Source organism: Rhinopithecus roxellana, chromosome 17, assembly GCF_007565055.1.
Source record: "Rhinopithecus roxellana isolate Shanxi Qingling chromosome 17, ASM756505v1, whole genome shotgun sequence".
NCBI lineage: Eukaryota > Metazoa > Chordata > Mammalia > Primates > Cercopithecidae > Rhinopithecus > Rhinopithecus roxellana.
In genome coordinates this window covers 28,167,385-28,220,734 of record NC_044565.1, presented here as the reverse complement: position 1 = coordinate 28,220,734, position 53,350 = coordinate 28,167,385, and the positions used below count along the sequence as shown (strand labels likewise).

The 53,350-nt window shown below is 41.4% G+C and overlaps 1 protein-coding gene across 4 annotated transcripts; it reads right to left on the bottom strand.

The window, feature by feature from the left end:
• Positions 1-627: 627 nt before the first annotated feature.
• On the bottom strand, positions 628-49,271 carry IL1RL2 (interleukin 1 receptor like 2). 4 transcript variants are annotated; one of them, XM_030921419.1, is made up of 11 exons: positions 49,159-49,271; positions 48,328-48,397; positions 46,960-47,194; positions 44,267-44,462; positions 34,762-34,921; positions 24,190-24,264; positions 16,925-17,054; positions 15,993-16,129; positions 11,317-11,460; positions 4,245-4,406; positions 628-2,438 (listed from the first exon to the last, which is right to left on the bottom strand). In XM_030921419.1, exons 2-11 carry the CDS (start codon positions 48,383-48,385, stop codon positions 2,002-2,004), a joined length of 1,734 nt encoding a protein of 577 aa, XP_030777279.1. In that variant the 5' UTR covers positions 48,386-48,397; positions 49,159-49,271; the 3' UTR covers positions 628-2,001. The 4 variants fall into 4 exon arrangements, with proteins under 4 accessions (XP_030777279.1, XP_030777280.1, XP_030777282.1 ...); XM_030921420.1 differs by lacking the exon at positions 49,159-49,271 and adding an exon at positions 48,903-49,139; XM_030921422.1 differs by lacking the exon at positions 49,159-49,271 and adding an exon at positions 48,903-49,139 and having other exon boundaries at positions 24,190-24,261.
• Between the last annotated feature and the right edge of the window lie 4,079 nt (positions 49,272-53,350).

Here is a 53,350-nt window from a genome sequence, read left to right as displayed (position 1 = left end):
AATCCCCTGAGGGTAGTGGGCACCACCTCTGGCCGCTTGACTAGCCCTGGTGCAGTAAGATCTGGACCGCAATGGGTGAGGGGTCACTGGCTTGTGGTTTGGTGAGGATTTGGGGAATACCCCCACCCCATTCCGATTTGAGGACATCTCAGCACCCTTCCTCCTCCCTTCCCAGCCACTTCCCTCCGCAGGATGGAGGGAGCCAGAGGCAGCCACAGTGCGGGGAGATGGGAGAGATGCTGAGATGTGTCCTCTCTGAAGGGTGTGCCTGTGAATTTTAGAAAATGGATTCTCTAGCAATTAATTATTTATAAGTGAATGATCACACTCACAGGACATCAGTAGAGGCTGTCAGCAAAACAGAAAGCCGACCCGTCGGAAGGCAAGGTATTTTCTGGAAACCTCTGACTTACAGGAGACCAGCACTGTTGGTGAATTCTTTAACTGGAGTTTTATAAGTGAAAAAGCTTCCCCCTTTCCAATATGTGTCTCTACTTTCTTTTTATTGAAAAGTATCAAAAATGTAATAGCAGTAATGAATTATAGTAGCCATTTTTAAATGCTGTTATTCTTAAAATGTATTTTATGTCCTACCTCAGAGCAGTGGGGAGGCAATGGGAAGGCAATGGGGAGGCACAGCTTCATGGTATAGAATTTCAGCTTGAGAGGATGAAACAATTCTGGAATGGATGGTGGCGATGGCCAAACAACAGTGCGAATGTACTTAATGCCACAGAACTATACACTTAAAAATTGTTAAAATGGTAAATTTTATGTTCATATAGTTTACCGAAATAAAAAATTTAAAAAGCAAACGTTAAATAAAAAGTGGACCAATGTCAAGTCGAGGCCTCCGTAGGATGCTAAACAAATGTGTAATGTGAGGTTACCTTGGAACAAAATTCTTCAAAGACAGGAGTGGGCTCCTTAGCACCTGAAAGTCCATCCCACACTAGGCACAACCCACCGCCTGTGAATGAAGGCACAGCGCCTCCCAATCCACCCCGCTCTCCACTCCATCTGGCTCCTGCTCCCGCCCCCGACCCCACCAGCTGGTTCTGAAGGCTGATTCCCCTCCGGCCCCCACTGGCTGCTTACTAAGTCTCAATGTCAACAACCTCAGCTTCAGAGGGTTGAGCTATGTCTAATTCCCTCAGGCCAGGGTCTTGGAAAAAAGCGATGAGGGTTGAGAGCTAATTTTTTATATTAAAAAACTTTGTGAATCATTAAATTACAATTTGGCCTGTGACAAGGGCACATTGGCTCATTGGAAACTGACTGTCTTGCTGGACTAGAATTGTATCATCTGTGGGCTAACTGCATCTCTCACAGGCTGCTCAGAATTCTGGTTGACGTGTCTAAAAGGGAAAGGAAAGGAATTCTTGCTTGCTTTAGTTTGACAGATAAAGCCTCTCAAAGCATGGAAGGGTGACCAAGAGGCAGTCATGGCCACACCCGTGGGTCCCCACTGGTCTAGGTGACTTTTAACTCGCTTCTGGAAGCACAGTGCTCAGGCTGTGGTCACAGCTCTTTGCACTGGCAGAGTGAGAGAGACGCGGACACAGCAAATGACGCCTGAGCACGGGGCCCTGCGGACACTGAACAGACGTGGACAAATACTGCTATCCTTGCCAACCCTCTCCTGGCGCTAGACTGCCCTCCTGTCGTCCCCCGACAGCACAGGCTCCCATCTCTGACTCTGTGGGTGCCACATCACGGGCAAACTTCCGGGCGTGTCCACTGCCATCTCTAAAACCCTCCATGTCCTGTTCCCAGGGGGCCCTAGTGCTGTATCCACCCAGGCCTCAGTGAGTGTGCATGCGTGTCAATAAGCCCATAGGCTAAAGAGAGCCTTCTGCAGAAGCTGTGTCTTTCCCTGAAGAAGCAGCTCTGATCGAAGCAAATGACAATACAACAGACCCTCTCACTAGTACGCAACTGCCAGCTTCAGAGCGGACGGCCCCAATGAAATGTGTCCTCCTCCAGCTGTGAGTCACCGCGTCATGACAGACCCTCCATCAGAGCGTGACGAACCTTGTGTCCTCCCACCCGCTCACCTGTCGTGCGGTAGCAAGGTGTGTGCTGCAGCAGCTGGACCGGAGGAGACGGCCGACACCTTCTGGGTGGCATGTGATATCTCACTGTCTTCCAAAACTTGGTCTTCACACACTGTGACTGCTCCGTGAAGTCCCCATGCCACCGGATGACCCCGTGCTTCTGCTTGATGTACTGAATTGACTCCGGCATGGCTGTGTAGTCCTCCATTTTCTCCAGCTCAATGAGAATAACCTTCATCCCGTCCTGGATGAGGGCATTGTAGACAGCGATTTGTTCTTCTGACAGGTTCTTCAACAGGCCAAAGCCCAGCGATTCAGGGACCACAATGACAATCAGTCTCCTGCACAGCTTAACATTTTCATCGATGACATTGGCCACAGCTGGAAATAAAGAAAGAAGGCTCAGAAGAGCTCACGATTAAAACAGCCCAGGTCTTCATGCTAGTGAGAATATTTGAAACAGGCTCTGAGAGGAGAAAACTGACTTTTTTTATTTTTTTAAACGAAGTCTCGCTCTGTTGCCCAGGTTGGAGTGCAGGGGTGCAATCTCAGCTCACTGCAACCTCCACCTCCCAGGTTCAAGCGATTCTCCTGCCTCAGCCTCCTGAGTAGCTGGGATTATAGACACGTACCACCACGCCCAGCTGATTTTTGCATTTTTAGTAGAACCAGGGTTTTGCTACAAGTTGGTGTCGAACTCCTGACCTCAAGTGACTTGCCCACCTTGGCCTCGCAAGGTGCTGGGGTTACAGGTGTGAGCCACCGTGCCTGGCCAAAAATGGACTTCAAAATAAACATGACTTAGTCAGGAATAGATTAATACAAGTTTTGGGGTTTTTTTCTTTTTTTTTTTTTTTTAACATTTGTCACCTCTTTTGTGAAGCCTCCGTGGCTTTCCCTGAAGCCAGTCATGAATCATGTTTTACATGTGCTTTCTTTGTATGTCACTTTCCCTGGCCAACAAGTATCTGATGGTGCCTAACTCTGTATCCCCAGACTACCTGAAGGTCTGGTGTAGATTAGCAGATGAACACATTTTTAAAAATAGATTTTAAAAGGATAGGAAACATGTAGTTAGCTGAAATGTTGCGTTAATCTTGAATTTGTGTTTTCCTTTTGTCATTATAGTTATTTAAAGGACCAGGATTTATGTGACTAATTTAGAAACCAAATAACATGCCCTGATGATTGCTTGGGAAATACTCAGGCTCTTTAAATACCCAGCTCTGCAGATGCTATTCAGTCTACAGTTGCCTCTCATAGGAAATAAGAATAGACTGGATCCTCCCTGAGGACAGGCCCTTTTGCTTGGCTGATTTTCGTATTTCTAGTGCCTAGAATACTGTTCATCACATAGAGGGGTTTTCAGTAAATATTTGTTGAATAAGTGAGTGAATTGGCATTTACTGGTGACTAGAAAAGAACATTTATTCCAGATTTCAGTCATTTTTCTGTATAGCCTTCCAAGAAGGAGAACAAAGGGACAGGAAGGCACCATTGTGTGAGTGTCTAAAGTGTGCTGAGCTCCATGCCGGGGGCCCCTTCTCAGGTTTTCTCATTCAGTTCTCTCATCTGAGTCAGGGAAGCACCCCTTCCCCATTTTACAGATGAGACAACTGAGGTTCAGAGATGTTAACTGAACTGTCCAAAGCCACCTTCCTACCAAATGGGAAAAGTGCACTAAAACTTCCATTGTATTTAGGGAGGGGAGAGGCAAGTAGGGTTGAGGTTTATAAAATCAGCTTTAAGCACGACCTGATTTACATTGTTCAAACCCATGGAAAATACCCAGCAGTTCGTCTCAGGGACATGAGGGCAAATGACCACTCGCCACCTTTCAGTCCTTTAGCCACAACATAGCTGTGTAGTTGTAACAATGTAGTTACATCACTGGCCACCTGTTTCTGTGAATGGCTTAACCATATCCTCACTCAAAGTGAGATGCACGCTGCTGCAAGCAGGAATCCCAGACACTGCAGGGCAGGGAGGAGCCTAGAGCAGGCAGCCAGCTTGCGCCTAACCTCCTTGGCTGGGGACTAGGGGCTGGCGGGCGGGGGGCGCTGGTCATAGACTTCCTGTGGTTCCATGGGGAAGGCAGGCAGAGTCATCGCCGTTAGCAAAGTGGAGGAACAGAAGGGTCGCTTTCCTTCTTTTATTTGTTATTTTTATACCTCACTTAAAACACACCTTGTCCAGGGAATTCATCTCTGCCGAATATAAACAACTTATATCCACATTGTCTCTCCAGCACCTCGGGCAGGATCTTGAACACCAGGGCATCCACGGCATGCCTCTGGCTTTCCCTGTGGGGCTTGGGGTATAAGACGTAGGCGTCATACAGCTTCCCGTCTGAAAAGGAAACGGACACGCTCGTGGAATTGTTGCTACCGAATTCTCTCATGTTAACAAACCGGAAGCCTGAGTGGCTACCATGGTGTCCTTTGGCCTGGGTTCCATGACTTGCAAGTGCCCAGCTGGCTGACGGTGCCAGGGGATGCCAAGCGACATCATCTCCTCTCATAAATGGACCCCTGAGGGGACGTGGTCTTATCCCCAACGCACAGGAGTGAAGCTGAGACTGGGTAGGCTGCATCACATCTGCAATCCCTAACCCTAACCCATGCCTTTCGATTCTAAGTCCACCACTCCCTGTGATGCGGCCAGAAATGAGAATTAAAGGCAGGAGACTCGTCCAGCGCAGTAGCGTATGGCTGTAACAAACGGGCTGAAGCAGGACAGCTTGAGGCCAGGAATTCAAGACTACCCTCGGCAATATAACAAGACTCTCCAAAGAAAATAATTTTTAAAAAGTTAGCCAGGCATGACGGCTCATGCCTGAAATCCCAGCTACTCAGGACGCTGAAATGGGAGCTTAGGAGTTCAAGGATGTGGCCAGGCATGGTGGCTCATGCCTGTAATTCCAACACTTTGGGATGCCAAAGCGGGTGAATCACCTCAGGACAGGAGTTCAAGACCGGCCTGGCCAATATGGTGAAACCCTGTCTCTACTAAAAATACAAAAAGTTAGCCAGACACGGTGGTGGACACCTGTAATCCCAGCTACTCAGGAGTCTGAGGCAGGAGAATTGCTTGAACCTGGGAGGCGGAGGTTGCAGTGAGCCAAGATCACACCACTGCACTCCAGCCTAGGGGACAAGAGCAAAACTCTGTCTCAAAAAAAAAAAAAAAAGGAGTTCAAGGATGCAATGAGCTATGATCATGCCACTGCACTGCAGCCTGGTGGACAGAATAAGACCATATCTCTAAAACAAACAAAAAAAGGATCTCTAAAATAAACAAACAAAGAAGCAGGAAACTACCCATTTACCCATGTTGCCCTCAGCGTGTTCCGTGTGACGGAGCACTGTCCTAACTGCACCAGGCAAAACTGGATGACTCCCTCCTGATGCAGACCCACCAGTGAATTCCATCACTACAAGCCCACAGACTCACATCTGTGAAACAAGAGAACAAGCAATTAAGCAGACTCTAGTAATCTGCAGTGCCGTTGAGAGAAGTCAAACCCAATGGCGCATGTCATCGTCATCAGTATTTATTGAGAGACCTCAAAAGCAGCCTCTGCATTGGCCAGTGCAGAGATGAGCAAGACACAGACCTCACTGGGCAGACCATTCACATGCACAGAAATGAAACAACACAAGACACAACACGGCGACGAGAGCCAAATGAACAGAAAAGACAGTAAGAAACAAAAATCCCCATGGTCTGGAGTCCTTGAAAAAAAAAAAATTCACAATGAACATGGGACAGCTCCTGGATTTTTAAATTTTTTTATTATTATTATTTTTAGATGGAGTCTCACTCATATCTACAGGCCGGAGTGCAGTGGCGCTATCTCGGCTCACTGCAACCTCCGCCTCCCAGGTTCAAGCGATTCTCCTGCCTCAGCCTCCTGAGTAGCTGGGATTATAGGCACCCGCCACCATGCCCGGCTAATTTTTGTACTTTTAGTAGAGACGGGGTTTCACCATGTTGGCCACGCTGGAGCTCCTGGATTTTAAAGGGTGGGAGAGTTTAGAGGAAAAAAAGTGAGGCTCTAAGAGTGGATGGTAAACAGGCTTGCAAGGGAGCAGCTTCAGAAGGGCATGGAAGGAGGAATAATTTCCTACTCAGGAATCATGTAAATCAATAAGGAGCTTCAGCAGGGCCAGAGGGCTTGAGTGGAAGAAGAGGTGAGGGTGGGCATCTCATGGGAAAATGTGATTTCGAGCTTTGGGCTGTTTAGAAACCCAGACAACCTAGAAGGTACTAGAGAGGAGTGGTGTCCTTTTCTATTCCCTTTTCATGAGAGTTTACTGGATGAGTAGACTTGCAGAAACAGGTGATTTTAAGATTAATAAGGGAAAGGAAAACCTTGTAGTCTTCTAGTTTTCGTCCAAATAATAGTAATGAAAACGTGCACAGATCTTGACAGTTTACATATCACCATTTCTCATTCCATCAGTTCTCACACCAACCACTGCTGACCTTCGGGTCCCTGCTCACCATTCTTGACCATCTCTTATGGAGAATGGTAATACACACACACGCATGCATGCACACCCGTGTGTGCACATATAGTCACACACATGCATGCACACACACGTACACACTCCTTCTCTGCCTTCCACCCCATCATGAAAGGAAGCTGTGTGAGAGTGGAGACTTTGTTGGCTCCCTGCCCTACCCTCAGCCCATGGAGCAGGACCAGGTGCAGAGGAGGCCTTCATCAGTGCTCACTGAATGTCCGAATGAAGCTTGATTTTACAGAGCTTCAAAGAGCTTATATCTATGTTGGGGACAAAGCTGAGGTCAGATTCAGCTTTTTAAGGTGGGATCACAGGGTAAGTACAAAAGGGATAACTAATTTGTGTCTTGAATTGGCAAAAACCCAACAAAGCTGAAACTCCTTGTGCAATCTTGAAGGTCACTGATCGAGACCACCGCTCACGTAAGTGGATACTTTTCTGTGTAAAATTTCATAGCACACATTTGACTTTCCAAAGCCAGAGGATTTTTTTTTTTTTCTGTAGATAGAAAATGGAAAAAGAAACATTTCATAAGGTTCTTATGTTTCTGAACTTCTGGAGAAGGAATTAAATTTTCCCATTTAAAAATGTGATCATATTTATCCTTTGGTTTCTGATGAAGGCTGGCTGAGTTGATGCTCGGTTCACCACAGAATACAGTATTTCCTAGTCTGTTCTAAACTACAGCAGACATGCAGGCTTCTTGCCACTTGTCCCAGACCCTGCCACTAGTATCCTGCTTCTCTCAATCTGTTTCTCTTTTCTTCCTACTGTTTCTGATTAAAAAACAAAAACAAACAAACAAACAAAAAACCATGTGTGCTAAGTGTGTTCTGTCTTTTGCCAATGTTCCCTGTTTCCTGTTTCTAAACGAGGTGTCTGAGGATATAGGTACTTGATGTTCTCCAACTTCAGGATCAGAAGACATCTCAGTAGCAAGAAAGTCTCACACCTTTTAAAAATTCAAAATGTGCGAACGTGCCCAATTTTTTGGTCATCTTATTTTTCTTTCTGTCTGACTAAGCTTTTGAGTAGAAATAGAACTTGCTGATGTTCTCAAAATGTAGTGAGTTTTCATCACTTTCAAATGACTAATTCATAATTTACTGGCCAATATATTAAGAGCAAAAGATCAAGTTGTAGTCTTTCGCTTTTTGCATCAGGCCACTGGTTTTGAAGAGCCTTGCCAGGCAACAGCACCTCAACATTTCCTGGCTGCGCTTCTCATGACCAACTGTGTAGGACATGGTTCTTGTCTCAAATTATGTGTAAGGAAGCTGAGACCAGCAAGACGGCGCGATCTCTCCAAAGTCTCCCAGCTGGTGAGTGCATAGCCTTGATGTAAACCCAGGTCCACCATTCCTTTTGCTGTGACTATAATGAGAAATGGGAGCAGGAAATTTCACAACACTTATCCCTGATTAGTCCTGTGCAACTGTGTCAGTCTGAATTTTCCAAAAGTAGCCCCAGCAATATTTCCAGTCCCACGTGTTCTTCCAGAACTTTGCCACACCTTCACAAAGACGCAGAGTCTCTTTCTACTTCCTTAAAATTGTTACGTCCTTCTTGGCTCTTGGCAAAAAAATACATAAAAGCTCATTCACATAAATTAGTATTTATGAAATATTGTCTAAAGATTATTCAATTCCCTACTTTCTCTTAATATGATATTGCTAAATTTTAGGCCGGCTCAAACCAGAACAGTGGAAAACTCAGATTCAATCTGGCCCCCATGCACATGCTTTTACTGAACCGCAGGACGTTTGGTGGGTGTAGCCCCAATACGTATAGAAAACACTAGAAGAAAAGTCACACAAAACATACTATGACATGGGAAAGTTGTTGCAGTCAAGCTTCCCTACACCACGCCCTTTTGAAATGAGGATTCCCTGTCGGAAAAGAAAAAAAATCTGCCTTTGGAAATTAGTCTCAGAAAAAGCCATGTTTTCTCATGAAAATTGGAAAGGTTGTTGTGAACAGCACACAATGGATCTTGTCGCTGCCTTTGCTTTAGCTTGAAAAGCAAATTCACCTTTAATAATTGTCAAAGGTGTTATTAACTCTACTGCGACTTGTTTTCCTTGTCTCCTTGGTTTCCCTTTGATCACTCCAACTGTTTGGCTTGTCTTCGTTTTAACCACTCTATCCTACATGCACATTCTCCAAAGACCTATCTGGAGTAAGGCGAGGCATTTTCAAATCTCTCTAAGAGATCTGTGCACAGACCCTTCCGTCCTTGTACACACACGCACCCCTGCCAAGAGAATTTTTAAAGCTCCAGTGGCTTGCTAGGGAAGACACAGAACTTGCTGACTTCAGCCAGGGCTGTCAATGGCTTCTCCTAAAACGGTGAGTCATGCACACCTAATTATTAATTGAGTGATACAGCTTAGCTAACCCAGTCAGGGTAAATGACTTATCCTACGAAGGACATTATTTCTCTCTTCCTCATTTTCATCCATTAATTGGCATTTCCTGATTTAACTCAGAAAATATCCTCAAGGGGAACAAGGACATAAACAGGATCTGGGACTCATCTCAGAATCTCATCGGTAGCTTAAAGCCAACACACAGAGATACTACAGGCAGTTCTCGTAGATGGAACTGTAGAGAATTTCATGACAAAATGCACACATAGTTTTCTGAATTAAGCAAAATAAAAATAAAGAAAAAAAAGGACCCCTGGCTGCCTGTGTGCCTCCATCGCCAAATCCTCTGCCCACTGGTGGAAAATCTGGACTGCGTCCCAGTCTCGGCAGAGGGTAGGGCTGCCTAACTCTGCCATCTGCCCAGCCCCCGCTACTCGGTGTGAGTCACTATTCCTGTTTTCTCTTCCTGCTAAACTCGACCTCACTAGCAGCTTCCCCACACACTCTGCACAACACTCATAAGTCACAGCTGTAATCACGCTCCTGGGAGTCGCAATGACTCAGTGAGAGAGTCACTGAGTCAGTGAGAGAGAGAGAGAGAGACAGCGAGAGAGATACACCACAGGGCCTGAGCTGCCAGGAAGAATATGTAAAGTGACGCAGGCTTCTGTGAGTCAAAAAGTAGAAAGCGGCTGAACCACTCACACCTGTGTCAGAAAACAATTAAGTGGTGGGGGACTGAACTGTCTTCTTCTCAAAGATGCAAGCAGGAGAGCAGTCATGGGTGTGCTTAGGCAGGGCAGCCTCTGCAGATGCCAGAGCCAAAACCAGATGCCAGAGCCAAACCCCACCATGCCCAGTCGGACTATCCACAGTGCTAGGAGTACTTCAGGTTGCACTGGACACTTAAGGTTCAGATGACTTTTGTCATTAAAAGGAATTTATTGCTTTCTCCATTGCTTGGGGTTGCTAATTTTGAATGCTGAAATTTAATTTGGAAAAAATCCAAGTTAGGACATCTATGTTTTATCAGACACGTGGACAACAACTGTGCTGTGTATTTTATGTGCAAAGCAGGTGCTTGATGGTAGTGACCTCTTTTATGTTTTAGCTGCCCATACAACATTCTCAGACACCCAGTTTCCCTCCCTTTCCCGCTCCTGTCACTCAGGCCTCTGGACTTCAAAGGTATAAATTCGTGCATCTCCACACAGGTCAGCTGCACTGGGCTTCTTTGGGCTTATATTAATTTTTTCATCTAATTAGGGGACACTAGAGCAGATTTATTACTTTTTCAAGGACTTAATAGATTGTATCTGTTCTGAGACAAAACAAAAAAAAAGTAGCGTAAAGAGTCACAAGCACCATGGTGGGGAATGCCAGGCTCTCAGAGAGTCAGGATCACACGGAGGCATTTCTGTGCCAAACAGCACTGGCAGGACATAGGCCCACAGACCAAAACCCACAGCCGTGGTGTTGGGGATTTGTCTTGACCTCCAGACAGGCAACAGAGGCCGCCCTGTGCCCCAGGCCCCAGCTGAATGCTTCTGTGCGCTTCAGCTCAGTTATCCCCACTGTCAAAAAGCAGGATTTAATCACTTTCCCTTTCTTTTTTCCTCCCTCCTTCTGATTTCCCTTCCTCCCTTCTCCTCCCTCTCTCTCCCCTGCTTTCTTTCGTTTCTTTTCTACAAACCTCCATTCTTCCTTCCGTTTTCCCTCCCTCCCTCTCTCCTTCCTTTCCTTCCTCCTTCTCTCTCTTTCTTTCCTCCCTCCCTGTCTCCTTCCTTCCTTCCTCTATTCCTTTCTATAGCTGAGAAATAGAAGAAAGTTGAAAATCCAAGTTTACATAGGGAGTAAGTGGAGAAGTTGCATTCAAACTTGGTTCGCGCTCTCTCCATATCTGAGAGTTGAAGACTTAAATCCCTGCAGGCACCAAGTACAGGGCCTAGAGAGAGCTCCAACCGCAGGCAGCTCATCCCTCTCCATGACACATATTCTGCAAAAGCACCCACTGTGCTGAGCACACATCATGGATTGAGAGCACTTTGCACTCGGAGAAACTTTCCTGCAGCGGGCAGAGGATGGACGTGGAAACCTTTGTAGCATGGTTGCAGCGGGACTCAGAAGATGGTCTCCTCCCGCAGCTCCTCAATCACTACGAGTCTGCAAACCTTATCTGACCAAATGATGCTGGTGATTAGGGACAAATCATTTCTCTAAAGCACAGGCAGTTCCAAGGAGATTCCTTTCCCGAAATTTGCCAGCTACATAGTAAAATATGACAAAGTATATTTGAAATCGTTGTATACGTATAAGAGGATGCCAATTTTGAGGCATTTTTCAGTGATTACACACACTTACCTTCTATGGTCTCTGTAGAACGGAAGGCACTTCGATACCAAAGAACAATGTCGATCTTAAAAATGTTGTATATGTACACAACAGACACAGCCACAACCAAAAAGGCGATAAGCCCTCCTATCAAGTAAGCTCGAAAATCTGGTGCTACAAATGACAGCAAAAAAATAAAATAATTATAATTATAATAATGATACAAAGAGTCCATTATATACTTCACTAATACAGATCACACTATGAATGCCAAATGGAAAGGTTTTGGACGTCAGTGAGGGCACTGTTTAAACGTTTCTTTAAAGTCAAAAGAGTGGTGTGGGAGCAGAATAATCTGATCTGGACCACGATTGTTAGGAAACAACTCAGCTCCTGGGAACCTATGAGAGTAAAAGTCTGCAGAGCCCTAGTTTCCGGTGGCAGACGCAGGATGGACCCAACTGCACGAAGACTGCTTTCAAAACACCCATGTCCAGGTTCTGCTGAGTCAACACGAGACTGTCCAGAGGTGGTGCCTAAGTATGTTCATGGGGCACCTTCTCCAGCTGGTTCTGCTGCCCGTTCTTGATTACAATCCTATTGTAACTGCTTTCCCAGCCATTCAAAGTTGAACAGCTGGACACCCATCATCCTTAAAGAGCCAACAGTGGTCCCCTCTGGAACCAGCGTGGCTGGCTCCACAAGACAGGCTAAGAGCCAAACCTCTACCTCATCCCCTCTGTGCCATCGATTTCCAGACTGGGTGCCTGTGCGAGAGACACAGTCTCAGAAAGAATGTTTACACCCTACCCTGCTTCATGCGTACACTGCAGAGCAATTATGAGCCTAAGTGGTGGGCAGGAGATGGCCAAGGAGCAGAACCAGCTCCTCTGGAACCTCAAGTCCCTGAAAACATGCTCCTACACATTCAAGAAAAGGAACAGCATGACTTCTGTCTCACCACAGCCCAAACCCATACCACCAAAGAAGACCCTCTGGGAAGGAAAGAACTAGAAAAGGGGAAGAGGGAGACAGGAAGAAAAGTCCTCCCCATTCTTAAAACCCACCTCACACACCACTTCCTTCTTCAGCCCCTTCCTCATCCTCCAGTCCTCACTGGATGGTGGGGTGGGCAGAGGAGGGGAGGAAGAGGGGGGTTCTTTTTTTCTGAGCCCCTAGAGCACTTTAGTTTTTAAAAAAGTTTACAGGTACATAATAGTTGCACATATTTATAGGGTATGTGTAATATTTTGACACAAGCACACAATGTGCAATGACCAAATCAGGGTAAGTGGGATAACCATCTCCTCAAACATTCATCTTTTCTTTGTGCTGGGAATATTCCAAATCCATTCCTCTAGTTATACTGAATTATACAGTAAATTATTGTTATCTATAGTCATTTTGTTGTGCTACCAAACACTATATCTCATTCCTACTATCAAAATGTATTTTTTTTACCCATTAACCAACCTCTCTTTATCCCCCTTCGCCACTCCTCTTCCCAGCCTCTGGCAACCGCCATTCTTCTCTCTACCTTCACGAGATTAATTTTTTTAGATCTCACATATGAGTAAAAATATGCAATATGTGTCTTTCTGTGCCTGGTTTATTTCACTTAACATAATGGCCTCCAGTTCCATCCGCTTTGCTGCAAATAACAGAATTTCATTCTCTTTTATGGCTGAATAATATTCCATTGTGCATCTGTGACACAATTTCTTTATCCATTCATCCACTGATGGGCACTTAGGCTGATTCTACATCTTGGCTATTGTAAACAGTGCTGCAATAAACACGGGAGTGCACATATCTCTTTAACATGCTACTGTCCTTTCTTTGGGGTATATAACCAGCAGTGGGATTGCTGGATCATATGGTAGTTGTATTGTTTGTTTTTTGAGGAACCACTATGTTTTCCACAGTGGCTATAAAATAAACATTAAAGAGCTTATTGTCACCTGCCTTAGACCACACCATGTCATAAACATCTTGAGGCCCAAGATTTCCCATTTACTATTGCACGTCTTTAAATACATGGCACAATAACTAAGAACAAATTTGTGCCAAAAAAAAGTTAATTCATTGAGTAAGTCCCAGTGCAGCCAGAATAGATGCACGGCACTACACACCGGTGCCTGAGCCAATCCTGGGCACTTGTGAGAACCTCTCACTTCAATCATGAGACAGATCCTTCCTGCTTCCCCATCCTCTACCCCTCTTTGCCCTTTCCCAGCTCTCATTAGAATTCCTTCTAGGGGCAATTGCCACCTCTCTCTTTGGGATGACTTGTGTCTGGGAATATTTAGTGTCTGTTTCAGAGATCTTGGTGTTGTTAACCGTCCTAATAAGAAGACCACACCCACTATACTAATGAGGCTCAGAAAGCCTCTGGCACATAGACAGGAGTGATGCTCTAAAATTCTCGGGCTTTTCACTCACGGCCTTCAGGAGTGTTGATGCCCTCTGCTCTGTAAACGAGCTAAAAGAGAATGAAATTGGAAACAGGTCATTAATGAATACATTCAGAAGGACTCAGGGCTTTGAAACGCTCTATCAGTGATACACTGATTAGCCCCCCACACCGAAGAAAATAAAGCATACTATATAACTCTCTTAATATAAAACTCAAAAATAGGCAAAAATAAATTGTGTTATTAGGACTGCCAGCATAGATAGAAAATCAAAGAAATGACTTTTCCTAAAAGTTGGGAGGATGATTATCAAGAGGGAAGGATCAAGAAGAACATCCAGGGGTTTTTCAGGCAATGCATTTTTCTCAATCCAGGTGGTAGTTTCATGAGTATTTGCTATACAATGACTTGTTATGTGATGCAGATATTCTGTGTTCCTTTACCATATATGTGCATGTGTTAGAGCATGTATAATATATACGTTATATTCCACAATAAAAAAGTATGAAAGAAAATCCCAGCTGATTCTTACAACAGCCGTGGAAGGAAGTCGCTATCCTCCTCATTTCCCAGATGAGGAGACGCGGGCACAGAAAGGTTGAGTGACAACGCCGTCCTCACAGAGCTCCTAAGTGAACAAGATAGGATCTGAGCCTGAAAATCTGACCTTTAAGTCTAGGGCAGGAGTCACCTACCATCCAGCTTGTTAGTGGGAATGGGCAGGAGGGTAAGAACCCACAGAACTTGGCAAGTCATTGGGTGCTGGCACGAGGGAGGGTAAGGGAAAACATCAAAATGACCCCAGATTTTGAGCCTGAACAACGTGGAAGATACAGGGGTTCCATTCACAAACATAAGAAAAACAGAACCAGGAGGTTGGAGAGTTTAAACACACTTTCTGACATCAGCCAGTTTAAACATGCTTTCTGACATCAGCAGTCCCTTATGCAGTTGGAAATGCAGAGCTGTCACAGGGGAAAACAGTATACAGCTGGATACATGGAACATGTTTGCACCTGCCCAAGAATGACAGTTGACGCCATAAAGGGGAAAAAGATTTCAGGGACGAGGACACAGAAAGAAAAGCAGCACAGATAATGAACCTCATAGAGGTACCAGAGAGAGAGAGAGATGGCAAATGTAAGACTGACTGGGGGAAAGTGATGGAAAAGGATGCTTTACAAGGAAAAGTCAGTAAGAAGAGAAAAAACGGGCAGTGGTGACAGATGAGCCCAAGGGTCCTTCCACATGACACAACCCAAGAAGGATTCCCCATGCCATGAGGATGAGGAGAGGGTGCTGTGTTCATTCAGTTAAGGCAGCTGAGGCCAGAACGACACTGGCCTTCAGGACACAGAAGTGAGGCAGAGAACGTGCACACCCAGAGCTGCTGCTGTGCACAGATCTCTATTCATCACAATCCTAAGAGAGGTCACGGGCACTTAGGAGGCCAGGATCTTGGCAGGGGCAAAGGCATAATTGCTAACTCCATACAGCAAACACTGTGTTTTCTGTTAGGTGTTTTCTGTGAGGTGGGGCTTCAGCGTGATGTGTGCAAGCATAGGTTTAACTGATCATTGAAGGACAGCAGCAAATTCAAGTCCTCTCTCTTGCATGTAGCTAGCCACACACACACACACACACACACACACACACACACACACATACACTAATGATATTAACAGAATCAAGAAGAACCACTGTCTTGGTAAACCACATAGAATTTTGCAAGGTATTTCATACACTTCTGATATGTTATGAATTTAAAGTTGTTCTCAAGATTCTGGCTTCACCCTCCACTATCTGTACACTGGCTTTAAAACTTCCAGTGGATAATCAATTAGTTCTGTACGGTGCTCAGAGTGCAGTTTGTATACATACATTGAGTTGGAAGCCCTCCTGCTTAAATACCAGAATTCAGCCTCTACAGATAATTTTACAAAGTGACGTAGTAAAAATATACATAGGCATTTTGGCTTTATATCAAATTATAAACATTTGGCAATCACACTTAATAAAGAAAAGCTTTTGTTTTCTTTCTGTTTTGATGTATAAATCTCGATGTATTGAAAATATGGCACTTTCAAAATATACTGCAATAAAATCACAGCCTCACTCCAACAACATTATGAGCCGTTGCATGAGCTTTTCCCTAGATTTCATACTGAGTTTGTCCCTTTAATATCATCCTCATGCCTCACTCTGAGCATTTAGAGTCACTCCTCCTTCAGATGTGTTTCCTGGCCATCGTTTTGAACACTCTGAACAGTGTGTAACCCACTGGAGTATTACCTGGGAGCTGTAACATAATGTATGCTGCGGACACTCCGGCATGGCACATGAAAGGAAGGCCATAATCTTCCATTTTCACTTCCAAGAAGGTGATGTTTACTGTGTACAAATTATGTTCCCGAAAAGAGGCATGGGTTCTATAAAGAAAAGAGCCAGTCATTAATACATGAGTCGTATTTACCTAACATATTTTATAGTCTGTTTTCTGGAGATTAAGGGTTTTCTTGGAGAACACTTTGGACCACCATGTTATCCTAAGAATACTTTGCTGACTGGCCCAGTGAGGTATGTAGATTGGGTATTTCCAAATTTGCATTTTCTTCTGCATTGACAAGGAAGTATGGTTCTATAAGCTACAGACACCATTCTCAGCCCCAAAGGCCCTTCCCCTATTCCTTTCCACGTATCCTAACTCATCCACACTGCAAGGCCAACACAAGCTCTCCTGCCCTCTGACTTCATTAGTTTTATTTACACCACTCCATTTATACCACCATAACTTGAGTTTATACCCATTCGATTAGCTAATGATTATGCACTGTCTTCCCTCAGAGCCCTTGTTGGTGCTTGTTTAGTATAGTAAAGAACTATACTACTATTTCTTTCTTCTACTGTTGCAGTATACACATTTGTGTCACTTCCAGTGTTTCCCTAGTATGCCCAGGGCGTTAAGCTTTGAAGGCCTATGGATCATGATATAACTGAATGGAGATGGTACTAATTTTAAGTAGTAGCTGAGAGAAATGGATCTTACTGCTCTCAGGGATGCTTGGTATTTTACCATATCTCCCTAACTATGTGGTAGGGTGGGATTGATAACATGAATCACTGAGAGGCAAAAACAAGAGGAGAAGGCAATAGTGACACCAGATTCACTTAGATGGAGAAATCCTTGCTAGCTTTTACAGAAGTCAAAAAAGCAAAATACCTACTCCACCCCTTCTCTGATTCGTTTGGATTCACTATAGTAATCATCCACCAAAGTGTTATTGACTCTCCAGCATCGTAGATTTGTGTTATCCTTCGTGTCTGTTATATTACAGTCCACTATCAGGGTGGTACCTAAAAAATCAATATTATCAATATTCAATGAAAATTCTACAAACTTTCAAATTTGTTAACACCTGGATAATGAGTGCATCTTACTCTCAAGCCTCAAATACCTTTTGGTTACCAGAAATACCCCCATAGGCTAATGTTAATCTATTTTTTTCTTTCCCTGGAGAGAGACCATGAGGGGCAAGTGGCCTTCCAGGACATCCATTGTAAAGGAATACATATACATTACCAAACATCATCAGGTACACAAATGTTATTTCTACTCCTAGTAACACTAGCAAAGAACTTGACAGTTCACAAAGTATTTTATGCATTTTCTCCTTCATTCTTTGTATCTTCAAAACAATCTTACAAGGCAGGAAAAGGGGAGGTGCAATTATCCTCATGTTAAGGATGCAAAAACTGAAGTTCAGACCAATGGAGTGACTTGCCCAAATTAATTAGAGGAAGAAATGAGAGATGAACTCTAGATTTCTAACATCAAATCCAGTGATATTTCTACTTCAACAAATGTAACCCCCACCCTTTCCCTCTCTTTCCCTTATCTTGCCTCTACACACATTCACAAATTTCATCAATTTATAGTCTCAGTGGATTTTGTCCCGTGAGCCTAGTAAATTCTAACATTCAAGGAGTGTTCTTTATTCTAAATGATATTTTTTAAAAAATATGTGTGTGAAATATAACACACATATACCAAAGAGTATAGAACAGAAATGCAAAGATAATGAACTATCACAAAGCAAATAACACTTTCACCGCATGAAGAAAACAGGATATTGTCCAAATCTCAGAAGCAATGTCTTTTGTCCATTTTTTAATCAAATTATTTGTTGTTCTGTTTTTTGGGGTTTTTTTGTTTGTTTGTTGTTCAGCTGAGTTCCTTATATATTCTGGATATTAGCCCCTTGTCAGATGCATAGTTTACAAATATTTTCTCCCATTCTGTAGATTGTGTTTTCACTCTGTTGATTGTTTATTTTATTGTGCATTAGCTTTTTGATTTGATGTAATCCCATTTGTCTATTTTTACTCTCGTTGTCTGTGCTTTTGAGGTCTTATCCAAAACATCCCTGTCCAGTCCAATGTCATGAGCACTTCCTTTATGTTTTCTTCTGGTAGTTTCATAGTTTCAGGTCTTATATTTAAGTCTTTAATCCATTTCAAGTTGAGTTTTGAATATGTTAAAAGATAGGGGTCTAGTTTCATTCTTCTGCATGTGGATATCCAATTTTCCTATCACCATTTATTGAAGAGACTCTTACTTGTTCAATGTGTGTTCCTGGCGCTTTTGTCAAATATCAGTTGTCTGTTGATTTGTGGATTTATTTCTGGACTCTCTCTTCTGTTCCACCGATCTATGTGTCTGTTTTCACACTAACATCATGCTGTTTCGATTACTATAGCTTTTTAGTATATTTTGAAGTCAGATAGTGTGATACCTCCAGCTTTGTCTTTGGTTTGGGGCCTTTTGGTCTTTTCCTCAAGATTGCTTTGGCCATTCAGGGTGCTTTGTGGTCCTATATGAATTTTAGGACTGTTCCTTCTCTTTCTGTCAAAATAACATCATTGGTATTTTAATAGGGATTGCACTGAATCTGTAAGTTGCATTCAGCAGGATGGACATTTGAACTATATTAATTCTTCCAATTCATGAGCAAAGAATGATATATTCAGTGCCAAATGAAAATAAAAAACTGCTGTCCAAGAATACTATACCCAGTAAAGCTATCCTTCAGAAATGTAAGAAAAATAGAGTCCCTTCCAGACAAGCAAAAACTAAGGGAATTCATTGCTACTAGACCAGCCTTACAAGAAATCCCTAAGGAAATGCTGCAACTGAAAGTGAAAGGGTGATAATTACCATCATAAAAACATGTGAAAACTAACTAGTAGAGGTAAATTCAAAATTGAATTCGGAATATCTCAATTCTGTAATGGTGCTATGTAAATCTTTCAACCCTCTAGTAATAAGTTTAAAGGTCAAAATGGTCAAAAATAACTACAGACACAATTGGTTATTAAAGAACACACAACGTATAATGATGTGAATTAAGGCAACAAAAGTATAAACTGTTAGGAGGAGGATAAAAGTCTAGAGTATTTTTATGTGACCAAAGTTAAATTGTAATCAGCTTAAAATAGTCTATTATAACTATAAAAGTCTTTATATTAGCCTCATGGTAGCCACAATGATAGAAATTGCAGCAGATACACAAATAAAAAGAGAAACGAATCAAAACTTAGGACTACAGAAAACCACCAAACCACAAAAGTAAACAAGAGAGGAAGACAGAAACAAAGGATCTGGAAAACAACCAGAATACAATTAACAAAATGTCAGGAGTCCTGTTCTTACCGATCAATAACCTTGAATGTAAATGGATTAAATTCTCTAATTCAAAGACATATAGTGGCAAACTGGATTAAAAGAAAAAAACAAGAACCTACTATGTGCTGCCCAAAAGAGACTCACTTTACTCACAGACTCACAGTAGGTCCAGTAAGGATACATATACACAGAAAGCGAAGACATGAGAAAAAGATATTCCATGCAAATGGAAAACAAAAGCAAGCAGGAATAGCTGCACTTACATCAGAAAAAAATAGACTTTAAGTTAAAAATTATAAGAAGAGACAAGGTCATTATATAATGATCACTAGATTGTTGAATTCCATTGTTGAATTCTCAATTGCATTTATTTCATTCATTGAATTCTTTTTTTTTGAGGCGGAGTCTCGCTCTGTCACCCGGACTGGAGTGCAGTGGCTGGACCTCAGCTCACTGCAAGCTCCGCCTCCCGGGTTTACGCCATTCTCCTGCCTCAGCCTCCCGAGTAGCTGGGCCTACAGGCGCCCGCCACCTCACCCGGCTAGTTTTTTTTTTTGTATTTTTAGTAGAGACGGGGTTTCACCATGTTAGCCAGGATGGTCTTGATCTCCTGACCTCGTGATCCACCCATCTCAGCCTCCCAAAGTGCTGGGATTACAGGCTTGAGCCACCGCGCCCGGCCAACATTGAATTCTTAAACTCAGACTTCTCTTGGGTTCTTTTTTATAATGTATATCTCTGTTGAATTTCTTATTCAGAAAGGTAAGAAAAATAAAGTCCCTTCCAGACAAGCAAAAACTAAGGGAATTCATTGCTACTAGACAAGCCTTACAAGAAATCCCTAAGGAATTTTTTTTCATAAATTGTTTTTCTGATTTCATTAAATTATTTGCTTGTATTCTCTTGTATCTAGCTGGGTTTCCTTAAGATCATTATTTTGGATTCCTTTTCAGGCATTTAGTAAATCTTATTTTCTTTGAGGTTTGTTACTGGAGAATTATTGTGCTCCTTTGAGGTGTCATGTTTCCTGTTTTTTAATGTTTCTTGTGTCCCTATGTTGATAGCTGCACATCTGATGCAACAGTCACCTCTTCTAATTTTATGAAGTAGCTTTCTTAGAGAAAGACTTTTTCTGTAGATGCATCCCAGCATGTCAGTTGGATAGGGTATGTTGGCTTTGGTTCTAGACAGAGACAGAAGTTCAGTCTTCATGCAGTGTCTTCAGCTACAATCCACATCTGCAATATCTTTGAGTGTTTCAGTGGCCTAGGCTGCAGGAGTTTGTACTGGCAGTGGCATGGCTTTGCAGGATGCTGGGCTACCAGGTTGCTTCTCAGGCCAAGGGTGTGTGTGCACACACAGTAGGTCCCGTCGAAAAGGGGTGTGGTCTTGCCAGGGGCAGGGCTACTGAGCTGGTTCTCAGGCTGAGGGTGAGTACATACACCCTCATGGGTATGAGGGTGAGCACAGTAGATCTGCTGGTTAGGGGAAGTTTCCCCGGTTGTGCAGGACTGCCTGTCCATACAGGAAGTAGGGCACTATGTGCCTTTGGGCACAGTAATTTCACAGGGCCCATACTCTAAGTAACCAGGATTGTGAAGTTGTAGCCACCTGTATGAACATGGTGGAATAATGGGAAAGCCTTGGGGATGGAGAGATGCAGGGGCTACTGGCCCCCAGAACAGGATTCACTCTAGCAGTAGCTATAATTTCAAGATAGCGCCATGACATAGCTCATGGGTCATAGGGGATAAGGGTGTGCACAAGGTAGTTCCCTGCACTGGAGCAATGTAGCCATGAGAACTCCAGGCTGCTCCCCAAACCGGGCTCAGGGCCTGTGAGGACTGCAGGTTTCTTCTGTAGCAAGAACTGCAGGTGTCTGTGGCAATAATGAAGGTTGCAGGGGCCTTCTGCTTACCTTTTCCCTGCAAGGAGAAGTTTCTCTTGGCTCCAAATCAATCTTGGTGGGGGAAACAGAGTGACAGAGAAAGAGTGATTTCCTCCCCTCTCTATGCTGCCATCCTGGGTTTCCGTGCTCCGCATTGATTCCATCATTTCTATGCTGTACTCTAGCGCCCTCCTTCAGACACACTAGTCAAAATGTAGCTATTTATTTTATATTTTGGCCCTTTTGTAGGGGAATTAGTGCTAGGAACCCCTAGTCAGCAATTTTGTTGACATACTAATAATCTCTATCTTTATAATATATTTTAATACTTACAAGGAAATGACTCTCTTTTTTCTTCTATTCAATTTTTTTCTTGGCTCTTTCCAGCATTTTTGACAGAAATTTTAGAAAAGTTTTGACAAGTTTTAGGATACTCAGTAATTTAATTGGTATTATATTAAACTTGTATATTAATTGAGGAGAAATAACATTTTTAATACTGAGTGTTTCTATTTAGGAACATCTTTAGAAATTTCACTAAAGCACATATTATTTTATGTTCCACCTATAAAATGATAAAATGTTGCATTTCTAATCATGTAGGCAACTCTTTCTAATTTCTTGTTCAGTTGTTCCTTAGTATTCTGTTTCTTGTATTGTAATTGTGAATGCTGTTTTCCCTGGTTACATAACATATGATATTCCAGGCATGTAAAAATGCTATTAGCTTTGAATGTTTACCTTGTATTAAAATAACATTAATAAGCAAATGCTAGTCATTTTTTTTACTTAATTTTCTTAAAATTTCTAAGTAGAAGCCAATAGATCATGTTTTAAAAATTATGTTTGTCTTCCTCCCTCCAAGACTTCCAAAACTCCTTCTCTTGCCTTTTAATTGTCTAAATACATTGGCTAGAATTTCCAAAGACAAGAGTAGGGGAAAAAAGTCAACTAAGAGAGATAAAACAGCCAAATGTGTCTTTTAAGACTATTCACATGATGAGTAATGTGAAGACAATTATCCTTTTTATGGGTATTATTATTTCCTTGAAAGTTTAAAAGAATTCTCCTAAAAACATATGGGTCTAGAGGCATTTAAACAGATTTTTTCTCTTACCATTTTTTGTTTTATGTAAACTTTCCCACGTTTCTAATTATTTTATATTTGGGTGTCTCTGCATTTAGGGGATTAGATTTCCTGGAAGTTTATCTTTCTCCCCAACTGCCACCTCAACTCTTCTGCCCTTAACCAACTTTGGGACAGATTCAATTAGTTTATTTTCCTTTAATAAATTCATTATTTTCTACTTTTATTCTAGTTGTTTAATTGGTCTTCTTATGGAGTCAAATGGCTAGTTGTATATTTTAATTATTTCCACACTTATTAATAATAACGTTATTTAAAGATATAAACTCATTTAGAGTACAGCTTTGGTCATATGCCACGAAATTTGATATGAAGTATTCTCACTATCATTATTTTCTAAATATTCTTAAACTATGGCTTTGGTTCTCTAACCAAAAACACAAATAATTAAGAGATGGATTTTTTGTTGTTTACATTTTTAAATTTTTTTTTTTAGTTTTAATTGACAAATAATAATTGCATATATTTATGGATGTTCTGATATATGTTTATATTGTAGAATAATTAAATCAAGCTAATTAACAAATTCATCACTTCACAGACTTAATGAGTGTGATTATTTTATTGTTTTGGTTTAGATACAAATTTTTACACTTACTGCATCATGATTATACCCCATGATCTGTACAATTTCCTCTTTTGGACTCTGGGTTTTCTATAGATGTTTCTGAGAGTGATCTATATATTAGACACATTACTTTTGCTAGATTACTCGAACCATGTAGACTCTTACTTTCCTAGCAAATTTCTCAAAGCAAGAGTATGTTAAAACCTCCCCCTAAAACTGAAATAATTGTGTTGTTTTATTGTATTGTGTTTCTGAGACTTTTAGCATTATATATTTTGATACACTACTATTTGACACACAAAAGTTTCTATTTTTGGAGGTGTTGAGATTTTTGTCTAATTTGCTTTTTCTTCAGATGTAATACAGCATATTTATTTTACTAGTGGTTTTTTTTTTTTTTTTTTTTTTTGAGACAGAGTCTCACTCTGTCGCCCAGGCTGGAGTGCAGTGGTGTGATCTCGGCTCACTGCAAGCTCTGCCTCCCGGGTTCACGCCATTCTCCTGCCTCAGCCTCCCGAGAAGCTGGGACTACAGGTGCCCGCCACCACGCCTGGCCAATTTTTTGTATTTTTTTAGTAGAGACGGAGTTTCACCGTGTTAGGCAGGATGATCTCAATCTCCTGACCTTGTGATCTGCCTGCCTCAGCCTCCCAAAGTGTTGGGATTATAGGCTTGAGCCACCGCGCCCGGCCACTAGTGGTTATTTTTTAATTTAAAAAAATAATTTGACCCCTTTTTATCTACTTAGATCGCAAACTGAGGCAATGCTTATTGATGCTTTTCCATGCAGATTAAGGAATGTAACATAATATTTTTTTCACTCCTTTCATATACCTTGCATTGTGAGGTAATACAATCCAGAACTCCTGGTCAACATTATTTAATAGTAGTTTTATATTATACTACATATTGTCTGAAGAATTATTTGCATCTTCATTGCCTTTGCATAAACAGATTTATAATAATCATTTTGGGCCCAGAGTCCTCACTGACAGGCTTCTCTGCCACCACAACTTTTCCAAGCTTCAGCTCTCTGTTGTTTTGTTTTGATTCCTCTCCCCATGAGCTCAGGTATATCAAAAGTTGGAAACTGGGTGTGTATGGGATTTATCTTCATCCTTAACATTCAAATATTCACCAGAATACGCAAACAGAATGAGCTCTTCCCCTGGTGATTTCAATGGCTTCAATGATTTTACTCACCAAGCTGTACTTCAATTGAATTATTTTTTGGATAAATGATTTTAGGGACACTTCCTCCATATCCGGCTCTTTCTGCTAAGAAATCATACCCACAGGAAATTCATTAGAATCACATATGATACATTCCCAAGCACGTTGATGCAATAGCATGAAGCCCAACACAGCAGACCATCAATAAACACTGGTCAAAATCTCACTCCATAAATACACATTTTCAACCAGAAGTAACTGAATTGCCAAAAAAGAAAAAACAATAAGCTAGAAGCTGAGCTATAAAGAGAGTCTACTTTGGCCATTATATTTGGGTATAAGCCATAAACTATATTGTTTACAGTGTAAACTAATAAGCTTGTATAATAAAATCTCATTACTTAATAATCCAAAAACACTTTTCAGGCAGTGGCTATAATAAGCAAAGGCCTGGCTTAGGTGCTGGCTTGATAGAAATAGTAACCCTCTTACTTCACCTTCAGAAAATTCCCTCACGCAATTCCTGTTCCATGGCAACCATTACTCTGTTTTCTATTTCTACAGTTTTGTCCTTTTAAGAATGTTATAGAGATGGAAAAACACATAATATCATGTTTTTGAATTACTTTAAAATAACCTTGGGAACTGGTGGGAGTGAGTAGAGGTAAAGATGAAAAAAATCTAACCAGAAGTTGATAATTGTCAAAGCTGGGTGAGGGATCTGTGAGGGTTCATCACATCTTCAGTTTTGCTCTTCCTCTTCCAACTCTGCATTTCCATATTCTTTTACATCCCATCCTCTTCTATTATTCTTCCAACTTTTCATCCTACCACCAAACTTTAGCATTGTCTCCCTGTATTGACTCCCTGGACTCCCTGCCCCTGAGTCTTTCTGTACTTCTTCCCTCTCCCATTTGTCTACCAAAATTTAGTGGTCACCTACTTAGTTCCATTATTCCTCCTATATATTTGGAATGGGATATGGAAAAGTTGCAAGACAGGAGCTAAGAAAAATGCAAAAACACATACATTTTATGATGGCAATAATAATTGTGCATTCCACACACTATTTAAATGCAGCATGTCCCAAACAAAAGTTATCCCCAGCTAGTTAATGTACCATCACCCACTAGATCACATACATGTAAAATCCAGAAGCCATTCTGGGCAACAGCTTTTCTTTCACCTTCTTCAATCTATCCATCACCAAATTCAACTACTTTCACCTCCTCATTTCTCAGTCTGGCTTTTTCTTTACTCCTAAGCCTTCTATTTTCCATTCTTTTCCTAAGCAATCTCATTCACACCCACTTCTTCAAATATCATTTCAAGGCCAATGACTTTGAAAGTCATGTCTCCAGTCCTTCCTCTAAGCTCCAGACCCATACAGGCCATGACATAGTCTGCACCTCCACAATCCAAAGGCACCTCATCCTCAGCGTAGCAATGACCAAACTCATGGTCTCACTCCTAAATCTGGTTTTCCTCCAGAGTCATTTTATTTCACTGAATAGCATCACCATCCAGTCAATAGTGCATGTCAAAAAGCCTGGTTAACATTTTTGACCTTGCCATATTTCTCCCCATATTCAGTCCAACACTAAACCCTGTAGGTTTTACCCCTTAAAATGCCTTGAACCCATCCACATCTCTCCATCTTCAATGACACCATGTTACCTGTGCCTTCATGCCTTACCTGAACTTCTACACCTGCACTTCTGATCCACCCTAGAATAGATCTTTCTATGCACAGCAGCCAGTCTGCTGTTTCAGAAGTGAAAATCAACCCATGCTACTCTCCTGCTTTCAATCTGTCTGGCTGCTTGTCATTGTTCTTAGAATAAAATTCATACTACTTACTCTGAATTGCTGGTTCCTACATGATCTTGGCTCCTGACTACTTACCCAGCTTCATCACCTACCATAATTTCTCTCATTCAGGATCACTCTAGTCCTGCTTTCCACTCCTCAGATACTCCGAGTTCCCTGTTGGGCTAGGGTCTTCACATTTGCTACTTCCTCAGTCTAGAAAAAATCTCCCCAACTCCATCATCCACATAATGCTTCCTGACCATCAGCATCACTATTATCAGAAAGCTTTCCCTGAGCCACTCACTGCCTTCTCACCAGGCCCTGGTCTGTTTGATCTCAGGTTTTTCCTTTCCTTCATTGCTTTCATCTTCCCTATAATTACACATCTTATTAGTGAATTATCTGATTAATCTCTGCCTTCCTTCCTCTCAGCCTTCAAGCTTCATCAGTGCAGTGGTGGTGGCTGTTTTCTTCACCACGATGTTCTCTCTGCCTGGCACAGAACATAGCTTTGTTCAGTACTCAGCAAAGAGTCCTTAAATGATTGCTTGAAGAAGAGCTCTCCCATGGCCTCTTCCCAAGTTGAGACTATCAGCACTCTTTTGGATATTTTATCAGCCTCTTAAGTGGTCTCCAAGCTGCAAGGCCCTCGTCAACTCTGGCTTCAAACCATCTCAAAACTGACATCTCCCATCACAAATGCAGCCCAATGATTCTGCATTTGCACTGTCCCAGGGCCCTTCAATGGCTGTGTGGTAAAGCCTATGCACATGCAGCCACCTGGACCTTGCCCCTGTTTAACGCCGTGGCCTCAGCTCCCACCCTCCCCACCCCATATTCACATAGGCTCTAATGAAAGTCATTTTAGATCTAACATAAACATAATGCTTAATACTTCCATGCTTTGTCCTATACTGTTCCCTCTGTTCTCTCTGCCTAGAGACCCCCTCCTCACCCTCCTTTACTTTTGTGAATCCTATTCATTCTTCAAAATTCAGCTGAGAACTCCTTTCCCCTTGGAAGCCTTCCCAGACCATTTGCTTGCCACCCATGGACCCTTCTTATTCTTTTCCTGCTCCGCGAACACTGTCCGTGACTCTAGCCTTAGCACATGATGTTAAAATGATCCATTTAACCCCTAGATTCACCACCACCAGGCTGATAGTTTCATAGTAGAAGAAACAATGCTTTTCATTTTGAATTATCAGGACCTACCATAATACTAGCATATAACAGATCATAAATAAATGCTTATTGAACATGAAGTAGTGACTACTGAACCCAGTTACTTCTTAAGGGATTCTTCATTTTACCTGAGCAATTTCACCTTTCAAAATTTCCCCTCAGTTACCAATGTAAAGTTAATGCACTATAGAAGTCAATCATTCGCTTAATAAATAGATCTGTGCTTAATCTAGGCCAGGCACTGGGCTCAGTGCCAGGGATTCCACTTTGAACAAGATGAGGAAGTTGCTTTCTTTCAGAGAGATAATGGTCAATAGAAAACCCAAGAGCATTAAAAAAAAAAAAAAACCTTGTACAATTAATTTTCTTAATTTCTGTGCCTTTAGCAAGAACAATTAAAATTGAAAAACACCCAAAAATATTTAAAACAAAGGAGCAGTTGCAGCAAAGAACATGGAAGGACTAGAACGGGCTCTCTAGAACAGCTAGAATGCAGGGAGTCACTGGACTGTACAGAATAAAGAGCCCTGTCCTGCAAAGGCAGCACCCAACCATGCTGGCTCCCATCCGTGCTGAACCTATCCCCCTAGGGATCCACAGCATCCGGAAATAGCTCCATCTCCCCCAGTACTCTGAAGTGTGATGGAAACTAGTGACAAATAGGAAGGTCTACATCAAAGAAGTGTCCAGCCTTTGGTTCTTCTCATCTAGATGAGTAAATATAGAAAACAACTTTCTACTAAAGAAAGAGCAAAAGCCACTACAGCAGGAACTCCTTGTCCAATGTGTTTGGAAAAACCAGTGCTGGCCTGGGCACTGAATGCCAGTGCTCTGGCTCTGTTTCTGACAATAACCAGCTTTGTGACCTTCAGTAAGTTGCTTCTCTCCTGCAACTCTGTAAAATGTATAGCTTGGGGAGAGAATGTGGAGCAAGATGGCAGAATAGAAGAATCTGCCAATTGTCTCCCCTACAAGGACACCAAGTTAACAACTATCTACACAGAAGAAACACCTTCATAAGAACCAAAAATCACTCATAGTATCTGGTTTTAACTCTGTATCACAGAAAAGGACACTAATGAGAGAAAAAACAGTCCTCAATCACCAATGCCACCCTCACCAAACCCCAACAAGTGGCGGCATGGTACTGAGAGTGTCTCTGGTTGCTGGGGAAGAAAGAACATAGCAATTGTGAGGCATGAACTCAGTGCTGTCATGTTAGAACAGAACAGAAAACCGGACCAAACTCAGCTGCCACCAGCCCATGGAGGGAGCATTTAAACTAGCCCTAGACAGAAGAGAATTGCTGATCCCAGTGATCAGAACTTGACTTCCCATAAGTCTTACCACCAAAGGCTAAAGTGCTCTGGGTCTCTAAGTAAACTTGAGAGGCAGTCTGGACTGCAACTCTTAGGTGAGTCCTAGTGCTGCCCAGAGACCGTGTACTGGAGTGGGGCATGCAATATACCTCAGTATTCCCATCTAGGACAGCCAAGGGAGTGTGGGCATCACCCCTCTTTATCACCCCAGACTGCACAGCTTATAGCTGTAAAAGAGATGCTTTCCTTCTGCTTAAGGACAGGAGAGGGAAGAGTAGAGAGGACTTCATCTTGCATCTTGGATACCAGCTCAGCCACAGCAAGAGAGGACAATGATTAGAGTCATGAGGCCCCTGTTCCAGGCCTCCCAGACAACATATACAGACATACCATGGGCCAGAAGGGGACCCGCTCCCTTGAAGGAAAGGATTCAGTCCTTGCAGCACTCATCACCTGCTCACTGAAGAGCCCTTGTGCCATGAGTAATCAGTAGCAATTATCCAGGTACTATGGTGAATGCCTTGGGTGAGCGTCTGAAACTTGCTGGCTTCAGGTGAGACTCAGCACATGACCAGCTGCAGTGATTATAGGGCAAAACTCCTTTTGCTTGAGAAAAGCAGAGGGAAAAGTTTGTCTTGCACTTTAGGTACTAGCATAGCCACAGGGGAGGGTAGATCATGAAACAGGCTCTTGAGGTCCCCGATTCTAGGACTTGAATCTTGGCTGGCACTTCTGCACATGCTCTGGGCCAAAAGGGAGCCCAATGCCCTGAAGAGTGAGTCCCAGGAAGGCAGCACTGGCCACAAGCTGACTTAAGAGCTGTTGGACCTTAAGAGAACATCTGCGGTAGTCTGGCAGGACTCCTTGTGGCCGGCTGTGGCAGTGGCTATGGATGGTGAGGCTCCTCTGACTTTGGAAAGGGGAGGGAAGAGTGGGAAGAACTACGTCTTGTGGTTTGACTGCCAGCTCAGCTGCAGCACAAAAAAACACCTGATAGACTTCTAAGGTCTACTCTAACCCCTGACTCCTAGACGGCACCTCTGGATCCTCCCAGGGCCTGAGAGACCTCACCAATGGCAATCAGCCCTGATGGAAGGGACACAGGCTCGGCTGGCTTTGCCACCAGCTGATTGTAGAGCACCAGGGCCTAAAGCAAACATAAGCAGTAGCCAGGGAGTGGGTAAAGCAGGCTTTGGGCAAGACCCAGTGCTGTGCTGGCTTCAGGTCTGACCCAGCAGTCATAGTGGTCATGGCCACAGGGGTACCTATGTCACTCCACCCTCAGCTTTAGGTGGCTCAGAACAGACAGACAGACACTGTTTGGGAGAAAATAAGGGAAGAGAACAAGTCTCTGCCTGATATCCAGAGAATTATCCTAGATGTTGTCCAAGATCATCAAGGTGGTACCTCTACAAGTCTGTAAGAACCACAGCATTACTGGGCTTAGGGTGCCCCCTAAAGTAGATACAGCTTAGATCATAACACTCAAATCCTTTTGAAGGCCTTCCCAAGAAGGACAAGTACAAATAAGCCCAGACAGTGAAGACTACAGTAAATACCTAACTTTTCAATGCCCAGACACTGAAGAACATCTACTAGCATCAACACCATCCAGGAAAACATGACCTCCTCAAATGAATTAAATAAGGCACCAGGGGCCAATCCTGGAGAAACAGAGACATGTGATCTTTTAGTCAGAGAATTCAAAATAGCTGTGCTGAGGAAATGCAAAGAAATTCAAGATAACACAGAAAAGGAATTCAGAATTCTATCAGATGAATTTAGCAAGGAGATTGAAATAATGTTTTTTTTAATCAAGCAAAAATTCTGGAAATGAAAAAAATGCAACTGGCATATTGAAGAATGCATCAGAGTCCTTTAATAGCAGAATGTATCAGGCAGAAGAAAGAATTCGCAGGCTGGAAGACAGGCTATCTGAAAATGAACAGTCAAAGGAGACAAAATAAAAAAGAATAAAAAACAATGAAGCATGCATACAGAATCTAGAAAAGGGCCTCAAAAGGGCAAATCTAAGAGTTATTGGCCTTAAAGAGGAGGTAGGGAAACAGAAAAGAGTAGAAAATTTATTCTGAGGGGTAACAGAGAACTTCCCAAACCTAGGGAAATATATCAGTCCCCAAATACATGAAGGTTATAGAACACCCAGCAGATTTAATCCAAAGGAGACTACCTCGAGGCATTTAATCATCATACCCCCAAAGGTCAAGGACAAAGAAAGGGTTCTAAAAGCAGCAAGAGAAAAGGAACAAATAATATACAATAGAGCTCTAACACATCTAGCAGCAGACTTTTCAGTGGCAACCTTATACACCAGGAGGGAGTGGCACGACACATTATAAAAATGTTTACCCTAGAATAGTATATCCACAAAAATAACCTTCAAACATGAAGAAGAAATAGACTTTCCCAGACAAACAAAAGCTGAAGGATTTCATTCGCTGACCTGTCCTACAAGAAATGTTAAAGGGAGTACTCCAATCAGAAAGAAAAGGACATTAATGAGCAATAAGTAATCATCCAAAGGTACAAAACTAACTGGTTATAATAAGTACACAGAAAAACACAGAATATTTTAACACTGTAACTGTGGTGTGAAACTGTTCTTAGCCTAGAAAGACTGAATAATGAACCAATCAAAAATAATAACTACAACAACTTTTCAAGGTGTAGTCAGTACAATAAGATATAAATAGAAGCAACAAGAAGTTAAAAAGCAGGGGAATAAAGTTCAGGTGTAGAACTTTTATTAGTTTTCTTTTTGCTTTTTTGTTTATGCAAACAATATTAAGTTGTTATCAGGTTAAAATAATGGGTTACAAAATAGTATTTTCAAGCCTCGTGGAAACCTCAAACCAGAAAACATACAATAGAGACATAAAAAAATAAAAAGCAAGAAACCAAATCATATCATCAGACAAAATCACCTTCACTAAAAGAAGACAGGAAGGAAAGAAAGGAGGAAGAGAAGATCACAAAACAAGCAGAAAACAAATAGCAAAATGACAGGAGTAAGTTCTTACCTATCAATCATAACATTAAGTATAAATGGACTAAACTCTCCAATAAAGAGACATAGAATGGCTGAATGAATGAAAAAACAAGACCCACTGATTGTTTCCACACTTCACCAATAAAGACACACATAGATCGAAAATAAAGGGATGGAAAAAGATATTCCATGCCAATCGAAAACAAAAAAAGAGCAGGAGTAGTTATACTTAGAGAAAATAGATTTCAAGACAAAAACTATTAAAAAAGACAAAGAAGGTCACTATGTAATGATAAAAAGGTCAACACCCAACACTGAATCACCCAGATATAAAAACAAATATTATTGGAGCTAAAGAAAGAGATAGGCTCCAATACAATAACAGCTGGAGACTTCAATATCCCACTTTCAGCATTGGACAGATCTTCTAGACAGAAAATCAACAAAGAAACATCGCACTTAATCTGCACTATAGACCAAATGGATCTAATAGATCCATTTACAGAACATTTCACCCAATGGCTGTAGAATACATATTCTTTTCCTTAGCACATGGATCATTCTCAAGGACAGACTATATGTTAGGTCACAAAACAAGTCTTAAGACACTGAAAAAATTGGAAAAATATCAAGCATCTTCTCTGACCACAATGGAATAAAACCAGAAATTAATAACAAGAGGAATTTTGGAAACTATACAAACACATGGAATTTAAATAGTATGCTTCTGAATGACCAGTGGGTTAATGAAGAAATTAAGAAGGAAATTGAATAATTTCTTGAAACAAATAATGGAAACACGACATACTAAAACATATGGGATACAGCAAAAGCAGTACTCAGAGAAAAGTTTATAGCTATAAGCGCCTACATCAAAAAAAGAGGACATACTTCAAATAAACAATCTAAGGGTGTATCTTAAAGAACTGGAAAAGCAAGAGCAAACCAGGTCCAAAATCAGTAGAAGAAATAAATTAAATCAAAATGAAAAAAACACAGAAGATCAATGAAAAAAAAGTTGGTTCTCTGAAAAGGGAAACAAAATTGACAAACCTTTAGCCAGACTAAGAGAACAAGAGAAGAGATACAAATATAAAATCAGGAATGAATAAGGAGACGTGACAAGTGTTATTGCAGAAATCCAAAAGATTATTAATGGCTACTATGAGCAACTATATGCCAATGAATTGGAAAATCTAGAAGAAATGGACAAATCCCTAGACAAATACAACGTATCAAGATTGAATCGGGAAGAAATCCAAAACCTAAACAGACCAATAACAAGTAACAATATAAAAATGTTAATAAAGTCTCTTTATTACAGAGAAAGAAGTCTCTTCATTAAAGAGAAAGAAGTCTCTTTATTACAGAGAAAGAAGTCTCTTTATTAAAGGAAAGCCTGGGACTCGAGGGCTTCACCACCAAATTCTACCAAACATTTAAAGAAGAACTAATACCAATCCTACTCAAACTGTTCAAAACAATAGAGGAGGAGAAGATATTTCCAAATTCATTCTATGAGGCCAGTTATTACCCTGACACCAAAACCAGACAAAGACACATCAAAAAAAAAAAAAAAAAAAAGAGAGAGAGAGAGAGAGAAAACTATAGGCAAGTATCTCTGATGAATATTGATGCAAATCTCCTCAACAAAGTACCAGCAAACAGAATTCAACAATACATTGGAAAGATCATTCATCATGAGCTAATGAGATTTATCCCTGGGATGCAAGGATGGTTTGACATTTGCAAATCAATCAATGTAATACATCACATCAACAAAATAAAGGATAAAAACCATATGATCATTGCAATTGATGCTGAAAAAGCATTTGATAAAATTTAACAGGCCTTCATGATAAAAACCCTCAAAAAACTGGAATTAGAAAGAACATGCCTTAATGTAATAAAAGCCATATGTGACAGACTCACAGCTAGTATCATACTGAATGGGGAAAAACTGAAAGCCTTTCCTCTAAGTTCCGGAACACAACGAGGATGCCCACTGTCACCACTGTTATTCAACATAGTACTGGAAGTCCTAGCTAGAGAAATCAGAGAAGAGAAAGATATAAACAGCATCCAAATTAGGAAAGAAGAATTCAAATTATCATCGTTGGCAAATTATATGATCTTATATTGGGGAAAACCTGAAGACTACACAAGAAAACTATTAGAACTAATAAATTCAGTGAAGTTGCTGGGTACAAAATCAGCATACAAAAATCAGTAGCATTTCTATATGCCAACAGTGAACAATGTGAAAAGAAATTTTACAAGTAATCCCATTTACAATAGCCACACATAAAACCATATGATCACTTCAAAAATATTAAAATGCATAGGAATTAACCAAAATTAAATACCTGGGAATTAACCAAAGAAGTGAAAGATCTCTATAATGAAAACTATAAAACACTGATGAAAGAAATTGAAGAGGACACCAAAAAAATGAAAAAATATTCTATGCTCAAGGATTATAAATATAAATATACACATATGTAATATATATACCTATTGTGTATAATATGTAATACATCATTATTATATATAATACACCTTTTATTATGTAATATAGACACATTATATATAAATATATACACCTATTATGTGTATATATTATAAACACATAAATATATACACCTATTATGTGTATATATTATAAACACCTAAATATATACACCTATTATGTACCCACAAAAATTGAAAACTAAAAAAATTAAATTAGTGGCTTGAGCTAAATTATTCTTCCTCTAAGGTTCTACTTTCAAACCTCCAGGCATATGTTCAAGAGAGCTGGCTGCCCTGGGATGAGAACATGAGCAGCAGGATATCCCAGGACCATGTCCAGAACTCTGAGCTCTGAAGCACTTGAGGCAGGGGAGGCCTCAGCTGGAAGGCCTGCAGGAATATTCACAACAATGAAGGCTGAGGTGAATGAGAGTCATGTTCATCACATCTACCATTTTCTAGATACCTGTGTTTCATCAGGCACCCCAGCAGCTCTCCATGTGCATGATCTCATTTAATTTTCACAAATCAACCAAGAGTTTTGAGTGTTCTGTTGTTCAGAAGAGGGAACTAAGCTGCTCATGCCCTTCTGCCTCACTCTTCCCACCTTCTGATTCTAAGAGTGGCAGGTCTGAGAGCCTGCTAGCCTTCAGGGAAACCAAGACCTAGAATCACTCCTGTTCAAATCCCAAAGCCCAAAGCCAGAAGCCAGTTCCCACAAAGCCAAAAGAAGACAAGGGGACAGACATACATGAGCATACTTACTGATGTTCACAGTGATGCCATTTAAAACTTCGTACTGCTTCCCTGAGTGTGTCAGTATGACCTGACACGCGTAGTTCCCTCCGTCCTCTGCTGAGACATTGCTCACCAAAAGCCTGGTTTCCAAAACAGTGAACCGCTCCCCTGTAATCGCATTACAGTCCTAATACAAATAAAAACAAAATTCAATTCAATGAATACTTAGAAACCTGTGTGATCCCTAGAATGTAGGTAATTTACAATCTAACTGAAAGCTAGCTAGCTAGGTAAACAGAAAAATAGGTAGATGACAGATTGATGATAGACAGAAAGACACAGCAGAATTCCTTGCCCAGTCTGTATATATATATGTGTGTGTATGTGTATACAGATAGACACAGATTTAACAAAGGATATTTTACAGGCTGAAGTGAATGATACAAACATTAAGTCTAGCAGGAGTTGAGAGGAGAGTGGCCTATGTGAGTTGGAAGGAAGACTATGTGGAGGAAAACTGAGCCTGGGTCAGTTTTTCACAGGAGGACATCAACAGGCAGGAACGTCCTCCACCTTCAGGGGCCCATGTCTGCCAGTGGACTCCCACTTAATGGCCCAAGTCCCTCTGCCAAGACTGGAAACCCGGGTTCATAATGACTGCTCCCACTGCGGGCCCAATTACACTTTCTGCACTTATCAAGCATTGGACTTTATAGAAACGCAAAATAATTCTTCACCAACATCCAATTTGAAGGTCTGAACAGTGAGCAAAGGAAGCTGGCCAGGTTTATGGAGGGCAGATGTCACATCACTTCTCCCGCTCCCCCCATCTCCTCCATGGACAAGGCAACAACCTCACACCCAACCAACCAGAAGACCAGTGAGTCTCAGGAATGCTTTCTCTCCCAGCAACCACCCAGAGGGTAAGCCTCACCATTCCACTGTCCTGTCCTAGGCTCACATTCTCATGCTAATCACCACTTATTTTATACCTTGGGCCCACTTCTGAATTCTCCCAAACCTGTTCCCTGTCCTTCAAGAAGCTGCACTCCACAGAGTGACTGCTTAGCTAAGTGGTCCATTTGTTCATTCAAACATTAGAGTTCCTGCAGTTTGCTTGCACTGTGACAGGCCTGGCCATGCAGGACTAACATGCAATCCCTCTCCTCAGGAAGTACACAATCTAAAAGATAAAACCAACATGGAAACCCCTAATTAAATAAATATTTACCTGCCCAAGCGTTAAGCTCTCTCCTCACTTAGGCAGGGTTCAGAGTCACAGTTCATTCTCCACCCCTGGAACAGCATGAATAGAGCCGCCCAGCAGGATGCAGTAAATAATTAATGCCAAACAAGCACTGGTTTATTTATAATGTGAAATGCTACTTCCTAGAAGGCTTACATTATTTCCCTATAAATACCTGATATGGGAAACCAACTCAGAATCTGACAACTGTTTATCAAACAAAATGGGAGTTACTAATCAGAGTTAGATGTATAAAGGCGTCAGACTCTGATACTGTGGTGTCTCCTTCTTCAGGATACAAACAAGCACTTTTTTTTTTTTTTTTTTTTTTTTTTTTTGTGAGACAATCTTAGCTCTGTCGCCCACTTCCTGAGCTCAGGGGATCCTCCCACTCCAGTCTCCTGAATAGCTGAGACTATAGGTATGCATCACCACACCCTAATTTTTTGTTATTTTAGTACAGACAAGGTTTCACCATGAAGCCCAGGCTGGTCTCAAACACCTGGACTCAAGGAGTCTGCCCACTTCAGCCTCCCAAAGTGCTAGGATTACAGGCGTAAACCACCGCACTCAGCCCAAACAAAGTACAAAGTCTAGTCCTTGCACTTCATAAACCTCTTCCCTGGACAGTCTTCCCTGGATAGTCTCTGGCTAGGTATAGTCTCTGGGCCTCCCTTTCTGTGCTTTCACGGTTGAGCAGTCGTCTTTCTGAAGGATTCATTCTTTCTTTCAAGATATACATATTTTAATCACCTTAAAGTTCAGCCTCGCAGTTGAAGGCCATTCTGTCGCTTTGCTATAACTTGAACTGCCTCTGTTCTGATCCACTGGAGCATTATTTCAAAGGTTAAACTCTCAACAAGCTTGGATTTAAATTTAAAATCTTTAGGGCAATGTCTCACTAACAAGATTTAAAATTAAAATATTAAGAACAATAGCGTCCACTTTTGAATGCCTTATACATTCCAGGCATCGTGAAGAAAACTCCTGACCCAGGACGTACAATATTTCAGAAACACAAAATAACCTGAGAATTCTTACTAAGATGCAATGAGTACAGAAGAGTGATGGAGATAAAACTGGTGAGGTAGTCAGGAGCCCTGTCACAGAAAACCATGAAAAGGAGATGAGCATCAGAAGCCTTCTGAGCAAGAGAATAAGATAATCAGATTTTCTTTTGAGAAACATCCTTTAGTTGCTGTGTAGTTTAAAGGATTAAAATCATGCAACGCTAAAGACCATTTAGATTTTATTTCCATAAACTGAGGCCAAATGGAACCTAAACTAAAGCAGGGAAGTAAGGATAGCAAGTAAAAAACAAAAAACAATGATTTTATGCAGTTCCAGCCCACTGAATGTAGTGACAAATTTGGGACACGCAGAGGGAGCAGGACTTCTACAGTCCTAGCTTGGGTATGCAAAGGTGTTACTAGGAAGAAGAAAGAATGCAAAGAAATGGAGAAAATGGTTCTATTTGGGGTAAGATTAAAAAATAGCTCTAATCATGGTGCATGGGGTGAGTGGTGGGGATGGGAGGGTCTAAGGAGAATGTATATTAGACGGTTGGACAAAGGAATCCAGAGGGTGGAAGAAAGGTCCAAGTGGAAGAGAACTGGGAGCCACACGGAGAATATAGAGTGAAATGGATGGTTCTATAAATCATCCACTTGAATGTAAGCAAAAGCGAGCACAGAAGATGACCACGGCTCAAACTATGGGGAACCTCAAATCCTAAGACCCAACTATAGAGGAAAAAATTTCAGTGATGATTACAAAGGAAGTGCCAGAAAAAATAAAAATCATAATAAAAAAAAAAGATAAACAGAGACAAAGAATGAGTAAGTCTTAGAAGAAAACGAGAAAGGAGTTTCCAGCTGATGGGAGTGCCCAGCAATGTTGAATGCCACAATTAGGTTGAAAATGAATGTCACTTTAGCAACTAGAGAGCCCGAAGTAACTTTAGCAAGTCCAGATTGAGCACAGTGATGGGGGCCCCAAACCACTGTGCTGAGGAGTAATTTGGGATTGAAACGAAAACAAAATTGGAGACATTACCACTTTTCCAGGTGTAGACAGATGTCTTAATATCCCCAACCTTGTCCTCTGTCAGCTCTTCCATTTCAAAGACTTCCTGGGGACTTCTCTCAGTTTTCAATTCTCCCAGACATAAGCCAGGATTATCATAGGGATTTGCCATTATCCAGAACCCCTGTCTCCAAGTTCTTAAAATTAAATATATTACTTTCTGACTGATTCCCTGTTCCAGTTCATTCATTCCTTTATTGTAACTAAATAATAATAATCTCTAATATTTATGTATTAGGTACTTATTATGTACTCATGCTGAACTAAATGCTTTGTGGATAGATTAGGTCATTTACTCTTTGAAACAGGGCCATGAGACTAGATATCTCTGTCTGGATTTAGCAAACAAAAATCACTCTGTATTTTATGCAGAAAAGGGTTCAAGACAAGATACTAGGTGCTTTGCAATATCTGTGAAAGTACTCAGGAAGTGGCATCGAGGCCAGAATCACACTGCCGAACTGGCTTGCCCTGAGAGCTGCTACCTCTACCACAACCTGGAAAGTAGGGAATTGACTCTGAAATACACCACCTGCAATTCAGAGACCAGGAGTTGCCACTTACACAACTCCAGTGTGTCAAGTAAAGCCACATCAGGAAGAGCCACCCCAACAAATAAAGCGGAATACTCAGCTCCCACAGATCTGGAGACTGGACACTTCAATACTGCTGGAGAAATTTCCGTGTCTCCAGGGCTGTGCGTTCCAGTAGAAAAAGCAGGAAGATCCACCATCCTCACCTTCACCTTTCAGCAAAGCCAGCTGCAGACATGGAATTCCATCCAGAGCCTTGGCAGTAGGTGACTCAGCAAAATGCAAGGTGGTTTGGTCATTTTGTTCCTGTGTCTTTTTTGCTTTATGGCCTCTACAGGATAAAAAGGCTCGCCATGGACGGTGAGTGTCTACTCACCATGGGCATCACACTTTTCCACCTGAACTTTCTATCCGTTCACCTCGCTTTTCTACCTTAACTGGAATTAGCCCACCTGACCTCTCTATTTTCGTCTAATTTCCAAGCTCTTTCCGGTATCATTTCCTGTCCATCCTGGATTCATGTGTCCATCACTTCAATCACTTCACTTCCAATATCTCAACTCTGTAGCCCTCCGTCCTTCCAGCATCTTCACCTGCAAAGCCCCCATTCTGATGGATCCCTTCATCCCTCTCCTACAGGCCTCCAACCAGAGAGCAGAGCACTATAGGAGCTAATCACATAAACAGGCATCTTGGTACCACTACAAATTCATGGTCTTCACCTTAGCCATTCTTTGCATCTCCATCTATTTACCTACATTACTCTTTCAAAATTTCCCCATAACATATCCTTGCAATTATAAAAATTAGGAGCCCTCAGACATGAGGTCCCCCACTTCCTCTCCTCCTCCTTTTCCCTCATTTTATCAGTTCTACTTTATAACTTTCTGAAATGAACCACACTTCTTAACTTGATTTCTAGGATAGTCCAAATGATCAGCATGCCACCATTCTCAAGGCCTTCCAATGGATTTCACTACAGCCCCTACGGAAGGACTTTTCTCAAATGCGAATTTGCTCATGCCATTCTCCAGATGGTAGGATTCACTGTTGAAATGCTTTAGGTTGGCATAAACAGTGTTTATTTTCTAGCACCATCTTTCTACATGTGCCCTAAACTCTAACCAGGGTCCCCAAACACCATTCTCTTTCTCACCCAACACCTTTGCACCTGCTGCTTCCCTCTAATTACTGACCTTCCTTGTCGTACCCACCAGGCTAACTGTGGTCACTCTTCAAGCACAGTTCAAAGTCACCTTTTCCGGGAAGCATAGCTACAGACATTCCCAGGGTCTGCTCTGATTTCGCTTTCTGTATGTTCACCTCATGCTGTAATAAAATTCTTAGTTTACTTGTCTGTTTCCTCTGATAAACTGTAACTTCTTTGAAGACATATGACATCCCTTGGCACAGCACCAAGAAGATCAGATTCCAAATACTTGAAGAATTGATTCCAACCCTCTGGCTTTACAGATGACAACACTGAGGCCAAAAGAGTGATTCAGCAAATAGTAGTGGCAAAAACAGCCACACCTGGGTCACCAAAACTGAGCAGGTGGTATAGTATCAGGTGACCCCTGCTGCTTACACTGCTGGCCCCCAGCTTTTGCCTACTTTTGCAAGCCCAGGGGTTGTTTTTAAAATAAAGGCATCTAAGCCCCACCCATGGGTGACCTGCTTCAGTTAGTAGAGGGTGAGACTGAATATCTGGATTTTTAAAAGGTCCAGAGGATCAACTCTGATACTCATTTAGGATTGCTAGTCACAGCTCTGAGGCCCTCTCCAAGTGCTGAAGTGCTGCAGAAACAGAAGTTAGAATAGCCAAGGAAACATTTCAGAAAAAGGAAAAGCAGAGGACTTACACAAAACTTACAAGACTTATCTAATGCCATATTAATTAATAAGGATAAGGACTCAGTGCGGTGGCTGACACCTGTAATCCCAGTACTTTGGGAGGCTGAGACAAGTGGATCATCTGAGGTCAGGAGTTCGAGACCAGCCTGGCCAACATGGTGAAACCCCGTCTCTGGTAAAAATACCAGAAATTAGCCAGGCGTGGTGGCGTGTGCCTGTAATCCCAACTACTCTGGAGGCTGAGGCAGGAGAATTGCTTGAACCCAGAAGGCAGAGGTTGCAGTGAGTCAAGACCGCGCCACTGCCCTCTAGCCTAGGAGACATAGTGAGACTCCGTCTCAAAAAAAAAAAAAAAAAAAGAACAGAAAAGAAAAGGAAATGAAAGAAAGAGAAAGAAATAGAATAAGGGAATGCTACAGAGGGTTCTGAAACAGATCTACACACAACGACCAATATGATTTAAGTCAGAGGTGGCATGCAAAGCAACGTGAAAAGAAGAGGTAAACCATAAGTCCACACAGAAAATAATTACATTTGACCCTACCAACACTACACAGTTAAAAATCAGTGGAAAAAGAAAAACAATGAAACTTCAAGAAGAAAATATAGCAAAAGGTCCTTTTACCTTGGGGTAGGAAAAAGATTCTTAAGTCACAGAAAGTACTAATCACAAAGGAAAATCAGTACATTAGACTGCATTAAAACTAGGAAGTCTGAGACCTCATTACCAGAGTAGAAAAGCTAGCCATTGCTTAGAAGGGCACATTGTAACAATTACTCATATCCAGATCTATAAAGAGCTACTACAAATCAATGAGAAATAGACAAGAGGCTAGCAAATCATACACTGGCCAAATGTGGCTAACCACCTGTTTTTGTAAATAAAATGTTGTTGAAATGCAACCACACTCCTTCATTTCTATATTGTCTACAACTGTTTTTGTGCTTCCAAAACAGAGTTGAGTAGTTGAAACAGAGATCATCTGGCCTACAATGCCTAAAATATTTATTATTTGGTTTTTTACAGGAAAAAAAAAAAAAAAAGATACCTCCTGGACAAGGTAACCTGCAGCCACTCAGGAGGCTGAGGCGGAAGGGTCACTTGAGCCCAGGGGTTCAAGGTTACAGTGAGCTATGATTGCACTACTGCACTCCAGCCTGGGCAACAGAGCAAGAGCTTATCTCAAAAAAAAAATTTCACAAGCAAGCGCTCAAAGAAAAAAAATTACACACACACACATCCAAGTGCCAATAAGAAAATTTAAAGATCAACATTATCAGTTATAATCAGGGAAGTGTTAATTAAGGCTGAAATGAGACACAATTACTCACTTATCCAAATAGCAAGTTAAAAATGCTAATAGTACCATGTGTTGTCAGATATAGGGGCATAAATAACTCTTATACACTGCTGCTGGAACTGTAAACTGGCACCAATTTGGAAAACGGTTTGGCATTTTCTACATACCCTTATGACCCAACTATTTCGCTCTCGTGTAATATGTCCCACAAAATTGCATTCATAAGTGAGAAAAGTGTTCACACCAGCTTTGTTTCTAAGACCCAGCAATTGGAAATGACTCAAGAGTCTAACAATAATAACAGTGAAACAGTATAAGCAATGAAAATGGATGAAATATAGCCACATGCAATAGCATAGATGATTCTCACTGGTTCAGCTATTGAGCCAAGGAAGCTAGACATAAATACTACATATGATTTTATTCAAATTAAATAAAATTCAAAAATTGGTAAATCTAATCTATGATAGTATAAATCAGGGAAGTGGTTATTTGGGGACTAGGGAGGCATAGTTTTTGCAAGATGGAAGAGGTGGGCCTTCAGAGGTGCTAGTAATGTTTTCTTAACCTTCGTGGGAAAGGGTAATTAAAAGGTAAGTTCACTTTCTGATAATCCAACAAGCTTGTCCACTTATGATTTCTGCATTTTATATGTACATGTCAAACTTCAATGGAAAGGTTTTTTTTTAATGCATTGCAAACAATCATACCCGGGATATATAAATATATAAAATCTCCTATAAGTCACAAGAAAATGGCATGAAAAGTAAAATAAGAAATATACCAAAAGATATGAGCAGGCAGTTCAGAAGAGGATCCAGAAATAGCCAATAAACATATGAAAAAAGTGGTCAGTCTCACTAATAATTAAGGAAAAGTAATATAAAATAGCAAAAAGGTACATTTTATACCCACCAGACTGATTTTAAAAATCAAAGTCTTATAACACAAAGTTCAACACAAGGTTGTAGGAAATCTAGAATACTCCTGGTGAGCCAGGCATGGTGGTTCATGCCTATAATCTCACCACTTTGGGAGGCCAAGGCAGGAGGATCACTTAAGGCCCGGAGTTCGAGACCAGTCTGGGCATCACAGCAAGATTCTGTCACCACAAAAAATTTTAAAAATTACCTGGGCTTCCACATGAGCCCAGGAGTTAGGCTGCCATGAGCCATGATCACACCACTGTGCTCCAGCCTGGGCAACAGAGTGAGACTCTGTCATAAAATAAAATACTACTGGCAAAAGTATAAACGGATACAAAATTCTGTAAAGCAATTTTTGCAACATCAACAAAGTTGAATACTTTATTCATCTGCATGCCCTACAAATGAGCAATTCTAGGGCTAGCAATCATATATCTTAGAGAACCGCATGCACTAGCAAATATGCTTAAAAGACAGGTATAAGGACATTCACTTCCACATTTCTTGTGAAAGAGGGCAACTCCACTAACTAAATGAACATGAAATATGTAACAGAAAGGATCGACAAAATCAAAAGTTAGTTTTTGAAAAGAGTACTAGAACTGACAAGTCTCTGATGAAACTAATCGAGTAAGTGTGTGTGTGTGCGTGTGCGTGTGTGTATAAGAAAGAGAGAATGAATAATGACTAAAGGTGAACCTTACTTTGAAGGTTCTAATGTCTGCAGACATTAAAAGAGAAGAGCTGATAAACAATTTTCCAGAATATATGAAACCTTTAATGAAATGAGAAACTTCCTAAGACACAAAATCTTACCAAACTCACACAAGAGAAAGTAAGAAATCTGCGTAATCCTTTCACCATTAAAGAAATTGAATCAATAGATGAAAACCTTCCCATAAAGAAAACTCATGACTCGGAGGGTGTGCTGGCAAGAGTTAACAAGCAGGAAAAACTAATTCCAATCTCAAATAACTAGCCTGTGCTCCTCCACGCTAAGGGTTACTTTCTATGTCAACATATGCCAGGATCATCACGAAAAGAGAAATTTCGAAGATGAAAACATAAAGTGCAGAAAGATGAGCTTAAAAAAGAAGGGCTAGGAAGAGTTAGGCTATATATTTTTATTTGCTAGTATGGCATTATACAAGAATAATCACAGGGCACTAATCATGGTAGTGACACGTCGAGGAAGGTGTGATGAGCCCAGAGCAAATATGGAACGGTAGCAGGAAAGAGGTTTTCCAGGGAGTGACCTCTTGTGATTTGTGATTATTGAACCATGCGCACGTAGTATGTAATTAAACAAACATAATGTTAGAAAATAAAGAACAGCCTGAAAAACAAGAATAACTGGAGGAAGGTGGTGGATCCAAATAATAAAATATTACAAAGATACAATAACCAAAAAATTTTTTAAAACAGTAATTAGGAAGGTAACATCATCAATGACTGCTAGCTAACCAATCTATCTTAGGCACACAAATTTCTTTACCAATTCTGCCTAAAAAATACAACTTAACCTATAAAAAACAGTGGGTTTTAAAGAAAAGGAGGAAAAATATCAATAAGAAATTTTTTTTTTACCTTATACCACTTTATTGGACCCAAAACACAACTCTTCGGGAAGTGCAGATGACATGTGAGACTATCATCTTTTCCAAGATGTAATATTTGCTTGTACTCATCTGATACACTCGGTAAACCATTTATGGAAGTGTCACACCATTGTTTTTCAAAAACAGTTAGGTTTACATGTATTCTATGACAGCTGTCTCTACCCCTGTAAGACACATTGAGACCTCATAAACTCTTCTAAAAAATCACAAAATCAAATAATTCAGCTTATTTTCAAATGTTTTCAAATCATTTTCACAGCACCATGCAAACCCTCTGCCTCTAACAAAGCAGTAAGCACCCCCCAAATCATCCATCACAAAAGGACAAATGGTATTTATACAGTGGAGAAACTGGACAACACCTTAACTGAGTGATCAAAATGGACATCACCAACTGGGGGCAAGTGGATGCCATGTGCCTCTGAGTAATTTTCTGAAGAGGACACAAGGCACTCACCTAGCATTCCAGCCAAAATGGCTGAACCTGACAAACACCAATGAAGGAGATAATACAAAATAATTGCTTATAGTCCTTAAAAATGTCAGTACCATGAAAAACAAAAACTGAGAAACCATTCCAGATTAAAAGAAATTACATATTCATGGCAACCAAATGTGATGCATCATCCTAGATTGGTAACTGTACTGGGAAAGAAAGAAAAAAATTATAAAAGGTCTTCAATGAGACCATTGATAAGATTAGAATATAGATATAGATTAAGGTATTATATGATGGTTACGTTTCCTGAATTTGGTTTAACTATACTGTGATTATGTAAGAAATAAACAGATACACATTGAAAGGAAATAGGAAATATACACTGTTGATAGGAAATATACATTGAAATATTAAGAGCTAAGAGGATATGATGCATACAACTGAAATGGTTTAAAAATGGCTTAGGAGAAAAACATTGTTTATAATTTATATCATATATATGGTGAAAGAGAAAATTATAAGATAAATGTAAAAATATATTCTTAAAAATGAGGAATCTAGATAATCTAGATAAAGGGCAGAAGGAAGTTCTTGATACTATTCCTGCAAAATTTATTTAAATTTAAAATTATTTCAAAGCAAAAAGCAAAAATATACAGTTTCCTAAATACGTATCCTATCTGGATGTTAGTAGTAAAAGTCTTGGAGAATTCATGTTCATTTTCCTTCATGGCAGGCATCCTTGTCTAATTTCTATTAAAGATTATTTTTCGTCATTTCACAGCTCCCAGATTTAAATAGTTTAAATCTAGCTTCGACATCCAGATTCATTTATGTGATGTATGATCTTCAAGTCTAGTTAATAATTCACATCCTAGGCTAAAACAGGAAAGCAGACCTCCACATGCTGAGTGGTTTATTAGCGACTAAATCTGTGGAAAGGAGCCAGGCAGAGCTAACGACCACTTCCACTTGTGAACCACTCGATTTTGTGCATTTTGTCTGTCTGGTGGATAGAAATGAGGAATCTGGCAGAAATCAGAGCGGGACATGGGCCATGCTGGGCCACAGAAAGGGGCCGGCAAATATCACGGAATCAAAACAAGAGAGAGAGAATGGAGTACCTACTTCACACCTGGTCTCAGTTAATTTGCACCTCAACCCTATCGGGCCAGCATTAATTCCATTTTACAGAAAAAAATAAGGCTCCGAGAGATCAAGTAATTTGTTAAGGTCATGCAAGCCAGTATGGGAGAGTCACAAAATTGTGACCCTCAAGCTAAATTTGGTCTACAGATGTGTTTTATTCAGGCCCAACAAAGCTTTACAAATTATAAAAAGTTGCACACACAAATTCCAATTTCCAGATTCCCTTGAAAAGTGAGACGATGGGCTTGATCCTAACAGACGGCTACCTTTGAGGGGCAGTCACCACCAGGCCTGTGTTACTCATTCACGTTTCTTAGCACGGGTTCTCCAGTGAGGTCTGGAACATGCTCGATGCTTACTCCCTGCCTTAAGCAAATTCCTTGTGAAAAGGGCTCTATAGGAGGGTTATTCCTATCTGGATGTGCCATTTCCCACAAAAGCTTTTGGCATTTCAAGAAAGATGGCAGTGGCCAGGCTAGGTGGCTTAGGCCTGTAATCCCAGCACTTTGGGAGGCCAAGACGGGTGGATCAGGAGTTCAGTAGATCGAGATCATCCTAGCTAACACGGTGAAACCCCGTCTCTACTAAAAATACAAAAATTTAGCCAGGCGTGGTGGCACACACCGTAGTCCCAGCTACTTGGGAGGCTGAGGCAAAAGAATCGCTTGAACCCAAGAGGCAGAGGTTGCAACGAGCCGAGATCGCACCACTGCATTCCAGCCTGGTGACCGAGTGAGACTTCATCTCAGAAACTTAAAAAAAAAAAAAAAAAAAGAAAGAAAGAAAACAAGAAAGAAAGATGGCAGCAATAATATTGGGACAGACACACTTTGTGAGTGGGTCTGGTCTGAGGTGCCATTTCCATGGGGAAAGATGCATATCAGATTCCAAAAATGATTTACAAATCTGTTCTGTTTAAAAATGTGTTCACTGGAAATTGTCTTGTAACAATTATAAAAACATACAACAACGTAATTCTTCTCAATGAGTTTTCTATGTTCATTAAGAATTTTCCTTAAAGAATTTATACATACACACACATGAGTTAGTTCTATTTTAAATGAAGAACTTACTTTATAACACATTGGTAGACTCCTGAGTCCCCCCATTCCATAGGGAGAAACAAAATCCAAGTCTCGTCCTGGTGAATTCTAGACTGTATGATTTTGGACACTGGGATTTTGCTAGAATTTTTATACCATGTTACACTGACTTCCCCAGATGTTATGGGAGGGAATGTACAATTAAAAGCAAAAGGCTGGCTTGCTGAAAGCATCTCATTTTTCATAAAAATGTCGTTGCATCCATCTAGGGAAAGAAAAACAAAACGATTATCCGAGAAAGAAAACTTTAGTTCTATTTACTGTTAGTTTTTTTAAAAGCCTCTTCAATTTTCCAGCCAATTTGAAATTTTATTTGGGAGTTTCCTAAGTCTGAAAGTTTCCTAAAAATAGAATGCTGATTATAAAGTATATTCCAAGTTCTTCAAATGTATCCATAAGACAGAATTTACTCCGTTCCCTCCTCACAAACCTCTTCCCCATTGGGAGTGATTTCCCTCTTTCCTTTCTATTCTACGACCCTTAGTTCTTTTCATCCATAGAGTTCTTTACTCTGCACTCATGTACAGAGTAAAGGAGCCCTTCTTGTCTTTTCTGTTTCTGCTCTGCCACCCAGTTACTCTGCCTTGAGTAAAAGGTATTTCATCCCAAAAAGATTGTTTAAAAAAAAAAAAAAAAGTTAGTTCATTCTTTTTTTTTTTTTTTTTTGAGGCGGGGTTTCACTTGTTATCCAGGATGGAGTGTAATGGCACCATCTCAGCTCACTGCAGCCTCCACCTCCCGGGTTCAAGCGATTCTTCTGCCTCAGCCTCCCGAGTAGCTGGGATTACAGGCATAAGCTACTATGCCCGACTAATTTTGTATTTTTAGTAGAGATGGGGTTTCTCCATATTGGTCAGGCTGGTCTCGAACTCCTGACCTCAAGTGATCCACCCGCCTCGGCCTCCCAAAGTGCTGGGATTACAGGCATGAGCCACCATGCCTGGCCAAAAAAGTTGGTTCATTCTTAAAGCTCATTTCTACCAAATTTCTTAAAAGAAATTTGTTCTATTGATGGTTTCCTTGCTTTCATCTTGTCATAAAATAACCCTTTATCATATAAAATAGGCAGTAGGAACTCCATTTGAGCATTTTTACTCAAGTCTTCACTTGCCATTTGCCTAACTCTTTCCCCTCCCCGAAGTCACCTCCAAGCTCAAAGGTGACATTCAGGGCTGAGCATCCCAGCACGTGGAGCTGGCTCTGTTTCCTCTTCGCCGTCTTGGGAGCATAAGCAGCCGTGCTTCGGCTGCCGCGATCCCCTGGGGTTCCCAGTGAGGCGCCAGGAGCCTGTGGACTAGGGCGGCCTCTGGGAACTGAGGACATACGGGACGGACGTACCTGCTGTGACAGACAGTGGAAGGGCGATGGACAACCCGCAGAGCAGCAAGGACCACATCCCCAAACCGGGCTGCAAGGAAGGGAGAAGAGGGTGGGAGGGGAGGGCGCAGTGGGGCGGGCCCGAGGCGCCGGCGTGGGCGACCTCGGACTCTCAAAGACAACCGCCCGGGCCGCTGACCTTCCCTTCTTCCTGGGGAGCCCTCTGACTTTGGCCCCACGTTTCCCCAAAGACTGCCCGTCCCCTGTCTCCTTCGTCTGGGCGCCCGACCTTTAGGATCCAAGGCAGGGAACTCGCCCCGCCGCAGAGGAGGATGGGCGAAGAGTGGGCGGCGGCGTTGCGGACCGCGTGGGAGCCGCTTCCGCCACCTGACAGCGAAGCAGGCTCGCGTCCAGAGCTCCCGCGAGGGCCAGGGCGCCCCCCAGCGCAGCCCGCGGCCTGGGTCCCGGAAGTAGGACCCCATCCCCGTCCGCGTCGCACGGAGCCTCCTTCCCTGCGCGCCCTCGTCCTCGGGATCCGCGGTCTCGACAGAAACCCCAAACACCGGCTTACTTGGGAGCAACCAGAGTAGGCCTACCTGGCAAGGGCCGGCGGGAAAGCAGAAAGGAAGGCAGGGAGCCGCTGGAGCTGAAAGTAGCCGCGAGCTCCACACCTCGACCCAGAGAGGGAGTCGTCTCCCCCATGGTCACCTAGCCGGTGGGAGGCCCGCCTGGGGGACCTGATCCCTGGCCTGCGGTGGCACACATTGTTGCCACGTCTTTTCCTGCACACCTCTCCTACTGTCAGGGCCCCACCCATGCCTGGCTCAGCCAGACTCCCGGCCCGGTGCCTACCTGCCTGCAGGATTGCAGCGTGCAGGACCTCGTGGAGAGTGGATAATATGGCAGGGACTGAGCCCTGTCATGCCACTTCCATGCCTAGGTATTTCCCCGCCACCGTGGGCGGGGCAGACCTGCCTTCCCCAGTGGAGCGTAGAAAGGAATGTGACATCACACTAGGAAGTGGCTTGAAAGTCTTTGAGCCCGATTTTCTGGCATCTAAGTCCTTCATCACCAGGAGTGTCTGCTTAAGTCTATTCCAAGCTGAACGTCTAAATGAACTGTTCATTCCTTTTTGAGCAGTTACTGCATGCTCTGCATTGGTCTATGTGGAATGACCCCAAAGTGGAAGGCATCCCAAATGGCTTCTAAGGAGAATTATGAATCTGCCAGAGTCATGCTCATTAACTTCTGTAAGGCAGGCATCCCATGGTGTTCTTCAAGTACTTGAGAGCCTGAAGACTGTTCCTGTCTAAAACTTCCCCATAAGATGATGTCAACAGGGAACTGTTGCCCTAGCCATCTGGAGACACCCCAGAGTCGTCCCACAGGGCACTGAGATGTAGGAAAAGATTCAAAATGTAATCTCCATTCAATAATTACTGGCCAAGCTCTTCCAGATGGTCTTTGAAAGATCAGAGACAGTGAGCCAAAAGCGACCATAGGAGCAAAGATGCAATAATTGTGCTAATAGCAAAACTTCCTGTGATGGGCTGAAGGTCAGTGGTTTGCAGATTTCTACACTCTTAAAAAGTATTGAGAATTCCAACGTGCTTTTGTCTATGTAGGTTATGCCTGTCAATATTACTATGTTAGAAATTAAAGTGAGAATTTTTTAACATTTACTTTCTTATTTAAGTAACAATAAACCCATTATGTGTTAACACAAATATCATACAATTTATGAAAAGTAACTACTTTCTAAAACAGGCTTATTGAGAAAAGAGACATTGTTCTACATAGATGCAGATCTCTTTGATGTCTGGCTTACTAGAAGATGACTGGATTCTCATATTTGCTTCTGCAATCAGTCTCATGATATAATATGTCATATAGTTTCTGAAAAGGCCTACCATACACTAATGAGAGAATGAGAATAAAAAAGGAATAGGTCTTAATATCATGATGAACATAGTTTTGATTTCACAGATCTTTTTGAAGGATCTGTCAGGGACCCATATGGCTCCCACTCTTTGAGGACCTCTTTCTTAGGCTATAAATAGAGATTATTATTTATTTCCCCTACCATCAGCAGTAAACAAGGTTCCGCTGTATATGTATATTCTTCAGGGTTTATGTCCTCATCCAAAACAAAACAAAGGCGTTACTATTTTTATAAAAGTCATATGATTTGCATTCAGAACTATTGCTATAAGCAGTGTTGAAAGTTATTTCTAAATCTTTTTTTTACGCTATCTTTCTTCATTTTCACTTTATGAATAGATGCATTTGTGTTCTATCTTCTTTCTTAGCCTGAGGACTATATGCCAAGTCTAATGGGTATAGTTGCCCCAAAATGTATGAAGTTAAGACAGGCCATCCCGGTCCCCTGCAGTGCCTCTCACTGGACACTTGTGACATTGCACTTTGCTACTAATTCTGTGAATCTGAACTTAACTTCCTGGGATGGTCTCTGTGCCAAATGGGTTTCCTGAAACATGGAAAATGAACACTTGGCTTTGAAGGCAGAACTGATTCCAGGCATTGTAAACTTAGCAATTAAAAATAACAGGAAACCATAACATTGACTGCAGATTCTCAATTACCTTGAAAAAAAAAAAACCTTAAATGTATTCATCTCCTTCGAACATTTAAGTTTTTCCAAATGTATATTTTGCTCTTATAAACTTTGCTGCTCCTAAGATTCTGGTAATGTCCTTCTGTGCGAGTATTTCAGGGGTCGTTTAGTGAATGGAATTGCAGAATCATTGGGTAGGTACATCCTCAATTGTATTAGAAAAGCCCCAATTTTTTTCCATAACTGTATCCTTTAGAGGAAAAGAATTTCATTGCTTCATGTTCTTACCAATATTTGCTAATGTCAGACTTTCAAATTTTGCCAGTTTTGCTGCTCTGATGTAAAAGCTATCGTGTGATTTTATTTTATATGCGTTTAGATAGGGAGGTAAAGCCCATTTTTCAGAGGTGGCAGTTGTAAAGCCTCCATAACAGGGTGTATAACATGTAATAGATGCTTATCACCATCCCCTTGCTTGTCTAATTCTCTCCCACTTGCAGATATTTTTGCAATGGGAATATTCTTAATGTTTTCTAGCGTTAGTCAGTGGCCATAGGAAATATATTTTCAGTTGGTTTTTTTTTAATGAAGTAAATCAACTTCCTCTAGAGATTCATTACTTCATTCTGAGAGCAGACAAAAAGCAACAAATCTGTGTATGAAGAAGGCATTACAGAACTCTGCTTGGTTGAATTTTACCTTCAATCTATTTGGCCCTCAGACTAGGATATGACAGCTACTCAGAAGGGTGGCAGGGCAACAATTTGGATTAAAGATTTCATATACAAATGTGTATTTTATATGATGCCTGATGTCTGATATCTAAATGTCTGATGATTTCCCATTGGCCATAACCCACAGATAATGTTTCCCAATGAGAATGAAACAGAAATATATTCACATGCAACAATTAAACTTTCCAAAACTCAGTATTAGGTTGGGGTGGGGTTTTCAGGCTGCACCAAGATCTTTATACTTTTAAGGTCCTTAAGTTCTCATATTTCCCCTCCGTGAGGCGTGGGAATATATAGCAGCATTTCTGTAGTAGACTGCTATTGTTGGGATAAAATGAACTTCCAGAAATGGAAGCAGCAGCCAGGGAGACTAGAGAGAGGTCCTTAAAGCACTTGGTTTCCTGCAGTCCTGGGCTTAATCTCTCCCTTGAGCTCCATTCATTAGTTCGCTCAGTCCCTCATCAAATATTTATACAGTTCCCACTGTGTTCCAGGTGATATTCTGAGTGCTGGAAATACAGCTGTACAGAAGACAGACCCTCTTAGAGTTTACAGTCATTCTAGTGTCAAGTAAACAGAAAATTTTGCAGGATGATTTCAGGTTGGTGAGAACCCTGAAAGCAATTATGATGAAGTGATGGAGATGGTGTTGGGGAAGTCCTCCCTTCAGAAGGGTCTATGGTGCAGCAGAGGCCCGTGTCAAGGCAAGGAGTCCAGCACGTGGAGGTCTGGGAGAAGGGCTCTCCCCAAAGTAGGAAACAGCCGGTACAAAATCGCAAAGGAGGAAACAGTTTGTAAATTCCAAATTAACACAGATGAAGCCAACAGCCTCGGCTGCCTCAGCCTCCCACGTGGCTGGGATTACAGACATGCGCCACCATGCCCAGTTAATTTTTGTTTTTTGCTTTTTGTGTGTTTTTGGTAGAGATGGGGTTTCACCATGTTGGCCAGGCTGGTCTCAAACTCCTAGCTTCAAGTGATCCGCCCACCTCAAACTGTAATTAAGTGAAACGTTCAACCATGTTAATAGTTAACTGGCAAAGTAATGCTTATCGCAAAGGATAACCTTTTTTGTCTCTCAAATTCGCAATTATTTAATAATGAGTATTCTCAGTGCCACACACTGCTTGTGTAAGAGGAGCAAATGTCTCTATGGAACATCAAGAACCTGAAAAGGAACCTTGCCCTCTGAATATATGCTAAGCAAATGATTAGGGAAGTAAAGATATTAGAGAAAGGATAACTATTGCACTTTGACTACTGATAGCTAAAACTAGAAATAATCTGGATATCCAACGAAGACAGCAACGCTATCAGATTATGGACCATCCATTTGATAGACTTAGTGACTACTTATAGATTGTATTTCATATAATAGTAATGTGGGCAAATATTTATGCTAAGTTTTAAAAAGAGTGTTAAACTCCATGTATTATATGGTATCAGTTATGTCCATAGAAAGGTAATAAAATATCAATAATTATCTTTAGGTTGTGAGGTTATGGGTGACATTTTTCTTCCTTATATGTTTTAGAAATTTCCACAAACCATTATTGCTTTCATAATAAAAAAAATTTCTCCTAATTTATTTTATAAAATGTATTAAATATAATTGACTCCCAAGGGAATTACTATACCACCTTCCTAACAACCTCCCTATGTAACCTTTTACCTCTTCCCAATCTGCTGCACAATAGTGCCGTATCAATGTGTTTCTTTGTTCTTCCAACCTGTT

Excerpts from the sequence above, each read along its gene's own strand:
- IL1RL2 (XM_030921419.1), bottom strand. The coding sequence starts at position 48,385 with ATGTGGTCCTTGCTGCTCTGCGGGTTGTCCATCGCCCTTCCACTGTCT. Across the intron at positions 47,195-48,327 it reads TCCACTGTCTGTCACAGCAG|ATGGATGCAACGACATTTTT; the intron begins GTACGTCCGTCC and ends TTCTTTCCCTAG. Across the intron at positions 17,055-24,189 it reads TTCAATTGAAGTACAGCTTG|GTACCACCCTGATAGTGGAC; the intron begins GTGAGTAAAATC and ends TTGATTTTTTAG.